At 36.5% G+C, this 72,089-nt stretch overlaps 3 protein-coding genes and 1 pseudogene across 3 annotated transcripts; 2 read left to right on the forward strand and 2 right to left on the reverse strand.

Moving 5' to 3' along the window:
• Positions 1-32,852: 32,852 nt before the first annotated feature.
• On the reverse strand, positions 32,853-33,410 carry LOC132639133 (uncharacterized). The gene has a single exon (XM_060355620.1). The coding sequence runs from the start codon at positions 33,408-33,410 to the stop codon at positions 32,853-32,855; it is 558 nt and encodes a 185-aa protein (XP_060211603.1).
• A 5,668-nt stretch (positions 33,411-39,078) lies between these two features.
• On the forward strand, positions 39,079-41,357 carry LOC132639135 (putative late blight resistance protein homolog R1B-14). Its single transcript, XM_060355621.1, has 2 exons — positions 39,079-39,529; positions 39,616-41,357. Exons 1-2 carry the CDS (start codon positions 39,079-39,081, stop codon positions 41,355-41,357), a joined length of 2,193 nt encoding a protein of 730 aa, XP_060211604.1.
• LOC132642238 (putative late blight resistance protein homolog R1A-3) lies at positions 41,258-44,338 on the forward strand. The gene is made up of 2 exons (XM_060359493.1): positions 41,258-42,241; positions 43,874-44,338. Exon 1 carries the CDS (start codon positions 41,480-41,482, stop codon positions 42,188-42,190), a length of 711 nt encoding a protein of 236 aa, XP_060215476.1. The 5' UTR covers positions 41,258-41,479; the 3' UTR covers positions 42,191-42,241; positions 43,874-44,338.
• Positions 44,339-47,795: 3,457 nt separating this feature from the next.
• Positions 47,796-48,419, reverse strand: LOC132639136 (F-box protein PP2-B11-like; annotated as a pseudogene).
• Positions 48,420-72,089: the final 23,670 nt, after the last annotated feature.

Genomic DNA, 72,089 nt, shown 5'->3' on the forward strand with positions numbered 1-72,089 from the left:
TTATCATCTCCACCTGTAGTCTTTAATGCACCAAGAGGAGCTGATCTGATTAGTCCATCAAGCACTACATTTGATCGTGATGTTCTTGTTGTGGAACCACATCAAGCAGATCATCCTGCAGCCCAAGATGAACAACAGGCTGATGTGGATGAACAACAGGCTAATATGGATCCTGCAACTCAAGATAGACAATAAGATGCTGCACAGGTGCATGCAGATACTGATGATGATGAGGGTGCAACTGATGTTCATGGTCTATCAACTGAGAATGCAGAAGTGGTGGCACCAAATGCAAGCCAACCTATCTTACATGCCCATGAAGAAGTAGATATGCAGATGCCAATTGGGGCAGAATAGACACATCTCAGACCAAGCAGAAGCATCAAACCACCCATCTGGCACAAGGACTATGTTATGACATATAATCCTGCTGGTCATTGTACTTATCCCATATCAGATCACATATCATACTCTCATTTGCCATTAAGCTATCAGGCATACCTAGGGTGTTTTTCAGCTGTAGTGGAACCTAAGAGTTTCAAAGAAGCCTCTACTAACAGGTTGTGGATAGAAGCCATGAGCAAGGAGATTGATGCACTAGAAGAGAACAAGACATGGAAGCTTGTTAAACTGCCTCCAGGAAAGCAGACCATTGGATCTAAATGGGTCTACAAGGTAAATCTAAAGGCAAATGGTGAAGTAGACAAATACAAGGCAAGGTTGGTTGCTAAAGGATACAGACAAAGGGAAGGTTTAGATTATCATGAGACTTTTTCACCAGTAGCAAAGATGGTGACAGTTAGGACTGTAATCAGTATTGCAGCATCTTTTGATTGGGAGTTGTTTCAAATGGATGTTAATAATGCATTTCTTCAAGGAGACTTGGATGAGGAGGTATACATGTCACTCCCTCAGGGATTTCATAAGCAAGGGGAGACAAGAGTATGCAAGTTATTGAAGTCCTTGTATGGTTTGAAACAAGCATCTAGACAATGGAATATCAAGTTGACTAATGCCTTGGTAAATGCAGGCTACTCACAGAGCTCATATGGTCATTCCTTATTCACAAAGAGACTTGGAACAGACTTGGTAATAGTATTGATCTATGTGGATGATTTGCTGATAACAGGAAGTAGCACAAACCTCATAGCTGAGACAAAGGAATATTTGCACAGCCAATTCAAAGTAAAGGATTTAGGAGTCCTGAAGTATTTCCTAGGGATAGAAGTGTTGAGATCTCAACATGGGATACTATTGAACCAGAGAAAGTACACTTTGGAGTTGATTTCTGATGTGGGACTGAGTGGTGCAAAGCCTGCATCAACTCCACTTGAACCAAATGTCAAACTGACATCAGCAGAGTATGATGCCACAGTTGGTGATGCAGACAAAGGAGTGAATGATCCAATACTAGAAGATGTGGGATCCTATCAAAGATTGGTTGGGAAGTTGATATATCTGACCATCACAAGGCCAGACATTTGCTTTGCAGTGCAAGTGTTGAGCCAATTCATGCAGCAACCTAAAGAGTCACATTGGAATGCAGCTCTGAGGGTGGTAAGGTATGTAAAAGGGGCACCAGGATTGGGGATTTTGCTGAGGAGGAGTGCCATCACAGAACTGCAAGTATATTGTGATTCAGACTGGGCTTCTTGTCCAAATACAAGAAGATCAGTAACTGGTTTTGTTGTTCAACTTGGAGGATCCCTCATTTCATGGAAATCAAAGAAACAACACACAGTCAGTCGCAGTTCAGCAGAGGCAGAATACAGGAGTATGGCAGCATCAGTCTCAGAGACAGTTTGGTTGCTGGGGTTGCTCAAACAGCTTCATGTGAAGATTACACTGCCAGTTAAAGTGTTCTGTGACAGTAAACCAGCAATTCAAATAGCAGGAAACCCCATATTTCATGAACGAACCAAACATATAGAGATAGATTGTCATTTTGTGAGGGAAAAGTTCAAGCTGGGACTGATTCAACCTACTCACCTCAGCACTAAGCTACAACTTGCAGATTTACTTACAAAGGGCCTTGGTGTGGCACAACATCATTTCATTTTATCCAAACTGGGAGTGATTGATGTGTTTCAACCCCAGTCTGAGGAGGAGTGTTGAAACTTGAAGCATGTTCAAGACTGCACATGTATATTTGAAGTATATCGTGTATATCACAGTGCTGTGGGTGTTAGCTGTTGAGTTGGTTAGAGTTAGTTAGAGTTAGTTAATTAGTTAGTGGATCAAATGATTGGTGGGGCCAGTTGTATACAGCTGGCACTGGTTGTTATAACTATATCTCTCATACATGTAATTGATACATGAGAATATATTGAAAATACAACACACGGCTGAGACTAAGAGCTCAAGCCTTCATTTCTAATTGATTCCGCAATCACCATGGATGTACTCAAAGCTTCATCCATGGTTAATCTTCAATAATTTCACATCTTGAACAATGCATGTCCTATGTGTTTTGTACCCAATTCTGAATCCGAAATAAGAGATTTCATGGTTTCTACTAGCTAAAATATAATGGTGTTCTGTATTTGCTGAGGTTATGCATCATTGACGTTGACGCAAGTTGGGATTAGACATATTAAATGAGTAAGTGGCACAGGGGAAAATATATTGAATCCGTCCAAAAATTATATGAGGTGAGATAAACTGGATCACGAAAGTTAAACAACAGATCACGAGCCAATCTGTCCAACTCTTACCAATTTGTCCAACTATACACTTCGGCTGTATATATTTTGTATAAATATGTATAGTGTATGTCTATTTAGTATATCGTATATATTACCTATAAATCATGTACATATTTTGTAAATTAGATGGCCGAACAATTTTTGGCTTCAATATTCCCGATTTTAATTTGATTGTTTGTTCTCTTATAATTTATTTAATTAGCAACCCATGGTTGGGATAGTTTCTTGCCATTGGTCAAGTACCGATAACTAGGCATGTACAAAGCAAACCGACAAGCCGCACCAAACCGATAAACCGAGTCAAACCGAGAAAAACCTGACTAGTGGTTTGGTGTTGAAAAAAAAAACCCGACCATAATTGGTTTGGTTTGGTTTAGTTTTAGCTAAAAAAAATCAAACCGAAGAAAACCGACCCGACATTACATGTATTCGATTTTGAAATATTTTATACATAAAACTATTTATTTGTAATATAATTTGTAAATATTTCCTAAATTTTTTCATAGTTTTTTATCTTTTATCATATTATTTTAAGTTTGAACTTAGAATTTTGAATGTCAATAAGTTTTATATCCCATGAATGTTAGTAACTCAAATAAAGTCCAAATCAAAATCAACTCACAACTAATGCTAATGAATGAAATTCAATTCTAACACTAGGAATGACAGTAATGTTGGATATCTATTCTTCAGTTTTGCATAATTAGTTTAGAGCGTAAAAATACGTAGCATAATTTTTTTCTTTGTCATGTAATTAATACTTATTAGCCGTACTTATTTTAGCATAACTTTTGATTAAAGTCATTTTCTTTATGGCTTATTAATTAGCAATACTTATTTTAACCGATTTTATTATCTTTTTTGTAGAATATATTAATACGATGTCATCACCCATCTCACATTTTGTGTTATTTTCTTAAGAAACACCTTAGTTATATAGTTGTATCTTACTTGGACTAAAGAAATATTTGAAGTAAAAGTCATATGTTTTGTATGAAGACTTTTTCGGAAAAAAACCCAAAAAACCCGAAAAAACCTAATAACCCGAGAAAACCCGAATTTTATTGGTTTGGTTTATAAATTTAAAAACCCGACGCAGTTGGTTTGGTTTAGTATTTGAAAAATCTGAACCAATCCGGTCCATGTACACCCCTACCGATAACAATAGTTATTGAATTGGTAATTTAGATGGCGGAATTTAAAACATTAAGGCAGTGAAGATTGCCGATTGAGTGGTTCAAAATTTTCATTTAATCGTTATTAAAGTATATTTTCCTTAGATTATGTCCAATTTTGGAATCATCGACATCTAAATCGACTAAAAGAAAGTGGAAAAAATTCTTGAATCTGCTCGAATCAAGAAACTGCTTTTAGAAGCTTTTGAGGGAGAACAGTGGAATGTACCGTCAAACCTCTCAATAATGGCAGCGTTTGTCCGAAAATTTCATGGGTGTATAGTGAGGTGCTGTTATGTATGTATACTGACATTTGATGTTTGGATCTCACTTCGCTGTTATAAACAAAAGTACGCAAAAATTTATTTTTTTGTACTTTTTATGTTATAAACGAAAATAAAATACTTGTTAATTTTTAAAAACTCAATTGATTTTCATATTTCATTAATTAAAAATTAAAGTGACTGATATATCCATAACTAGTTGTACCGTACCGATAAAGAATTAAAATCTAAGGAACATATGCATTTAAAATTAATTGAAAATTTAAATATTTCAAGTTTGACGTAAGAATTCTACAACGATAGGTTGTTTCATATACTTCAGACTCTTAGTGATAATATAACGCTTGAGTTGACAAAGAGTTTTGTCCAAACTTTCAGCAGAAAGGAACTCAATAGCTTTCCCTTGATGAGTACCATAAATATTTTAATATTTATTTTTGTACTCCCTCCATTTCAACTTATGTGAACCTATTTCCTTATTAGTCCATGCCAAAAAGAATGACATCTTTCTATATTTGGAAATAATTTACCTTTATGCAATGATTTATAGCCACACAAAATTTATGTGACTCATTTAGCACCACAAGTTTAAAAGTCTTCTCTTTTTTCTTAAACTCCGTGCCCAGTCAAATGGGTTCACATAAATTGAAACGGAGAGAGTACATGATAAATTTCTTACAAAATATTATTACACAACATTTGAATATGACTGTTATAGAGAGGTAATTTTACAAAGAGTGTACCGTTATAATGAATGACACTAATGTTATAGATAGAATGTTGTTATAGAGAAGTAAAATATAACATAAAAATCAGTTCCGGAGAAAATCATGCCATTATAGTGAAATGTTGTTATAATGAATGACAATTATAGAGAGATTTGACTGTAAATGATGATCATTTGAAAGGATATGGTCAACCCCAGCAACCTACAAGCTTGTTTGTAGCCCAATTGTTGCCGCACCGGTGTCGGATCCTAAAAAAATACACTGATTTTGGAATTCTGACACGCACCCTCGATAATTTTAAAGAGTCTGAGCAACATAGCCGATTGTATAACTTGGTAACTATCTTCATTCTATCTATCATGTTAAATTGTTCACAAGTCATGCCACATTTTATTTCATTCTACCTATCTTATTAAATTGTTCACAAATTATGTCGGATTACTATCTTCTTTTTTTGGTCAAATATGGAAAATTTTATTCAACGAAGTGTGCCTGTACATATTTCCGGCAGTTCCTTTTGGACTATAGGACCTGGACCTCAAGTAAATACCTCTACTATTCTAAGAATACGACTGTATCCTATACAGAGTAAACTAATTTCTAGACAGGAAATCTGTTAAGTTTTCGTAACATAAGTTGCCACTTCCTCTGGTAGTTGCCCTTGATGTGCAATTGCAGGGCAATCTCCTTTGCCCGTTGTGAGCTTTCTTGTGATACCCCTTGGAACCTTCTGCAATTTCTCTCGATCCAGACATTGTATATAGCTGCAGCAAATAAAAACTTCAATATCTCTGCTCTAGCTCGGTTGTGTTTCATCTGTTGTGCCAGCCAGTTGACTTCATCTTCCCATTTTGTAAGCTGTCTGTTAATACCCATCCACCTCAATAAGGAGTTCCAAATATGGCATGAATACGCACAGTCAAATAGCAGATGATCAAGAGTCTCATCTCTGCCTGAGGTACACAGTACACATTTTTTATCCACTTTAATTTCCCATTTCTCCAGCCTGTCGACAGTGGCCAGTCGTCGTTGAATAGCAAGCCAAGTGATAAATTTGTGTCTTGGCACAATGCTTGCTCCCATTGTGATTCCTTTCCAGGTCACCTTCGGCCATTGAGGTAGGAACGATTGATATGCTTTTTTGATACTAAATTTACCTTTGTGGCAGTGGCTGTGTAGAGTAGCGAAGGTGTTAGTCGTATTCAACCATTCCCTTGTATCAAATATTTTCCTCACAAGCCAACTAGCTTGTGGTGGGGTTAGCATCTCATCCAGGTTTCTCTTCTTGATGTAAAAACTATGGATCCACTGGATCCACAGCGTGTCTTTTTTAGCAGCCAAAGCCCAGAGTAATTTGCAGATAGCAGCTCTATTCCATTGATACATATCTATGATATTGAGACCCCCAGCTGACTCTGGTAAACATAACCTCTCCCATGCTACCAGAGCTCTCCTAGATGTATCAGTAGTCCCAGTCCATAAAAAATTCCTACACACACTAGTAATCAGCTTAGTGATTTTCTTTGGTAACAAGAATGCATGTGCCCAGTATGTTTGCATCTCGAAGAGGACACTCATTATGAGTTGTAGTCGACCACTATAAGAGAGAAATTTTGTGGTCCAACATTTAATTCTTGCCACCATCTTCTCAACTAAAGGCATACATTGTTGGATATTTAACTTCTTTGATGAGAGTGACACTCCGAGATATTTGAATGGAAGCTCACCCACAGTGAAGTGCATCTCGTCCACAATTTGATCCTTCACTTCCTGAGTTACCCCTGACAGATAGATAGAACTCTTCTCCATGTTGGCCTGAAGGCCTGAGACCTCAGAGAAGTGACTAAAAGCTTCTATCATCAGTCTGATAGACCATTGATCAGCTCTGCAACACATCAATAAATCGTCAGCAAAGCAAATATGAGTCAGTTGCATTTTCTCACACCTGGGGTGATAATTGAAGTCAGGTATACGTCTGAGCTGCTTAAGTGATCTATTGAGATACTCCATAGCCAGTACAAATAAATAAGGTGACATCGGGTCACCTTGCCGAAGCCCCTTCTTGGCTTGAAACTGTGGAGTTAAGCCGCCATTTATGATCAGAGAGTATCTTACTGTTGTAACACATACCATGATGATCTGTACAAACTTCATAGGAAAGCGAAACTCAACCAACAACATCTGTAGGAAACACCACTCTACTGAGTCGTAGGCTTTTCTAATATCTATTTTCACCATACACCTAGGAGAAACACCTTTATGAGAATAACCTTTGATCAGTTCATGAGCTACAATCACGTTGTCAAGAATACTCCTTCCTTCAATAAAGGCTGACTGTGAGGGTCCCACTAAGTAATCCACCACCTTTTTTAATCTGGTAGTGATAACTTTTGAGATCAATTTATACAGTGTCGTGCAGCAGGCTATTGGTCGAAATTCTTTGACATATGTGGGGTTTGGGACTTTTGGAACTAGTGTGATAGTGGTACAATTTATCTCTTGCAGCATCTCCCCATTACAAAAGAAATCTAGGAAGCCTCTATTACATCCTTTCCTACTAAGCTCCATTGGTCTTTAAAAAATTCAGCAGGGAACCCATCCTCTCCTGGAGCTTTGTCTAGGGGCAGGTCCTTGAGAGCCACTAGAATTTCCTCTCTTGTAACCTCCTGAACAAGCTCCCTTCTGTGCTCATGTGTGAGGCAAGGGCCATCCCTTGCTATGTCCATATTGATACTAGGAAGTTCTGCTTGTCTTGTTCCCAGAAGGTTAGTGAAAAAACTCAGAAATTCACTCTGTATTTGTGCTGCGGCAGTAAATGTTTCCCCTTGATCATTGCTGATTGCTGCAACTTTATTTCTAGCTTGTTTGGCTTTGAGGGATGCATGGAAAAACTTTGTATTGGAGTCCCCATATGCTATCCATGTTGCCCTCGATTTTTGTCTGACTACCCTTTCATGGATATTAGACCATTTTTCTAGCTGTACTATGGCCTCTTTTTCTTCATTTATGAGTTGAGTGTTGTAAAGGTCTGTGCTGAGCTGGTTCTGTATATGCTCTACCTGGCGTCGGAACTCCTCTAGTCTTGTATCCAACCCATTCATTTCTCTATTCATTTGCCTTGCCCTCTGTGCTATTAGTTTAAGCTTTTGCCATACTCTATACATTGCATACCCCGGTATATGTTGTTACCATCTGGTTTCTACAAGCTGCTTGAACTGCTGATTTTGCAACAGCACATTGTACAGCCTGAAGGGCCTCTTTAAGTTCCGCCTACTAACCTCAGTGTTTACCAAAATTGGGGAATGGTCCGAACACTCTGGTGTATGATATAATGCCGTGAGATCACTATATTGCATGAACCAGTGGGGATTGACAAATATCCAGTCAATTAAGCTATAAATCCTACACCCGGCATCCCTCTTGTTACACCATGAGTAGTGACAACCCCTTCTAGTTAGTTGTCCCACTCCAATATCTTCCACACAGTCTTGAAAATTAATTAATTCAGCCGGATGCACTGGTGCTCCATTTATTCTATCCCCCACAGATAGCATTGTGTTGAAGTCTCTAAGGATCACCCAAGGGTCATTTATACTAGCATGTAGACTCCTTAGCTGGTGCCATAGTGCCTTCCTCTCGACCTCAGTGTTAATCCCATAAACAAATGTCATGGTGCATTTGAAGTAGGAGTCTCTGTCCTCTACAGTACAATGTACTAGCTGGGAATCAGAGTATAGAACTCTAACTCTAATTTTTTGGTGCCTCCAACAAACCCATATTCTGCCATTTGGGACTGCTGGATAGTCTGTGAATATCTCCCATTCCATACCCATTTGCTTCTTAATCTTAGTTGCATTTCTCTCCTGAACCTTTGTTTCCAAACACCCTATTAAATCTACTTTGTTTTTAAGCAGGAAGGTTTTCAATTCCTTCTGCTTGAAGGGCTTGTTCATCCCTCGGATATTCCATGAGCAAAAAATCATGGGGGGTTGTGTGTGACCACCCTTCCCTGCCCCCTATCACCCTCTCTTCCTTCAGCGATTTTTAGGTCCGCATTCTTATTTTGGTGACAGAATTGCTCTAATTCCGCAGCATCCGTATTATTTGCCTTGGATGGAGAAGTATGGACCTCTTTTTCTTTCCCTTTAAGTTGAGTTCTTTGGATATTTCCTTCAGCCTTATCAGCGTGTGAATTATTGGCATCAGGAGCACCACTAGCCTGAGGAGCTACTGCTACTCCATTTTGCGGAGGGACATTGTCATCATGTCTTGATCTCCATTCTTGCCTGAATCTCTGTCGCTTCTTCTTCCTTTGCTCCACTGCTGATTTTTCTAGATTCACAGGATTTTCCTTACATGTAGTCGTATGATGATCTATTTGCAAACATTCTTGATAATATTTTGGCAACCAATCATAGTCAAATTTCTGGTCTCGAACTTTCCCTGTTGGAGTTTCAATTAGGATAGAGTCAGGGAAAGGTTGGGATGTGTCCATTTCGATAAGCATTCTAGCATATGACACTCTCTCCCCTCGAGCTGTTAGTTTATCAATGCACAAAGGTTTCCCCAAACAATTAGCAATTCTTCCAAGGTTTTCTATATCCCTATATTGTATGGGTAGACTAGGGAAAGTTACCCAAATAGGGAGCAGCTTAGATGACTCTTCTGTAATTTCGAAGTCCTCCTCCCACTGCTTAACTATCAGGGGTCGACTATTGAACGTATACGGTCCTGCTTCCGACACAGCTTCTTTGTCCTCTTCACTTTCGAATCGATAGATAAAATAACCATCTGTATGTAGGAAAACCTGCGGTGTAGCAACAAAATTCCAGACTCCATACACAAACCTCAGCATCTCCTTGAACGTAGGGTTCCCCCTCACTACAAATCCCACCAGTGCATTTTGCCATTTTTCCTTTTGTTCCTCAATTCCAGTTGGATTAAGCTTCACTACTTTAATTCCATCCTTAATAGTAGGCGGAAAATAGGCAAGCTTCTTACCTTGGTGCAATGAGCGGTTCCCTTTCACAATCTCAGCCAGAGATGGGGGTTTTATCCTCTCCCGTTCTTCATCTACATTCTTAATCGCACTTGAACCTGCTGAAAATGTCAATTTTCGCACCGTCTCAGTCCCTTCTTTTTGCTGTGGGGCTTGAGTCACCTGTGGGTGGGTCATCACTTTTGGATCTGGTTGAGTTTCCACTCTGACAGGACTGCTCAGCGGGGTACCTTGTGGCTGTCCTATCATCGGTGATTTTGGTCTTTGTAGCACAGTAGGGGCACTGCCTCTGCCCACCATCCATTGCCCGAAGTGAATGGGGGCTACCTATTTTGTTAATTAAATTGTTCACACGTCATGATGAATTGGTGCGACTTTGTGCTTGTTCACAAAGAAAAAGCTTGATGAAAAAAATTATGACTATCACATAACTTTGTGATAATAATAAAAACCATAGGCTGAAAACCCTTTTGAATAAGCAAAGCAATCCACTACTGTGAAAAAAATTACACTAAATTAGTCCGTACTAAATAATTGAAGAAAAGATTACAGATATCGAAAAAAAAACTTTTTTCGATGTTTTCGCGTCACGTAGACATCATGATGTTTGACCTAAAGTGCATATATTTATTCATTATTTGCCTCACATTTTAATACTTTTAATCCTCTTTTAAGTGTTATTGTATTAATTTGTGCTTAATGTTATATTTTATTGTGTAGGAATAAAGTGGTACAAAATTGAAGAGATTCGGAAAAAAAAAATTGAATAAAAAATGGAAGAAAAAAAAACAAAAGAAAGTAGGAAAGAGAGGAGACAAGAGACGTGATGTAGTGGCCTCATGATTGGAATGATTATGGTACAATAATTGGGCATACAAACGTTTGTAAAGGAAGAAACACTACGTGCTGGCAGCAAACTTTCTAAGGAAAAGAAATAGAAGGCACATGGAAACTTATCAGCGTGGCGGCGTGAATTGTGAGAATTAAACCAGTTGTCAACCACGCTGCCGCGAAGAAAATATCTTGCAGAATATATTTTGGCTGTGTGCGCCATCCTTGCGACGCTAGGCTGGCGCAAGCCAGCTATTGTTTTTTCGGTCCGAGTTGAATTTGGTTTTTAGAAGCCCAAGTCTTTTGGTACCCTATAAATATATATTCTATACGATTTTTACATAACTTTGGACCTAGAGAGAGCTTGGAGCTGCCGTGGAGGCCGTCGTCGTTACAATCTTTTATCTTCTCTTTTCTGTAATACTTATTTTTACGTTTTTATTCGGATGATTTGTTGTTTTTCCTCCATGTCTATGTGGAGCTAAACTCTTTAGTTCTAGGGCTTTGACACAAACATGAAAGTTGACGTTTGATTTTCGTTTTTATCTATTAAATTTTCATGTTGCTTACTTATTCTTGTGCTTAATTGTTTGATTACTTGATCACTAATTGAACACTATCTGTGGTACGTGAATTAGACTTGAGAAAGGGAATTCACGTACGTAATAAGAATAAATAGACTTTGTTCGATATTATCGTTTCGCTACTGAGGATAAAGATATACCCTTTAGCCCTACTTAGTTGAATACAGAGAAATAAATGCGTTCTTGTTACCTCTAATGACCATAGAGATATAGGCGTTATAGTAGCATCTACAGGCTTGTGAGTAGTTCGAGAGATTATCATAAAATTATAATTAACCCGTTAACTAGAAACCCATAGGTAGAACGATTTGAAGACAACTGGATTGTTAGTGGTAATAGCTCTAGATCTATCTCTTCTCCGATAAAAATCCGTTTTTTCTTGGTTGGAGTTCATTATTTATTTTCTTTTATTTTTATTTAGTTCATAAATATAAATTTGGATTTTACTTCTTGTTTAGATAATTACTATCGTTTAATTTAATAAATAGTTAATCATAAGTCCCTGTGGGTACGATATATGAACTTTGAAATCCTATATTACTTGTACGACCGCGTATACTTGCGTGTGCGTTTGAGAGCAACATGTTTTTGGCGCCGTTGTCGGGGACATAGAAATTAACTATTTATCTAGATTAGACTTTTCTTTTTGTCTATTCAAGTTCTATCTTTTTTATTTATTTTTTATTTAAAATTCTGGTATTTCTTGACATGGCATCTTTGAATGAAAATTTATCGAATGTTGGGCATTCATATGTTAATGATTTTTGTGCACTTCGTGGAGGACTCCACTTATGGGAAAATTGTGTTAAAATTTGGATCATATGGGATGTGTTATGTGACCCTTCTAAATCCTATGATTAGAACTTTTGTAAATGGTATGGTGGTCAGTGGAAAGAGTGTCCTAAGTGTTGTTCTAGTCTCTCAAGTGATTTTCACAAAGTTGATATTGTAAGTGATACTTGGCTATTGGTTCGAGCTCAACGATTAGAGATGTGTGTGGTGGTGGTGGTGGGGGGGGGGTTATCTTGATGAATTTACAAGTGGCATGGCATACTTCATGGAAGAAAGAACAAAGCTCGGACAAGAGATAGACTAATTTGGCTCAGATATCTATGACCTGCAGCCTCAATTAAATAAAAAGGTTGAGACGTCTGATGCCCAACTACCAATTTTCATGGATAATAGTCAGCATGTGGAGCAGATAGAGGAATTCCAACCATTCGATCAGATCTCTGTTGATGATGCCAATGTTGAGGAAATGTACAAAAGTGATGATGTAAAAAATAATGTAGTTTTAGAGTTGGGGCGTGTTGGTCCTCATTCTAAACATTTTTCTACATTATGTTTGGTCAGCGACATGGAAATCGAGCCTTTCAAGCCTTTGGAGAAGTGTATAGATGAGGAACAAGACCCTTATATCCTAAAATTTGCCACACCGAAGAGGCAAAACGACATTCCTCACTTAAGGGCCAAGAAGTGCAAAATGCGACACCTATTGCTTGGTTCCTTTATTTTTACACTACCGCCCCCAGGAAGCGTGACAGAAAATTTGATGCAAAATTAGGAATACAATTCATAAGTTCGAGGTGGATAAAAAAGTTGATTCGTGATGTTAACTAAGGCGCTTGTTGGGAGGCAACCCATCTTGTATTTTATTTTTTATTTTTATAGTGTTACGTTTTAGTTTGTTTGTGTTTTGCAGATTAGAGGAAGTCTGAGTACCCGAAATTGACGCTGAGGATCATGTTTGGGCTTAAGTGTGGGGTAGTCTCAACTCTTAATGTTGAGGATTATGCTGCTAGCTAGGCCCTAGAGGGTCTCAGGGAGGTTTTCTCACTCTTGTTTTAATTTTTCTCTACTATACATGTATCGAGGACAATGCATATTTTTAAGTGTGGGGTGGGTACTTCCGATTTTTGAGGTCAACGATGATTATGCCATAGGATTATTTTTTATTTCTTAGCCTTATATTTATAAAAAAAAAAGATAGAAAACCAGGAAAAATTCAAATTATTTTGGTCTTTTATTTTTCTTTTATAGTTTTTTTCCCCACATTAGTAGCATAGGTCATCCACTCCTTGGGTTTTCTTTTGACCTCACTTCTTCCCTGAGGGGGGGGGGGGGGGGGCTTTGAACTGGGTATTTTTTATTTTTTTAGGATTAGTTTTTTTTAGTAGTAGTAAAGGAGAGAGAAGAAAGACCCTTTTTGACTTGTTTGATACTAGCATATTTGGGCCTGAGCTTGAGTAGTACTTTTCTGTGAGTGCTTGAGTAATGAAAAGATAGTAGACTTTCTGTCACCTAGCTCAACGTTGTGATTTTGTATATAGCTTACTCTTATTTTGTAGTTCGTCATGATCCTATCTGTCCTAGAGTAGAATTGATCCATCTTGATTGATACTTGTGCCATGTGTGGTGAGGATTTCTTGCTTATATTCCATGTTTTGCATCTTAGTCTAGAACTTGCCCTGGATGTTATTGAAGAGAAATAAAAAGCGTTGCTCTATTTAGAAGATGATAATAGGCTTTCTTTGATATGTCTTGTGAATTTTAGCCTTTTCAGAAATTGTACCACTAGTTAGCCCTTTGAGCGTGTAGCTTTTCTTTTGTTAACCGTAATTTGCCTTGATCCTTTTGTTTAAATCCCTAATGTTTGCACCTTGCTTCCTTATGCACTGCAGCTTAGACTGTGATATAATTGTTAAATCTAAAGAAAGGGATAGTCGAGTGTAAAAAGTGACCAATGATAGCTGCAAAGTGTTAAAAAAAGGCCCTCTTAGAAAGAATGTGAAAAAAAAGGAGAAAAATTGCTTGAAAGAAAAAAATATATATATTGAATCGTTCTTGATATGATAGAATTACTAGTGAAACAATTGATGAAGAGAGGGCTGAAAAAATAAAGTGAAGATTTGAAAATAATGTGTGATGAAGTCTAATATTGTAAAGTGCTTAGGGAAGTGTAAGTCACTATTATATAGTTCTCCTACCCGTCTCCCAGCCAACATTAGAATCCGTTAAAGTCCTATTTGATTCTATGCGAGCACGCTTGATTAGTGAAGATGTACATAATGGGCAAGCCTATGGTTCTTTGTGCATACATGTGAATTTTTTTTTTTTTTGAGTGCGAGAGTTGTGCTTTGAGGCTAAGTCCCTAAATTATATTCATTCTTTGACTTGAGTGTGTGGACTATTTATTCTTGTGAGGGCAGTTGTTTCATGATAGATAGGTGATGTTATTAGCTTCTTTGACAGCATAGGTGAGCGAGCTTAAATTTGATGAGTTAGAGTTTGTCTTTGAGGTTAGGAGGTTAGAAGTTTGTTGTTTGTATGTATATCTTGCATGATGATCAGGAAATGTATATTTGATGGTTTGAGTTGCTATAGGGCCTAATTGTTGGTATCAATCAAAGTGGTGGTGTTCCTAGGCTTAATTTACTGGGAGTGGTTTATTGCTTACTCGAGGACGAGCAATAGTTCAAGTGTGGGGTGATGATGTTCGGCTTAAAATGCATATATTTATTTATTATTTGCCTCACATTTTAATACTTTTAATCCTCTTTTGAGTGCTATTATATTAATTTGTGGTTAATGTTATATTTTAATGTGTAGGAATAAAGTGGTACAAAATTGAAGAGATTCAGAGAAAAAATATTGAATAAAAAATGGAATAAAAAAAACAAAAGAAAGTAGGAAAGCGAGGAGACAAACAAGAGACATGATGTAGTGGCCTCATGATTGGAACGATTATGGTATAATAATTGGGCATACAAATGTTTGTAAAGGAAGAAACACTACATGCTGGCAGCAAACTTTCTAAGGAAAACAATAGAAGGCACACGGAAACTTATCAACGTGGCGGCGTGAATTGTGAGAATTAAACCAGTTGTCAACTACGCGTCGCGGCAGTGCCGCGAAGAAAATATCCTGCAGAACATATTTTGGCTGTGTGCGCCATCCTTGCAATGCTAGGGTGGCGCAAGCCAGCAATTTTTTTCGGTTCGAGTTGGATTTGATTTTTAGAAGCTCAAGTATTTTAGTATCCTATAAATATATTTTGTACATGATTTTTACATAATTTTGGACCTAGAGAGAGCTTGGAGCCGCCGTGGAGGCTGTAGTTACATGATTTTATTTTCTCTTCTCCGTCGTGGAGTTAAATTCTTTAGTTCTAGGGCTTTGACACAAATATAAAAGTTGATGTTTGATTATCGTTTCTATCTATTAAATTTTCATATTTTTGGGTTTCTTATTTATTCTTGTGCTTAATTATTTGATTACTTGATCACTAATTGAACACTATCTGTGGTGCGTGAATTGGACTTGAGAAAGGGAATTCACGTATGTAATAAGAATAAATAGAGTTTGTTCGATGTTATCGTTTCGCTACTGTGGATAGAGATATACCATTTAGCCTTACTTAATTGAATACGGAGAAATAAATGCGTTCTTGTTACCTTTGACGATCATAGAGATATTGGCGTTATAATAGCATCTACAGGCTTGTGAATAGTTCGAGAGAATATCACAAAGTTATAATTAACCAGTCAACTAGTAACCCATAGGTAGAACGATTTGAAGATTCAACTGGATTGTTAGTGGTCATAGCCATAGATCTATCTCTTCTCCGATAAAAATCCGCTCTTTCTTAGTTGGAGTTCATTATTTATTTTCTTTTATTTTTATCTAGTTCATAAATATAAATTTGAATTTTACTTCTTGTTTAGATAATTAGTATCGTTTAGTTTAATAAATAGTTAATCATAAGTCCATGTGGGTACGATATCTGGACTTTGAAATCCTATATTACTTGTACGATCACGTATACTTGCGTGTGCGTTTGGGAGCAACACACGTTCTCACTCTATTTCAGTAGATACTGTTTTCACATTATTACCGCATGTGATGCTCACTCTATTTCTAAGGCACTACTCCCTCCGTTCACTTTTACTTGTCACAATGGCCTTTTTACACCCTTAAGAAACAGTAAATCAAGTGCATATTTGACCACAATACCCATATTAATGATGTATAGATTCAATGAACTTGATAAATGATTTGAGGAATGAGTAATTAATGTTAAGAATAAAGTAGAAAAAATAAAATTATTTTTCTCTTAATATGCTAAAGTGAATAAGTAAAAATGATTATTTTTAATATAGTGGACAAATAAAAATGAACTACGAAATAGAAGTTAAGAACTGATCACTATTTGAAATGACTAGAGATTAAAGTTCAAATATAGAAAGTTCCTTTTTTTTTTTTCCAGTTTCTCCTCCACACAAATTCTTGACTTTCAAGAGTATCTTCCGCCAAGCTTTCTCTGCCAAAGTTAATTTTATAGGCGTATAGATTCCGATTGCCAACTAGTGGGATGGACCCCACTAGGCCTGTGCACAAATCGGTTCAATTCGAATTTTCGAACCGATTCGAAACAATTCGGATAATTTAATTTGGATTATACAATTCGATTTTGATTTACAAATGCAATTGTAAAATATTACGATTTAAAGGTTCGGATACGATTTGCTTCAATTATCAACCGAACCGATCCGAACAAATCGAATTTATATGCCACTAGTGACTAATATGACTAATTTGGTATATGTAATGTGGTGTTGGCGGATTTGTATGCTTGCACAAGTTGTCAAGCTCTTGTTTTGCTATTTATATGCTATTATGCTTGCAAGTTTATGATTTTTTCTCGGTTAACGTCTTGATTATAAGGTTGTAAGTTTAGGATCTCATTATTTTTTGTTATGTTTACTCTAAAACTGAAATGAAATAATTGCTTGTTTAAATTTCGAATAAACCGAACAAATCGATTTGTGTAACCGAACCGAAATAATAAAAAACGAATCAAATTGAACCTAGAATGGATCGAGTTTGATTGAAAATTTTAGAAAGTCGAAATTCGAAATTTCAACTCGATGATGGCCAAAACCGAATCGAACAGATTCGTGCACAGGCCTAGACCCCACAACATTATTTTTCTGCAATAACAATCCAAATAATGGACTTATTTTCTTTAATAACTTCACAATTATGCACAATTTCATGTTCACCTAACCTAATACTCTCTCATCTCAAAATATTTATCGCATTGTTTCTTTATACGCTCCTGAAGAAAATATTTATAAGGGTATCATTTTAACTATTTTACCCTCTTAACGTATTTCACGTAGTCTCTCCTCAATAAATATCTATTCCATCAATTGTGAAAACCTCTTAAATGTTGCTAATTAATACAAGGGTAAAATGAAAAAAAGTTACTTAATTTTGTCTTGATTAAATAAAACGATAAATATTTTGAGACAAATATATTTAGTAAGGACGACAAATATGAGTACTATTGAAGATGATGAAAAACTGATATAACAAAATGACAAAATTAAGCCTGTTTTCGATAAACAAGAGCATTTATACATGATGTGCTTGATGAAACGAGACTAACACAAAAAAGCCAGTTACCAGACAATTTGCAAAATGCTATGCTTACGCCAATCTGAGAAAAATAATTACCTTCTGTTTACCCCTTAAAAAAGGTAACAATTGAATTTGTACGCGGTTAAAGGATACGTGGTGCAATCTGTTGATAAAGTAATGAAATAAGCAATAACAAGAAAAGATTCGTAAAGAGAAAGAAAACAGATAGTCTTGATTGATATAGCCTTGATTGATAATTGAGAAACACAACTAATTAGTCTGGTTTGGAGCCTTTTAGTCTCGAACCCGAGCCAATCTTAAGAGAATTTGAATAACTTTAGTGATTTCAGATCTAAAAGTATGAAATATGTGTGTAAAACGAGAATCTGATGCCCTAATGAGAGGATCCACCTCTGTATTTATAGTACAAGAGTTAGAGTTATACATGGTAACTAAACCTGTTAAGGAGATAATGATCCCGACGATCTCGAGCACCTCAACGGTTGATAGCGTGACGGCCAGCGCATCGAGCAGCGAGAAATCCGTTATAGGTCAGATTTCTCGCGTTCGTGACAACTAGCGTCCCTTCAGTTTATGATTCCTCAGGTTTTATTCTATCCAATTGGTTGAACCTGAACCGACGTTACATCTCAAAGCCAACTCTCATGTCTTGCTCCGACCTTCCATTGACGGAACAAAAGATTTTACCCTAATTTATATCGTATACAGATAGTCCCTACATTTCTCGGTGGAAAGCATTGACTCCGGGGAATGGATTTGAACCGAAAACGAAACCGAACCATGGTAGCAACACCGAAGGTCCAGCTCTGACGCCTGAAAAGACATTCTTCAGTTCTGCACTCTGCACGATGTTGATCGCTCATTATTACACCCCTGAAGCGAACTGTGTGACATCAGGACTTCCAACCTTTTGTGTATATAAGGTAAACGCTGCATTCCCATTAGCCATGCATTTATTTTCCTTACACAGCAAAAACCCTAAAGAGAAACCCTACATCAGAGCTTTTGAAACCCCTTTCAATAATGTCTTCTATTCCTCTGCTAACTCAATCTCCTGCTAATCCCACGTCGCCATCTTCTCCTTTACCAAGAACTTAGTTTCTTGCCACTGACATTCTCTCCACTGGCTTCAAGTACCAAAACGATTGTAAGGCTTCAAACCATCTTGAATCCGTAGAGAGCTTCAAATCGTTTTTTGATGCTTCCACTATCCTTAAGGTTCAGGATGATTGTAACTTAGGCGGCGACATCGACGTTGTCCAAGTTAGCCATGGGACAAGGATCAACCATCATGTCGCAGGTTACTCTCTGGTTTACACATACCCTTTTGCAATTAGTTATTTTTCCCCCGTTCCTCAGGTAATAGAGGATTTATGTCACCGTCATAGAATTTGTGTCGGGCAAGTTGCTCCGCAAGTTTGGAGATTGGTGTATTGCATCAATCTTTTGGCCAACACAGCCGGAATCTCTTTCACCCTCGATCATCTGATCCACATCTACATTCCATGAGTTATCCGAGGTGGCTTAGTGCATCTGTATCCTCATGGGGCACGAGGTCTTATCGACCCAGAGGATGACTATGACAGAGGCTGGCTACACCGATTTTTTATGATTCGGACGAACCAACTGCATCATTCTCTATCTGAGCCTTTTCCTGAAGCATGGAATCCCACTCTGATTCCAGTCAAATCGGAGCTTATAATCAGAATTTTTGATTGGACCGTCGTGTTGCTAGGCGGTTCTCGTGATCTAACCTGCTCTTAGAGAAGCATTTCCTCCGAACGGTGGAGAGGGAAGTGTTGACACCCAATTTTATCCCGCCTTTCTTCTCAAAATATTTGTTTACGCTTCTAATATTTTGGCAACTTAAGAAATAGTTATTTATATTTTACTACAATTATTAGATTTTATTAATATCAGCGTTTCATTATCCTATTGTGGTCACTAGTTATTATTATTTTTATTTTTATTTTTTACTGCTACCACTATTATCATTATTGTCAGTACTATTATTATTATTATTATTATTATTATTATTATTATTATTATTATTATTATTATTATTTTTATTTTTTGTTATTATTATTATTACCAGTATTATTATAATTTACATTATAATCATTTCAGCATTTTTTTACCGTCTTATGCACAGGCATCACATTTATTTTCGCGCAGTTAAATAATAGTGTTTATTCACTGATTGAACTTTAAAAATATTATCGCACGGCTATAATGACGTCATATAATTTTATTTTTATCTAAACACATGCTTTTATATTAAATAATATTTTGGCACACGTTAATATATAATTAATTGAAGGAGGTCTTTTATGCAAATTTAGAAGCCCAAAATAGCACAAGAAGAAAATATATTTTAGTCCATCCGTCCTAATCAATTTACAAGTGTTTCGGACCAGTCCATTAATGATCAGCCCATATTTTAAAATCAGCAACCCGACCAGCCCACATTTTAATTCATCAGCCCACTAACCCTTAAGCCAACCCGACCAGCCCACATTTTAATTCATCAGCCCACTAACCCGTTAACCTACTCGACTCGGCCCACGAAAATATTACAATTTCAATCCCTTACCCTAAAACCTAATCAGCGCCGCTCCCTCTTCTCCCTCCCTCTTCATCCCTTTATCTCTCCTCGACGCAATCGGAAAATCACAGAGCCCCTTTCGATCATACAGGCCATGCACGGCCATTTTGGGGAAAGGAATTAATGACTCGTCCTTTCCCCGTCAGGTTTCAGCCAGGGTAAGTCGTCGTCTTCTTCCGTTGTCTGTTTTGATCTGAAACGTTTTAATGGGTTTTGGCCATTTGTGAATTCAAAATCCATCTCCTTTTTATCCGTTCCTTTGATCTTCGAGTACAAAATTTTAATGGATCTTGTCTCCTTCTCCTTTTTCGGATCGATGACAGAAAAAGCATTCTAACGTTGTATTTGAACGGAATTTGACCTAGAAATCCCGCCTAATTTTCTTTTTAGAACCCCAGCGAACCCTAGAAAACCCTAGATGCTTCCTATAAATGGTCGCTTAGGAATTCATTTGAAAGGGAGGGAAAAAAAAGAGTTCTTTTTAGCCACCCAAAAATCCCCCTACAAAATATTAGTTTTCAGCAGTCACAATATTGCTGGATATCGATTAAAAAATACTAGATTGTTTTTCTGTTTTCTTTCGCCCCTGGTGTTGCTTCGAATCCGAGCGCATGCGAGCTCAGGTTTGGTAGTGTTCGAGCGTATATCGAAGATTCGAAGCCTCACTTCGCTGCACCCGAAGAAGGTAATTTTCCTTTCCCTTTTGTTTCTTCTTTTGCATTTTTAGGTTTATTGTTCTGTGTTAGTTTATTTTACTGCTCCTATGTGATTTGTGTGTGTAGTTTAATATCTACATATGTGTTAGAATAGGTCTGTTCTGAATAAGAATTACCCATGGAATCTGTAGTATTAAATTAAGTTTAAGTCACCTGCTTTACATAAAATAATATGAATAACCTGTTAAGTATCCCAGTTTGTGGATTTGTTACCTGGGAATGTTTTGAAGGGTTGGATCTTAGTCACGTGATGTTTGAACAGAAATGAAGGTTATTGTTTAACTCAGTAATAGGAAGAAGTCATGAGTAGGTTTGGCATCGAATAGATCTAAAGTTATTTGGGTATAACATGTTTGCAAAGCTCATTATCCTCACCTGGTTTCTAATAAGTTTAGTTAATGTTCTGGAATTCCCTTGTCACGTTTTAAAAAAAAAGGGGGTTCTATTTGATGTTTCACTTAGCTTGGTTCATGGACAACCACTGATTCCTATGGTCCAATAGTATTTGATCTACGTGTGAGTCTGGCTAAACTGAGTGAAGTTTCCCAATCCCCATTCTTCCATGCTCTTATTCAGATATTAAGTTCTAAAGCAAAAAATATGCTATGTCACCATAGATAGGGTACTATTAAATAATTTTCTTAAGCCCAAGTATATGTTTGGTTGAGATTCTAACCTGTCCAAGGTTTAAAGAGTTTGCCTTATCTCCAAACTGAAATTGTGTGTTTGAAGACTCTGTTGGTTATCCTCACCCCTTTTAAAAAGAAATTATGATGTTTCCAAAGATATGTTTTGGCTAAGCTTTGTGAGTATTGGAACAGTAGCATGTATTAACTTTGTTTGACATATATGACTCAACTTGCATCCATTTTGTTCTTAAGTAGTAAACAAATCTTATCCTGAATTTTACTCTAGTTGTAGGATAAAAATAGTTACCAGATCTATTGAAATGGGGCTGAATACCGGATGGTGTCCAAGTCTAGTTTTTTTATTGTTTTCTTCCCCAAATGATAAGTTTCCAGTAACTCAAACATGAAACAGTTCAGTTTCTTTCTAAGTTGTAATTTGATAAGTTGGTTTCTCAAATTCTCTTAAGACATTTCTAATTGAAATATAAGTTCTGAAATAGTCGATCTCTATTCTTAAAAAATAGCATGACCAAATGTGTATATTTGTTTCATTCCCCTTTCTTTAAGTTAATCCCAATGTTCCCTTTTAAGTTGTGGATAATGTCCTTGAGATTTAAACTTTGTTTCGTTAGAGTCCTTAAAAGCTATTTTTACTGCCTTAACTTGGACATACCAGTATTCCAAATAGATCACTTCCGTATCCTAGTGGTACTTAAATCCAAATATGTCAGCTCAATTACACAAATTTTCTAAAGAAGGTTGCTACTTTTAGCCTTATATTAGAAGTTTGTTTAAACTTAATTTCTGCCTAAAACAATTGAGCTCTTCCATGTTTGAGTCACTATCCTTCAGGTGGTTTGAAGGATTCATTTTTTTTTTATATATTATTTTGTTAAATTCATGTCTGTGCTTTCTGTTTAGTATTTAGCCACGAGTAACTGGTTAGTTTGATAAAGATCAAAGGATTCTCTCTGTTTAGTAGTTAACTATGAGTAACTGGTTAATTTGAAGAGGGTCAAGTAATGTTAATGCAAGATTGAAAGACCTCCTTTTTAACTAACTAACTATGTCATTTTGATGAATTATTGATGTTTGATTAGCTGCTAATTAAGGCATAATCTGTTTTGGTTAATACTCCTTAGCATTATCTCGAATTTTGAAGACTAAGTATGTTTATTTTTGAACCGGCAAGTGCATATTCTTTTTTCGTTTCGGAAAACTTTTCCTTTAGGCATGTCGTTGCGTTTTTGTTTAAAGAAGAGATTTGTGGTGTTCTGCCTGTTCAATCTTGTTTTACTGTTTACATGATGTTTTTTTTTTAATTTTTTGTTTTGGCCATTGCCTTCATTTTATTTGAAGTATGGGTTTTGTAAATCTTCATCGTACTAATCCTTTTCTTTTCGTTTTTATGCATGACCCTCGCGTACGAGTCCAAGGGACTCGTCTTCTTCCGCATTCGGTGTTGGGCTAAGGCCCAACATGATTTCTCTCATGAGTCAGCCCCTGTCCGCAACATAGAAAAGCAAAAAACGATTCTGGGCCGAAGCCCAATGGCAGAAACAGATTGCAGCAGTGGCCTAAATGGGCCAGATCCATTTGATTACATTGTTCCTTCTATTTTTATTTTCCGTTATACATTTGATTTGGTTGTGCATGACTAATACTTTATGTTTTTTTAGTTTAGATGAATCCTAATGAATTTAGTGGGGATAGCTTTAGAAATAATGGGTAGTTAATTTAAGGAAAAATCAACAGTTAATTCCATAAGGTTTCATTTTTTTTTTTTTATGTTAAAATTATTTATAGTATCTATAATATTTATTTTACTAGAACAATTGATTTTCAGTAGTGGAATACATATTTTGAGTTAAGGGAATCATGTTTTATTCTTACTATCTTAAAATTTTAAAACGTCACTAATACACAAATATGAACTCAAGTATATTTTATAAACAACTTTTTAAGATTTATCCAATTATGCATATTTTTAGTCGAATATAGTTATAGTTAATAAAAAATAATAAAAAGGAAAAAAAAAACTCACGTCCTTTTGCATCATATTTATAAAATAAAATCTAGATTTTTGTTGCATCACCATATTCACATAACATAATTTTATCTAAGGCTCAGACTTGCTAAATCTTCTCTTAAAAGCTATTATTTACATGCAATTCCCTATTTAAAATTCATGCAAATTGTGGTGGAAATATTTTCTTTAAAAAATGATATTAAGATGTATGATTTATAAAAAATGATTTTTGGCCTTTTGAAGATAATTATTTCTTTATGTAAGTTTAGAAACGCATTATATTGTTGATTTGCAAGGTTTCTCTATTTTAATTACGTATATGCATTTTATGAGACATCTTTCTTAAAATTACTTATAAAATATTATTTATTATATTTTCCGATATTAACCTAAGTTTGGTCGGTAACCATAATTAGTGGATTCTAAAGGATGTCTAATCCCTTCCCTTTACGATAATCAAGAACCCTTACCTAGAATCATATTAGTTTAAGCGGACCATTAACGGAGGTTTAGTTTACCTTTACCTTAGTTAATAATTAGGTGTCCTAATTCACCTTTAAAATTAATTAGGTGGCGACTCCTTAAAATAAACAGAATAGGAATCATCAATGTTGTACTCCGATTTGACCAGTTTAAAATGGGGTATAACTGGAAGAACTATGGTAAGGTTTTGACCTCCTTTCACGTTTACTCGCAGTTTTCATCTATTATGTGCCTTATGCTCGGACCCTTATTTTTAGGACTTCCGATGAAGAAGCTTTCCTTGAACAAAAAGAGTAAGGATGATGCTACCGGAGATGCCATTCCTCTGAGCAAGATACTGATGCAAATAAATATTTCGACCATCTCGGTTGCCTCTATAGGAATTAGTTCTCAGATCAGATCTCGTTGCCTGCTTTTGGAGGCTAGGAAGGGAGCTTCTTGCAGGAACCCAACTCTCATTATTATCCTAGATGACGATGAGTTGCCAGTCAAAGTGAACATTGCCGTGCAAAATAGTCCGAGTGGTAATTCGTCCATGTCACCTGCTACATCCTCTCTGAAGCATATATTGCATGAAGGATCTCCTATGGGGCTTTCGCCTCGTTTTGGTTCTCAACAAGATGAAAACCTTCATGAAGAGATCGAATTCCTTCGAGAGGAGAACCACAACTTAAGTCTACTCTTTGGGATTCCAATTTCGACAAAACCGAAGCTGCTGAGTCGAAGTATGAATCTGCAAAAGCGCCAGAGTGATTCCCGCCCCCCCCCCCCCCCCCCCCCCCCTTTTTGTTTAAGACCATATGTCTGGACATGTTTTGTATGGTTACTATAACCGAGATAGTTGCGTATCTTCCAATATATAGAAGTTTTATTTGAATCTAATTGGATCTTTTTAGATTATGAATGCTTTTATCTGCTTTCAATTTCATTGGAACCAAATTAGATCTTTTTGTGCACCAATTTTTCCTTTTGTTTGAGAAGTGGAATGTCGGTCTCGGTAGAACCTTCTTTTATAAGTTTTGAAATAGGCGGGAAAACAAAACGTCTTTTCACTTCACATCCGTCTAACTTCGGACATGTGTAGCTTTTCAATTGGAAGTCTCTTCGGTTCTCTGATCGGTGCTTTTTGCCATAATTACCCCTCGCCTATAAATAGTCCCATTCCCTTCGCATTTTACCATTTACCATATTTTATTACTCCCAGTTCTTCACTCTTTCCTCCTTTCTACCCTTCATCTGAAACGTTCAACCCTCATCGGAATCTTCAAATATTCATCGGAAGCCTTCAAATAGTCATAAACTTCTCCAAATCTTCATGAGGAGCCTTATCTTTAAATCTTTAATAATGACAACGAACTCTCGATCTTCTTCTAGAAATGCATCACCGACTACTTCTCCCTTTCCGGCGGCCGACGTTGGCACTAGCCTTGGGGTTAGTGCTCGAACTGAACCTTTCGAACCTTAACCACAAGATATTCTACCCGTACATTTCTATTTCAACACCGAGTTCACCGTCGAGGCGGCCGTGAAAAAGTTAACAAGGGTTCGATGTCCAAAGATACCCCTCTTCGATCAAGGTGATGGACCTACCACGAGTCTGAACCGAATGCGTTTGGTCAGATCATATTTCAAAGATCGTCATTTCGAGTCCAGACGATGATATCACTACCTTCGTAGAGGGATACTCGAGTGTTTACACTTACCCTTTCAGGTTCAAACTTAACCCCTCAGTCGATCAGATCATTCTCGATATGTGCCGAACATATAATTTTTGCCTTGCACAAATTGGCCTGAATGTTTGAAGGATTGTACCTTGCCTTCACTTTTTGGTGAACAATGTCGATGCGGAATTCACTCTACATCATTTGATCCGGCTATATTGCCCGCGTGTCTTCTGTGGCGAGGTTGTAAGGCTTTCCAAAACAGGAAAGCACCCTATCCTCTCCAGCGTTGATGAGAATAAAGACCGAGGCTGGGTGGATCGTTTTGTCAGGGTCAAGACTACGGAGATTATCCCAGAGGGATCCATGCCATTTCTCGAGCGGTGGAACGATACTCGTAAGCATCATAGAATTTTAATCTCTCCGCATGCTTTTAACTGTTCATCTAATTCTCTTTTATTTCAGCCGTTACATAGATCCCGGATTAAATAGACAACTTCCACGGTTGGGTGGAGGGCATTATATGCCAGTACCCGCATCAATTGTGCATGTGGAAGGAACTATCTGACAAAAAGTGGATAACAAAAAACCATGGTCAGTGGATTTATTTTGCCCTGTGTTTCTCCCTTCATTTATTCCCTTCTCTAATATTGACATTTTTCTGAGGTTTGGGGAAAGGTTCTGTAACCCTGAGGCTCGAATCGACCGATGCCCCTACCGCGGCAGGCTTGAAGTTTAACCCGTCGAGCTCAGCGTGGCTCATTTCTGAGGAAGAGGACAAGAAAAAGAGAGCTAAGTCATCCAAGCCCCCGAATTCGTCTTCGGTGAGCTGAAAAAGAAAGAAAAGCTCTCTCTCCAAAGGTGATGGCGATGCTTCAGGAGTGCGGGGTCTCTCGAACAAAGATATTATAATAGCAAGAGTCAGCCTCGGCTCTACTACAACTGCTGCTGCCCGGACGGAACCCACTCAGGTAGATGTTCCAGAGGAAAATATTACCTCCGGTTCGACCAATCTTGCCAAGGGCATGACCAAAAATCGTCAGTCCCCACAGTTGATGTCGGTCACTCATCGGCCCCATTAAAGGTCATCCTGTCCGAGATGGATATTGTCGTGATCGAGGATGACACGTCCTCGGATATAGAACCTGCGGCTAAGAGGGCCAGGCAAGTCGAGTCAACTTTCTCTCCACCTTCTGCTCATTCCTTTGGGCAAGAAAGTTTTGATCACATGTTTCTCGAGGCAGGTGTTGCTACCACGTCTGCTGTGATGACGGATGCTTGCGGGTTTGGCCACATCGTCATTCTGCAAATATCAAAGGAGTCTTCCCGGTCCCCCAGTAGCTTGCGGTAGAAGCTCATGGACACTTTCTCAGCCCCGAGTGTTGACCCAAAAATAACTAGGTCGGTCACCATTACTGTTCTCGAGGACCCCAGTTTTTTGTCCCAGCCTGTCGAGGTAGCCAGCTATCTCTGCCCCCTTGTGTCGGAATCTGACAAACAGAAGCTGGGGCGAGTCTCCTGGAAGTATCTCTTCAACGAGAGCATGCATACTGCGAACTGGGTAAACATCTCAGCCTTTGAGAAAAGTTTCATTCATTTCGAGTAACTCTTACTGTATGCTAATTTTTCACTCTTTTGTAGTTTACCATGCTCGAGAAGAAGGGTTTTTTAAGCCATGCAGGAGATGGATAATCTGCGGGGCTAGTTGGATGCCCAGGGCTGTGAAACCGAGAAGTTCAAGCTTCTCCTACAGCAAAAAAAAGACCAACTGCGCTAGGTCGGTAACCCTTTGGCCCTCAAAGCCAAGCTTTTCGAAGCTAAAGAGGGAAACCTTTGAGCAAAGAACAACCTTGCGGACATGGTCGCAAAAAATAAGCTCCTAGAAGCGGACATAAACAAGCTTGTTGAGGACGCCTCCGCCTCCGCCAAGCAGTTCGAGAAATGCGGGGCAACTATTGCTCAACTGAGGCAAGAGGTAGACTCCCTTAAGGTCGAGGCCGTAAACCTCGGGGATCGGTTTTCCCGGATTGAGGCGGAGAAGGCCTCAGATAAAGAGGTCTTGAGGGTTGCCCAATACAAGACAGACAATCGGGCCAAAGCCATCGAAGATCTAAGGAGTGAGCTCGAAACTTCTCCCCAAGCCTGTGAAACCCTGAGCCAAAGAAATGTTGAGCTATCGGCCCTACTAGAGCTAGCCCTATCCGAAAGGAACCGTGCCCATGATGATGTTAACGCGGCCAAGGCTCGATCCGTGTTAAAAGTTGAGCACGAGAAATAGAAATCTCAGAGGGCTACCTTAGAAGCGGCTCGGGGTCTGATTGAGGATATTGCTGCCAAAATCAAGGAGACGAGGGTCATAGAGAGTACCGCTCTGAGAGTACTCCTCGAGGATAGCTCGAAGGATGACCTTGAAGGATCCAGCTCTGATGGCTTGGATTCCTCTTCGGAGGATTAAATAGGCTTAGGCTTGTATTTTCTTTTACCTTTTGTAAATTTATCAAGATCGGTTTTTGGCCTTCTGTTTATATAAAATTAAAACTTTGATTTGACTTTACTTTGTTGGTATTTACTTTTTCAGCATTCTCCTGCTTTCAATACTTAATCGACATTTGATTATCAATATTTGACCGAAGGGAGGTGAATCAACTTGGACTGATGTTTTGTCCGAATATAAACTAGGCTCAACCTTGAATAAAATTTTAATAAGCTTTTACTTTAATGGAAGGCTTTTGCTTTAATGGAACCAACTTTAAATTAAAATAAGTTCACTGTGCACCGAGCCTTTTTCCTGCCGATGATTATATATAAGGGCCTCATTTTTATGCTTGTGAATTCAGACGTCTCTGAATCACTTCGGGCATATGGATTGAAGTTTTCAACCTTTTTAGACTTGAAGTTTCTAGACTTAAGTCTTTAGGCTTAGTTCACTTGAAACTTTAACGCCATTGTTTTGTTCGTCTGTTTCGTGACGGTAATCCCTAATCGAGGGTAGCTCGTGAGCCTCCAAGATCAAATAACTCATACATGTAAAGTAAATATTCACGCAATGTTATAATTTACGCAGGTTTAAACCTAAATGTTGTTCTCATCATATATACTTGTATCGTACAAACGATTAAGGGGTAATCAATTTGTTTTTCTATTTTTGTCGTAGCAAATAAACTAACCGGGCACGATTTATTTGATCGTTTGGCCCTTACAATAGATCCTAGTGTAGAAATTTCAAATACAAACGGTTAATCTATCTCGAATATCTCGAGGGTATGATAGTCCCCTAGTGTTTGTGTTCGAAGTATGAGAAGAGAAACACTATTAGTTGATGCTGGGTAGTCCCCAGTCCCCCGCGCTTGACTGTTCTTTGATATGAAAGTAACAAGCTGTACATTGTTGCCTCGTTAAAAACCTTTCCGGAAAACCCACTTGGGGAAAAATCTAGCTAAGGGAAAAAGAGTGTAACACATATTATCAGACCTTATTCTAGCCTTTTTAACTTTGCTCCGGTTTGTTCCTGCAAGGGTTAAGTGAGTAATTTTAAAGAATTCACGGAGGGTGAGCGATTCATACCTTAGCAATGCTATCTTTTTAAGTGCGCCATGTTCCAATTATTTTGTAGTTGTTGGCCATCTTCTGATTCCAATTGGTAAGAGCCTTTACCGGTTATCCCGGTTACTTTATACGGTCCCTCCCAATTCGGACCCAGCTTTCCCTCATAGAGATTCTTGGTGTGTAAGGTGACCTTCAGTAGGACCAAGTCTTCGACTTGGAAGTGTCGAAGAGTTGCTCTTTGGTTATAATATCTTTCCATTTGGTATTTCTGTATTGCTAAACGGGCCAATGCAGTCTCACGAAGTTCATCTATTAAGTCGAGCCTCACGGCCATGGCCTCGTTGTTTGATTCTTCCGTTACATATTGAAATATTAAACTCGGCTCCCCAACTTCGACAGAAATTAAAGCCTCTGCACCACAGACCAATAAAAATGGTATTTTACCGGCGCTTGACCTCGAGGTCATTTTGTAAGCCCAAAGTAATTCCGACAAAATGTCTTTCCACCTGCCCTTGGACTCATCCAACCGTATCCTTAGGTTCTGAATGATTGTTTTGTTTGTTGACTCTTCTTGCCCGTTCGCACTTGGATGATACGGAGTTGACATTATCTTTTTGATTTTAAAACCTTCCGGGGAAATCATTGACTTTATTGCCTATGAACTGCCGGCCATTATCGCATGTGATTTCGGTTGGAATACCGAACCGACAGATGATATGGTCCCAGATAAAGTTAGCGACCTCCTTTTCTCTGACTTTTTGGAAAGCTTGTTCTTCAACCACTTAGAAAAATAGTCAGTCATAAATAATATGAAACGAGTCTTACCTGGTGCCCAAGGTAAAGGGTCGACAATGTCTATCCCTCATTTCATAAACGATCATAGAGATAATATCGGATATAACAATTTTCCCGATTGATGGATCATCAGAGCGTGCGTTTGGCATTGATCGCACTTCCAAACCAATCTCTTTGCATCCTCTTCCATATGCTCCCAATAATAACCACCCCGAATAACTTTTTTTACCAACTGTTTTGCTCCGGAGTGGTTACCACAAGTCCCTTCATGGACTTCACGCATGACGTAATCGATTTCTCCGGGCCCCAAATATCTTGCTGAAGGGTCGTAAAATGATAGTCGATACAATTTTCCTTTAACCAAGCAATACCTTGACACTTGGGTCTGAAAAGCCCTAGATTCCTTAGGATTCGTGGGCAGTTTCCCATCTTCGAGATAGTCAATGTATTTGTTGCGCCAGTCCCAAGTTAAGCTAGTTGTCTTTACCTCGTCCTGGCTGCTTTCCACTGCTGAATTCATTAGTTGAACAACCGTTACTGAATTAAATTCCTCCGCTCCTACTAATGAACCCAAGTTGGCCAATGCATCAGCTTCGTTGTTCTGCTCCCTCGGGACATGCTGCATCATCCATTCTTTGAACCGATGTAATATTAATTGGATTTTCTCCAAGTACTTCTGCATTATTTCGTCTTTTACTTCGAAGACCCTATTTACTTGATTGACGGCCAAAAATGAGTCGCATTTTGCTTCGATGATTTCAGCTCCCAAACTTTTAGCCGGCTCTAAACCAGCAATCATAGGCTCATCATTGTTAGTCAATTTTAAAGTTCTTTTGGACTGTCGAATAATATCGCCCGTAGGGGCTTTAAGTACTATTCCAAGTCCGGATCCTTTCACATTTAATGCTCCGTCCGTGTGTAGGGTCTAGATCCCCAAGGTTTTTTCCCAGGTAAACAAAAGTTTTTTTCTACCTCGGGAACCATTGCGGGTGTAAAATTTGCTACGAAGTTCGCTAAGATTTGAGATTTTATAGCCGTTCTAGGCTTGTAATCGATGTCATAACCACTGATCTCAACTGCCCATTTTGCTAACCTACCAAAAAGCTCCGTCTATGCATGATATTTTTTAATGGATATGTGGTCACTACGCATATATGGTGACATTGAAAATAAGGCTTTAGTTTCCTAGATGCACTTAACAAAGATAAAGCCAATTTTCTAGGTGAGGATAACGTTTCTTCGCATCTCCCAAAGTTCTACTCACATAATAAATTGAAAATTGCGTACCTTCCTCTTCTCGAACCAAAATGCTACTTATCGCGACCTCGAAACTGCCAGGTACAAATACAGCTGTTCATCTGCCATCGGTGTGTGTAGCAAGGACGAGCTTGACAAGTATTACTTCAACTCTTCCAAGGATCGTTGACACTCCAGTGTCCAAACGAAATTGTTCTTCTTCTTTAACAAAGAAAAGAACCGGTGGCCTTTATCCAAAGATCGAGAGATGAACCTGCTCAGGGCTGCAATCCTGCTTGTTAACCTTTGTACTCCTTTCACGTTGTTGACTACTTTCATGCCTTCGATGGCCTTGATTTTGTCCGAGTTAATTTCGATTCCCTGATTGGACACCAATGCCCAGGAATTCACCCGAACCTACTCTGAAGGCGCACTTCTCAGGGTTCAGCTTCGTGTTGCATTTGCGCAGTATATTGAAAGTTTTCTGCAAATGCTTTAATTGGTCCACTATTTCCAGGGACATAACTCGCAATCGTCAATATAAACTTCCATCGTTTTCCCTACCTATTCTTCGAATATTCGATTAACTAGGCGTTGGTAAGTTGCTCCAGTATTTTTTAATTCGAATGGCATACGTTATAGCTGTAAGTTACATATTTAGTTATGAAAGAATTTTTTTCTTGATCCTCCGGGTTCATCCGAATTTGGTTGTACCCGGAGTAAGCGTCGAGAAAACGTAGCACTTCATGCCCTACCGTTGTATCGATCATTCGATCGATGTTGGGTAAAGGAAAGGAATCCTTCGGGTATGCTTTGTTCAAATCTTTATAATCTACGCACATTCCAAATTTATTAGATTTTTTAGGCACAACTACTACGTTAGCTAGCCAGTCCGGGTATTTAACTTCCCGGATGGAACCTATTTTTAAAAGCTTTGTTGCCTTCTCCTTGACGAATTTATGTTTGACTTCGGCATTTGGTCTTCGTTTCTGCTTCACCGAGGTGAAATTCTGATCAAGACTTAGTTTGTGCGTTGTCACCTCCGGTGGGATACCAGTCATCTCTAAATGGGACCATGCAAAACAATTGGTGTTAGCTTGAAAAAAATCAATTTATATATGCCCGAGCTTCGGGATCAACCCCATGCCTAGGTGTACCTTTCTATTGGGCAGGTGAACAAACAAGATAACTTGTTCCAATTCTTCCATGGTTGACATGGTTACGTCCGATTCATCTGGTAACACGAATGATCTCGGAACTCCGAAGTCATCTTTCTCGAAGTCCATCTTCTCCTCGTCTTCAGATCTAGCTGGTCCCGAGTCCTATGCTTGCTATTTGATATTTTTTCCTCTATTCAAATCTTCAGTGTCCTTGGGTGCCGGTTGGTGCTCTATTCAAATCTTCAGCGTCCATAGGTGCGGGTTGGTGCTGGAGTTGCTTCTTCGACCGCAAATATTTCTTTTGCTATCGGTTGTTCTCCATGGATTATTTTTATTCCCTCCGATGTCAGAAATTTTAGTATCTGATGTAAAGTTGAGGGCACTTCCCTCATGTTGTGTACCCACGGTCTGCCGAATAAAGCGTTGTACCTCATTTCACCATTCATGACGTAGAATTTTGTATGTTGAACAATCCCTGCTGTGTTCACCGGTAGAGTAATATCCCCCTTGGTAGTTTCACATGCCATTTTGAACCCGTTGAGAACCCAAGCTGCCGGCACAATTTGATCCAACAGGCCCAGCTGCTCTACCACCTTCCAACAAATAATGTTGGCCGAGCTACCTGGATCAATCAAAATGCGCTTAACCTGAGATTTATTTATAAGGATAGAATTTACCAAAGCATCATTGTGAAGTTGAATGATGCCCTCCATGTCTTCGTCACTGAAGGAAATGAATCCCTCCGGTACATAATCTCTGGTTCTCTTTTCCCGAGTGATCGAGACCTTTGTTTTCTTCATCGTTGGACCTCGGAGAATATCTACTCCTCTGATAATTATGTTGACCGGGTGCAGAGGTTCCGCCGGTTCAACTTTCTTGATTGCTTCCCTGTTTTGTAATGACCTTTCGCTCGGTCACTTAAGAATTCACGTAATTGATCGTTCTTCAGTAACCGGGCAACTTCATCCTTCAGTTGTTGGCAATCCTCCGTTCGGTGAGCATGAGTACCATGATAGTTACATGCCACATTTGGATCCGTTGGGAAGGGTCGGTCCGAAGCGGCCTCGGCCACCTTGCATCCTTAATGTGGCCAATAGCAGAAACAATACCAGTAGTGTCGATACTGAAGTTGTATTCGGATAACCTCGGGATTTCGCCATGTCAGATGTCCTAATGGGGTTGTTCTTGAATTGGAAATCTCTACTCCCCGAACCGCGATTATTTCGTCTGTCATTTCTTACCAAATTATGGTTGTGACCAATTCTTCCTCTATCCGACCTAAAGTTGGACCTATCAGGCTGGCCGTATGGCTAATATTGGTCCTTCGATGGTTTCAACTCTGTTTCCATCACCCTTTTTGGCCTCTCCGCATTTTTGTTTCAGCTTGCCGAACTTGGGGGAAGCTCTAGTTGATTATCTTCCACTTGAATTTTGGACTCGTACCTGTTATGGACATCGGCCCATGTTATTGCTTCATATTCCAACAAATTTTCCTTTAGTTTGAACGAGGAGGCAGAGCTACAAGGATTGAGTCCCTTAGTGAAAGCTTGAGCTGCCCACTCGTCAGGAACCGGGGGCAACAACATCTTTTCCTTCTGAAACCTTGTTACAAATTCTCGGAGTAACTTGTTGTCCTTTTGGGCTATTCTGAATATTTTAGCCTTCGTCGCTTGGTGATAAGTTGATATTTTACCAACTTATCTCTTCTTTAATCTTATATTTTTGCTATGTTTGATTGATAAAGTAGTGCATTTAATGTCGTTTAGTTCTATTTTACAGGTTTATGTGATTTGGAAGTGATCGGGAGAGAAAACAAGTGAAAACAAGTCAAAAGAGGTCAAGTTGAAGAAAATGAAAAAAGTGGTTAAAAATGCAAAAACGGGTCAGATTTGCAAAACCGAAAGTTAGGGGCTTATTTTGTCATATTTTGACTTTGCAAAATTGGGGAATTATAAGAGGAATACTTGGGGGAAATTTCTCACATCTTTGGCCATTCAACACAAGTTTTGGAAGCTAGGGTTCCAACACCCACGCTTGGGAATTGAAGATTTGAAGTTTTGATGAGAAATTTCTTAATCCTTTACTCATTTCTTCAATTCCTTGCTATGTATTGAATATCTAAATGTGTAGTATTTCATTTCTATACTTGAACCTTGTTTATGGAAGTATACAGTGTTAAAGTTTGGATTGAAACTCTTGTTTTGCTTATGTATTGAATGATTTTTATTCCTAATGAAGTGAGTTAATGTTGTTTTAATTATTCTTGTTCTTTAATGTTTCTTAAGGGAATTGCTAACCCTAGGACTCGCCCATTTATTTCGGTTTAAACTTGGAAGAGGCAAACTTGGGGATGGGAAAGAATAATTAACAAGAATTTGAGGCCTTAACCCTCATCTAATGGAAATCGACCTAAGGATAGGCGACACCACTTGCAGCCATATTCGGGTGTTTTTAATCCTCCTAATTTATTTAGGGATATTCAATTAGGTAGTCTAGTTAGTCTTCGGAAGAAGCTAATTTAGAGTCATTATCCGAGGCTAAGTAATATAAACTCACCATTATTTGTAAATCATGAAATACATTGGATCGTTCCTTGAGCATAGTTTCCTTTATATCCATTCTTGTGGCCATTGATCGTTTTACTTGCTTTAGTTTATGTTTTCACAATTAGTTATAATTTTCTCTCTAAATAACCTTTAAGTGTTTGGTATAGCTATTGTTGGTGATAATTCCTACTTTTCTTAATCGCCTATATATTGTTCTCTGTGGGATCGACCCCGACTCATAGTTGGATAAATTATATTTGCATACGACCGTGCTCATTCTAATTAATAGAGTGGATTTGGACGTTATCACTTGGCCCATTCAAGCCCCAGCATGGGCTTTCACAAAAGCATTTGCAAGAATCTCAAAAGAGTTAATAGAGTGTTCGGGAAGCATACAATACCATGTCATTGCCCCTTTAGATAGCGTCTCACCGAACTTTTTCAACAACACCGACTCAACTTTGTCTTCTTCGAGATTATTGTATTTTATGGCGTAGGTATAAGAAGTCACATATTTTTGCGAATCCGTTGTTCCATCATACTTAGGGATATCCGACATCTTAAACCTCTTCGGGATTAACTTTGGGGCTGCACTCGGCGGGAAAGGTCTCTTGATATAACATTTGGATTCTGGCCCAGATAAAATTGGTGGGGCTCCGAGGATCTGGTCCACTCGAGAGTTGTAGTTCTCTACCTTCTTCTCATTGGTGTCGATCAGTTTGGTCAGTGCCTCGAGCATTTTCAAAACCTTAGATGACCCATTAGAACCTGGCCCATTACAAGTATTAGTTACTCTATCTTCCCCACAGACCGGCTCATTGATTTGGTTGGGCTCTGCTGTTCCTGTGCTGTTGTTCTTCTTTTGGAGTTGGGCTATAGCCGCCTGTTGTTCCTGCAACATATTAAAAATCAAACGCAAGTTAATTTCTTCCTCCGCATCTTCGGGTGTCTTTCGCACAGACGCCCTATCAACGGGCTGGGTGCCATTATCGATAGCGTCATTAGAATTGACGACATTTGGATCGATAGGAAGGCCGCCGTTTGGATCAACATGGGGTAGGTCATTTGTTGGCACCCCGTTGTTGAGGTTCTCGTCGTGGTGACTTGAATAATCTTTGTTCAAGTAGATTGATTGGCTAAGGTTTGACATGTTGAAGTAAACCTAAAATCACAAAGATCAATAGAACAAGTGAAAGTAAGGTTGTAAACAAATCACCACGATTATCCTTAGCCCCACGGTGGGCGCCAAACTATTTACCCTTTAAAAAAAGGTAACAATTGAATTTATACGCGGTTAAAGGATACATGGTGCAATCTGTTGATAAATTAATGAAATAAGCAATAACAAGCAAAGATTCGTAAAGAGCAAGAAAAGAGATAGCCTTGATTGATAATTGAGAAACACAGCTAATTGGTCCAGTTTGGAGCCTTTTAGTCTCGAATCCGAGCCAATCTTAAGAGAATTTGAATAGCTTTAGTGATTTCAGATCTAAGAGTATGGAATATGTGTGTAAAACGAGAATTTGAAGCCCTAGTGAGAGGATCCACCTCTGTATTTATAGTACAGGAGTTAGAGTTATACATGGTAACCAAATCTGTTAAGGATATAATGATCCTGACGATCTCGGGCACCTCAACGGTTGATAGTGTGACGGACAGTGCAACGGGCGGCGAGAAATCCATTACAGGTCGGATTTCTCGCATTTGTGTCAACTAGCGTCCCTCCGATTTATGATCCCTCAGGTTTTATTCTATCGGACTGGTTGAATTCGAACCGACGTTACATTTCAACGCCCTCCGACCTTCCGTTGACGGACCAAAATATTTTACACCGATTTATACAGTATACACCTTCATTAAGTTCCCAAGAAAGTAAATACAAGTGCATTACTGCGAGAATTATGTTCTCTCTGTAGATCCATAAGAAAAAATTAACAGTGTTAGTATGATGTGTCCGGAGAAATCTTTGAAGCGATTACACTCTAGTGTCAAAATTTCAACTTTATTGGTTCTAAATTTTAGAATGACCAAAAATTTAATACGTGTACATATTTAATAATTTTTTTTACATGAAATACATTGTTTGATTTCATTGTCTCTCTTTCTGCTCTTTCTTAGTGATTCTGTTAATTTCCATTTACATTAATTGATGATAGTTTACATATGCTTAGATGAATAATGAGGATCGAAATTGAAATATTTCCTTAATTTAGGGATTAAAATTGCAAAAAAAAAAAAAAAAAGAGCAATGATTTTTCTGTCGGCTTTTGGGGCACTCGCGCTTCAGTTTTTTTTTTTTTTTTTTTTTCAGTTTCACACTCGGTGTCCGGTATCTATATTGGAGTCCGACTATATCCGAATTTGCACCGCACAGGCATCATTCGGGAGACGCGCTCCCAACCAAAAAAAATTTCATACCCAGTACTCAAATCCGAAACATGATTAAGAGAGGAGCCCATCCGCTGCGCCATTTGGTGCTTCACTCCTTCAGTCCTCTGCATTCGTCAATTTGCTTACTACACTCCTTCAGACCATCTCCAACCCAACACCATTTCTTACACCAAATGTTATTTTGGTGTAATATTTGGTGTTTTGGTGCTCCAACTCAACACCATTTCTTACACCATTTTGATGTGTGAATAGTGTTACACCAATTTGGTGCAACACTATTCATCAACACCATTACTATTCATCAATATTTTATTATTATTTTTTATTATATAAAACTTTTAGTTTAACATATTATAAATTTTAATTTTTTCATTTAGGTCCCTAATATACCTAATTATTTTTTATGTAATATCTTTATAATATTAATTTTACATCTTAATTTTGGAGTATAATTTTTATAAATTAATTTTCGTATATATTATTTTTATATAAAATTATAAGTTAATTTTATTATAAGTTATAATTTTATAAAAAAATATAACCATCACAAAAATGAAAAGTGCAAATATAAAATATAATATGTTGTTAATAAATAACACAATGTTCAATAACATAATAACTTAGATTTGAAAATACATTAAAATTATAACACAATGTTCAATAACATAATACATTAAAATTATAACACAAAATTATTGTGCAAACTATTCGTGAGCCACGTTCTCAAAAGAAGAAATATTTTGCGATGAAACAAGAATCGTGTCGAAAAGATGTTGAACGTGCATTCGGAGTTTTGCAATTATTGCAGAGCCGTCACGTTTTTGGAGAAAAGAAGTGCTGCATGATATATTAACTACACGTATTATACTACACAACATGATAATCGAGGATGAGCGTGATCTTAATGCACCAATTCAAGATGCTTGGGAAGGTACAACTCTAACAGTAGAAATGGTAGTAGATGAATACTGATTTGAACAATTTTTAGCTCGACACAAAAAAATTAACGACAAAGATGCTCATTTTGCATTTCGTAATCCTGGAAGTTGAATATTTATGTACAAATTAAAATAATTTTTTTACCACAATGTAATCTTTATTTAATTATATTTTATCAATGATTTCACTTTTATTTGAATTATCTGTTAATATGTATAATGTATAATATTTGCTTACAATTTATATTATTTAAAAATTTATGGTATAAAATAATTTTATATTAAATGGTTATATAAGAAAGGAATATAAATTATATGGGATGAATATGTAAAAAAAAAAAAAGGGATTTGTTTTATGAAACAAAAATAAAATTTAAATAAAACAAAATAATATAATATAGAAGAGAGAAGAATATAAAAGGGATATTCTTTTTTGGTGTAAAAAATAGTGTAATGGGTTGGAATTAATTTCCATAATTTTGGTGTAAAAACTAGTGATTTTGGTGTAAAAAATAGTGCTTACTTAGGGTTGGAGATGCCCTCAGTCTTCTACTTTCATCAATTTGCTTACTGCATTTCTACTCTGCAAAGCCATGGAGTTGAATATTAATTCTTGTCTTTGCGATCTTATCAATTTTATTGATGGGAAATGCGGGGCGGGGACTGTTCATACAGGGAAGCTCAAGAAGGAACTAACATATTTATTACTACTTGTTGACCGTTCCCTTTCATGGTTCCGCGTGGATGAGGACAGTGATCTGCATGCACTTTTGATTCGTATCAAGATTTTGATCACAAAGGCAAGACAGGACCTTGAAAAGGCAAGACAGGACCTTGACTTGCCTTGTGATATTGGAAGTTCTAAACTGGATGATGCTATTTGTGACATACTTGAAGAGATTTGGCTTCTCAAGCCAGAAATGGTTTTATTTCTACGACTATTTGCGAATCATCCCTCGTTGGTTAAATTGCTTGATAAAGTCCTGGATGGATACATCAAAACCCTCGTTGACAATCTTGACCTTTTGCTAAACTACAAAGCAGGTCTTATTGCTCCTTTCAGGGAAGAATTTCAAGTTTTTAAAGGAAATCTAAATTTTCTGAAAGGTTTTGTTTCGTTCATACTAAAGCGTACAATTATAATAAGGAGTCCAACGACTTCAACAATTTCTGGAATCATGTCACAGCTGTGGCAAAAAAAGCAGCAGATTGTACGTCTTCTTTACTTTGTTGGGCATACAAATCGGATGAGGATAAGGCTGATTACATTGGTTTCATGCCTGTAGATCTATTACAATCCACTAAACGTGCTAAATCGGATATCACTTGTTTTTATGTTGGAGGCCTGAAGCTTTTAGACGTATATATACATTTCAGTTGCCAAGTGGATGTCTTCGCAGCAGATTTTGTTAATTTCATCCTAGAAGCACCGATGACTAAGCTCAATTCCGGTTTCTATCTACTGTTCTACAAAGATCGTGTTCAAAATCTCCAAATTTTGCTCAGGTCACTGCTGCTATATATCCTAGTCCACAATAACCATATCTCAGTTCGTGCATTCTTGGTATTCTTTGATCGTGTAGTCAATGAGTTTTGGTTGTTCGTTGACTCATTAGACAACCCAGAAATGAATGAAGATTTGGGCAAAGAATTTGATCTTGCTATATCTCAGTTGGTGCAAAAGATGAAGCCTCTGGCATCAAAGATCTTTGTGACTGCTATCAAGATACAGAAGGCAACACCATTGCTCCTTTCCCAGATTGATAGTATTGGATATATAGATTTGGTGTCACGGAATTTGCAGAGATTGTTGGATCATAGGATTGATTTAATTTCTCCGGTAACACATCAGATTGAAGTTGTACTGGCTGAGATTAAAATTTACAAACCTTTTCTCGAAGGTAGTGTTGACCAACAAGGCGAGTTATGTAAGGAAATGCTAGAGGTTTGCACACATATGAGTGGTTTATTTGTCAAATTTGAGTATCTTGTTGACAAGTTCCTGGTTGATCCTTCTCCCACATGGGAGGATCAGTTAGGCTATGTCGTTCAAAATATCAAGTTCTTCAAGGAAATTGTTGAATTTATGTACATCTGCAAAGAAAAGAAGGATGTCAGAAGTGATTGTCAAACATCAAAACCTAGCACGCCAATCATTGATGAAGCAGTTGTGGGCTTAGCGGATCAGATAGATATATTAATAGAACGGCTATTTGATGACGAGAGCAGTCTTAAAATCATTCCTATCATTGGTATGCCGGGGATTGGTAAGACAACACTCGCCAAAAGAATTTACTATGACAGAAGAATTTCATATGGCTTTGATATTCAGGCATGGTGTTCTGTTTCTCCTAGACATACGGCAAGGGAGTTGTTGCAAGATATTTTAACATCTATCGTTGATCTGAATGATGACGTTTACAAGTCAAAGGATCTAGAGAAAGATTCTCCTGACCTTGTACGCCAACGGTTATTTGGGAGTAGATACCTTATTGTTTTGGATGAAATGTGGAACTCTCAAATACTTGAGGAGTTGCAGCTGTGTTTTCCAGATAATCAAAATGGAAGCAGAATTCTAGTTACCAGTGGCCAAAAGAGTCCAGATTTTGATGAACCTCTTTCGGTTCGCTTTTTGACTCTGGAAGAAAGTTGGGAGCTCTTACAAGTGAAGTATAATCACCTTCGCTTATGTAATCAAGGAGGATGTCACAAACCCCCAATTCCTAATGAGAAATTTTCTGCTGAAGATGGGATAAAAATTGTTGTAAAATGTGGAGGGCTACCTCTGGCAATTGTTCTGGTAGCTGGGTTTCTTCTCAATACAGAGGATGACAAAGATTGGCTAACCATTACTACACAGGCGTTCACTTAAAAAAAAAACTTATAGTTGGAGTGACTGTCATTCCCTCTTCGATTGCCAAGCTCTGGAACTTAGAAACTTTCCTAGTGAAAGGAACAGAAGGTGAGATAGCTTTACCAGATACATTCTTCAGTATGACGAGGCTGAGGCATGTACATGTAGATAATTGTACCTTCTCAGATTCTGACTTGCCCCAATTGGAATGTTTGCAGACCTTATCCACCCTATCTCTTTCTTATGAGACGGAGAACAAAATGAGAAGTTTCCTTTCCCTTCAAAAACTAAGATGCACATTCTTGGAATTTTGGGGTCATTCTGAGAAATCGGGAGGCTCTTGCAATCGATTTCCAGTTTTGGATTTCTTGAATCAGCTTGAATCACTCAATGTGATTTACCAAGGCAGGGTGCTTCAGCCTTGTGAGTTTAACTTCCCCTCAAACCTTAAGAAATTGACCTTATCAAAGTTTCGGCTTCCATGGGTTGAAATTTCAGCGATTGCAGCATTACAAAACCTTGAGGTTTTGAAACTGCTTTTGGAAGCTTTTGAAGGAGAAGAGTGGAATGTCAGTGATGAGGAGTTTCCAAAACTCAAGTTCTTGAAATTGGGAAATCTGAACATTACGCGTTGGAATATATCAGAGGATGCTTTTCCATGCCTAGAGCAAGTAGTGTTGCAAAAATGCAAGCAGCTCATTAAACTTCCTTCTAGCTTTGGTGACGGATGTTATTCCCTGCAAAAGATTGAGGTGTTTATATGTGGGGCCGCTGTTTCTCAATCAGCAAGAGAAATTGAGGAAATTCGACATGAAGATTACGGAGACGCAAATTTCAAGGTCACCATTTAGAACCCAAACATGGACTAACAAACTGTCATCTTTAATCGCCATTACTCACCTGTAAGTAGATTTGAGTTACTTTTTAAGCCTTTTGCATTTTTATTCTAGGCTAGTTTAAATGTTCTATGTTCAAGAATTCATGAGCTTTTAGTACTCTTAAGTCTTGTACAGGCATTAAAACCTGAACGTTTAGTACTCAGGGTATTTACTAAAGGAATCTTCTATTCTAAGATATACAAATCGAAGCGAAACTTCATAAAGGAGAAGGAATTTGAAAATTTAAAGCTATTTTAAAAGAAGATTAAGTGTGGGTATGAGCTATCTGGTGCCAATTTCTTAAACTTAAGTTATTTTATGCTATTGATTTTCCAACTTGTCATACAGTACCAAATTCTCATGTTTCAGCCTATTTACAAACAGTTTTGGGGTTTTATCCTACTTCGTATATTTCTTTTTCGGGTAATATACTTCAAAATGTTTAGGAGTTCCCTCCTATGTGGCATGCCAACTAGGATTTAAATATAGGGAAAAGGGTCAAATATACCCCTCTATTTTAGTTTATTGGCTAATTTTGTCCTCCGTTAGCCAAAGTAGTCAAATATATTCCTTCCGTTACAAGTTAGGGCCAAATATACCCCTACCGTTAGCAAAGTTTAAAAAATACCCCTCATTTCTAACATATTCCCACATAAGCAAGTCTAGTTATTGGAATTGGGTGACATGAATGCCACATGGCATTTAATTTATTCTATGTGGTGCCTACGTGGTAATTTTTTAAACAACAATCTAGAAAATTGATTTTTTTAAAACAATCTGAAAAAAATAATGGCTTTTATTAAAAATCTGAAACGTTTTTGTTTTAATAAAATCCATTTCTTTAAAATAATTCTCGAAAATTGGATATTTTAGTTAAAAAATCTGGAAAATAATTTTTTTTAAATCTAGAAGACTGTAAAGTATTTTTTTTAAAAAGTGTCCTAATTTTTTTAAATCTGGATTAATTTTAAAAAAATCTGAAATACTGATTTTTAAAAAAAATATCCAATTTTCGAGAATATGTTTAAAAAGAAAACGGGTTTTATTAAAACAAAAAAGTTTCAGATTTTTAATAAAAGGCATTTTTTTCAGATTCGTTTTTAAAAAAATTAATTTTCTAGATTTTTTTTTAAATTGCCACGTAGGCGTTGTTTTTTTAACAATTGTCATGTAAGCACCACATAGAATAAGTTAAATGTCAAGTGACGTCCATGTCACCCAATTTCAATGACTAGACTTGCTTATGTGGGAATATCTTAGAAATGAGGGGTATTTTTGAAACTTTGCTAACGATAGGGGTATATTTGGCCCCAACTTGTAACGGGAGGAGTATATTTGACTACTTTGGCTAACTGAGGGCAAAGTTAGCCAATAAACTAAAGTAGAAGGGTATATGACCCTTCTCCCTTAAATATAAGTTTGGCACCAGAAAAGATTTTTGGTTTACTCCTCTTTTGTTAGATGATTTTGTTGTCACCTCTCTAGCTTGTTCTACACCTTTAGAAGCAGAACTTCTTGTAAATTACATGGATTTCAAATGACTAAAGACTGTGACCTATATTCCCATTTCCCTCCAATTTGAGACAGATTCTCAGGTACTCTGTACAATGTTACAAAAGGAACACTTCTTTACTCACATTTTATTTTTGACTGCAGGCACTTGATGCGGAGCTGAAGCTTCAGCTGCCACACCGTGTTTACCGTGAGGCCAATATGGTTGCAGATTCCTTGGCGAAGCATGGACTCTGCCTAGCTCCTACTGATGACCAGCTTCCAAGGACTTTTACTTTTTAATGTTTCCCCTTGTTTAGTTTACCTGCTTTCAATAAGGATTGCTCAACTGGACTGTGCCTGGCTCCTACTGATGACCAGCTTCCAAGGACTTTTACCTTTAATGTTCCCCCTTGTTTAGTTTACTTGCTTTCAATAAGGATTGCTCAACTGGAATGTGCCTAGCTCCTACTGATGACCAGCTTCCAAGGACTATTACTTTTAATGTTCCCCTTGTTTAGTTTACCTGCTTTCAATAAGGATTGCTCAACTGCTGTGATAGCTCGAGCAACCCCTCCTTGTAATGACTCTGTAAACTTGTTTTAATCTATATATTGCATGTTTGAAGCCCGTAAAAAAAGGACTTTTTGCTTAGGTACTTAACCAACAAACTTTTTGGGCAATGAGCGTGCCTGTAGGTAGCCAGGGTCGACCATATCCTTTCTAACTTAACCAATTCAAGTCTCAGTAAAATAACATTATCTTTTTCTAATTTTCCACTATATAGTATTCTATTCCAGAAAGCATATATTCATGCCTTTATTGCACACCAAAAAATGGATTCCGCAAAAAAGGAAGCAGAACCTTGATAGTACCAATTCACATCACAGTAAAATCTCAATACCTGTATGTCACGCGATGCAGCTATGCGCAGTAAAATGTGCCATTCAAAAGATCAATATCTTGAGTGAATAGTATATTATGCTGCAGCCAATTTCAAAATGATAAGCATAGCATCCAGCTCGCAAGCATATAAAAAAGAAGAAATTCGAAAATCTCCCAACAGCAAGGCTAAATAAAATTGGTCGACTTGCTTATTCCAAACAAAATGAGCCAGAATTATTATCGAACACCTTTGCTACCCAAGGTTCAGGTGGTATTTGCATTTTGTTATGTCTTCAGTTTTCCATGTAGAAAAACTAATTTTTCTCTTTTTCTGCTGAGGAAATAAATATTGATTGTTTTAATGTTATTCTTCTTCTTTTTTGTTGGAGGAAGCACTGGGAGAAACAGAAGCCAAAAAGAATTTTTAGAAGTCTGCACTGCTAAGAATTCTAACAGCGATGGCTTCTTTCATTCTCTCTTTCTCTCTCTCTCTCTCTCTGTGTCATTCTGTCGAAGCAAATAAGCTCTCTCACAATAAGATTTATAGCGAATTAGGGTTGGGAATTAAATTTGATTCCTGCGCTATACATCAACCTCTAGTTCATGTTTCAGTCGACTTGGAAGATGCAAAGGGGTGCAAAATTTTATTCAACCAACTTCAGAAATCCCAAAGAAGCCCAAAATAGACTGAAGCAAACAGCAGCAGCCAAACAAAATGAAGCAGAATAACAGGAAAACAACAGTGAATACAATGGGGAGCTTAACCAATTCGGTGTAACACTCGCTCCTTGTCGGTAGTAACATCGATTCACAACAGGGAAAAAACAAAAAGATGATCCAGGAAGGGAAGTGTAGTGCAAATTACAGTATTTCCAAGTAGTTTCTTCCATCCCTATGTTGATTAAGCAATTTCATAGCGACTCGACAGAACAGAAACAGAAATTAAAAATCAGTCTATTAATATAGCCGTAGCGACATAAAGCTCAAGCCTAGTAAAAGCAAGAGAGAACGCTGAAGAATGTAACCACGAATTCCTATAAAACAATAAGAAGGTCAACCCGAAAGCAACAATCGAATGACCGAACTACTATGTCTAGTTTGGGTTCAAGTAATCCAAAACTCACGTGGCCTCTTAGGTCTCAACCTGAACCATTCCAATAAGTCTCAAATGATAAAACAACTTGTACAAAGTCTCAAAACATAAATTGAGACACAAATACTCAAAACACAAAGCTATTTTTGGTCGGACAATCTGGATTTAAGAGCTTTGTAATAGAGCCCAAAAAGATTAGTAGTTTGTTCTTTCGGGCAATACCTCTAACGCAAGTTCGGATGCAGTTAACGAACACAAATCCATTCTTAATGCACTTTGGAAGACTTATAACACTTTTAAGTCAAGGATAAACCATGAAAACAGCGCAGTTGAACACGAAGAACAGAGGTGTAACAATTAATCACAAATTAGCTTAAAATTTTAGGCGAAAGTAAGCTAAATCTTCCATGCAAGATTCAAAACACAGAAGAAAACATTCTTCAAATTAAAACTCAACACAATCTTAAATCTAAATAGCATTGATAATCAGAAAAGATGGAAGAAGAAAGGGGAAACAGAGAAAAAACCTTACCTAATTAGGTGTTTTGGTCTCCTTTACTAAACGTGATCACTTTTAGTTTTCATCAAATATTTAATCTCTTGTTGTTAGAATTAACATGAATTATGAACAAAAAAAAGAATTCAACATGAACTCACATTTGGAAGTGCAATGTTTACATTTTCTGTTATTTTGGTCTATTTTTGGAGTTTGGTGTAATTTTTGAGACACAATTTCTACTCTCTTTTTTTATGTATATCTGGTGCGGTTTAATTGTGTTGCTGTTTTCAAAGATTTAACGAGAAATTTCCTAGTGATATGTTTAGATATATTTTTCACCGTTCTCATAAAATATAGCAGCCCGAATTTGTTAATTTTAACTAAGACAAAGTGAGCAAATTTAGAGGACTAGCTAGGACTACTCGGGAGTATATTTGAGGAACCGTTTTGAACCTATCTCTAACATAAGAATTATTTTTTGTCATTTTCTCCCCACAGGAGGTAAATTTCATCGGCTTTACTTGACTCAAGGATCTATAGAAAATAACCTCTAAGGTCTGCGTACATTCTACTCTCCCGCAACTCACTTCGTGAGGTTACACTGGGTGTGTTGTTGTTGTAGGCGGTAAATTTCATATGTCATACCGAACTAATAGTTTTTGGCGTCGCTTGTCTGGATATATATATTTTATGCCTACTATAGTGAAATACTGTTTTAGAGAAAATATAATAAATGAAAAATCAGATTCGAAAAGCTTGCCGATATTATAAAATGTAATTATAGAAGATGGTTATTATAGAGAGGTTAACTGTAGCACAAAAGTGTTTAAACTGAATTTTGCAACTAAAATGTATTTAAACTATACAAATATATAACGAAAAATGCAACTCACTGGAAATATGAATATTGACTATTGAATTTAAATTCCCAATAAACAATATATATACAAATTATTTACAAACTCAGTTCACACAAAATATATAAACCCTTTTTTATTACTACATAATTTTCAAAGAATAAGCCAGTTTGAGGGAAGTAAAAACATGTGGTATATGATGGAAAAGTTCCATGAAAAGTTACTATGAGAAAAACACTTTGTTAAAAGTGGGTGAGTGCTACACCAAAGCCAAGAGAAAGTATTATTGACAAGAATATTATTTTCTTGTTCCGTTACTTTGATTTTAGCACAATATTCTTAATTCAATTTGTTTGCGAGTTTCGTTGATCAAGGAGTTGATAACAACGATTGACCTCGATATGGATAGGCATCCATAGAGTCTTTACACTATTAAAGAAATTTTGAATCACGACTCTTTTTACCTGGTTTATCTTGAAACCCATCTTTGAGATGTAAATAAATTTAAAACACAAATTAATTAGTTCAGAATTTTATATTCTTATCTTCCGATATGTGTTGTAAACACTGTACAAATCTTACATATATAGTAATATGTGTGGTTGCCAAAAAGAATACTTTGTAGGAGAAAATCGCTTACATAGATAATATTCTCATATGATGTATTTTAGAACTAATAGAAATCTGAACTAATAGAAATCTTTCACCAAAAATAAAAAGAACTAATAGAAATCATAGAATTAAGCTCTCATTTTGCCTTCGATTAACGTACAAAAGATCAACCATAAGACGTGCAATAATTACAAGCTGCTCAAACTCTTAGCGAGCATAGAGCACTTGATAAAACATGAAATCAATAGAAAAAACAAACACAAGAAACATGTGGAATAGAAATAAAGGCCCCACTGGCCATAGATATGCATCCATAGGCTCAATTATATCAGATTGAGCACCACTTATATCAATTTGGACGAATATCAATGCCCTTAACAATAAGGTCAGATTTCCATTTATTGTCGTCGGTTTCCCACAACCTCATTTCCACTTTACCATCTTCACCTAGTTGTTGGAAAACTCACCAAGTTTTATTTCCATCCAATCATCACTTCGAAGATGTGGGAATATCCCACGTTCACCTTCTTCCTTTTCCTTTGAGATGAAAACAGTATAACCCTCACTACCAGTTCCCTCTGCTTTTTCCTTCACAAATCTAACTGATGCAATTGCTCTTTCAAGTTCTTGTAGTTCATCTGTTAACTTGAACACTAGGTATGCCGCAAAACTAGTCTTTGGAGTAAGTCGTTTCACGTTTATCTTTCCACATATGTCAAGCCAACAAACGCTACAAAGCTCAGCAACTTCCACACTGCAGCACAACACAATATATATTTAAGTGAATCAAGAGTCAGCTTGAGTGGAAACACCACCAAAGGACGTGGTGCAGCGGATGAGGTTGCTACTCTCTTAGCCATAGGTTTCGGATTCGAGCCCTGGGTATCGAAAAATCCTTGATAGGGAGCGCTTCTCCCCGAATGGGGCCTTACGCTGCGCGAATTTGGGCTCCAATGCGGATACTCGACGTCATTTGGTGCCTTGCTGCATGTGACCGAACAAACCACAAGGCTTGCTGAATTAACATGGGGCATGAGCTGATGCGGAATATAATGTAAGATATAAATATTCTGGATAAAACATGTGACCTTATAATAATACTGAAAATACTGTTTGAACATGATGCAGAAGAAGTCTGAAAATATAATAATAAATACTGAGCAAATGCTGGGTATAGGACTCTGAACATTTGACATAAACATAAATGACTAGTCTATGAAACCTCTGACTGCTAAATTGTTTACCGGGACAAGGCCCCCGGCATACCTTACTGGAAAACAAACATGAAATAATAATGACTAAATCCCGAATGAGATGGGGCTCACCAAAAGCTGATACGAGCGATGTCCTAATAAGCATATCCGTCGTCCTGTAAATCAATACCTGCATCGTGAAATACAGGCCCCCAGGCAATAAAAGGGGACAACAGTATATTCGAATTGTACTGGTTTGTAAAGCAACCGAATGAAATAAGCATGACACATGAAATAGTAGAACTGAAATTGAAATTGAATCTGTAAGCTAAACATATCTGACATATATATATATATATATATATGTATGTATATATGTATGTACACATACATGTATATATGATAACGTCCAAATCCACTCCTCAAAGAGAAAGTGTACACAGTTGTATGCAATATAATTTACCCAACTATGAGTTGGGGTCGATCTCACAGGGAACAATATACTAGGCGATTTAAACAAGTAAGGAATTATCACCAACAACGCTAAGCCAAACACCTTTTTTTATATGTATATATTTGATTTTTTGTTTACAACTAACAAAGATAAAACTAACTAGAATGCGGGTAAAATGATCAATGGCCACAAGTATGGATACAAAGAAAATTACGCTCAAGTAATGATCCAAATGTATTTCACGATTTTATAACTATGAGTGAGTTTATGCTAATTAGATAATGATCTCTAAAATCTCATCAAAAGTCTCTCGACCAAATCAATGAATTTCACTCTAAGCTTTCTCAATCCTTAGAGTGTGATATTAAGCACAATCAATATAATCTTAAGTAACTTTCCTATCTCTAGATCAAGTTATTAGATAGGTTTTAAAGCCCCAAATTCTTGTTAATTAATCTTTCTCAACTTCAATCTTCCTCTCTCGAGCTCAAATCGAAGTAAATGGGCGGTTCTTAGGGTTAACTAATCCCTTAATTAGAAACATTAAAGAGCAAGATTAATTAAAACAACAATGACTTACTTCAATAGAAATAAAAATCATTCAATACATAAGCAAAACAAGAGTTTCAATCCAAACTTTAACAATGTATACTTCCATAAACAAGATTCAAGTATAGAAATGAAATACTACGTACTTAGATATTCAATACATAGCAAGGAATTGAAGAAATGAGTAAAGGGTTAAGAAATTTCTTATCAAAACTTCAAATCTTCAATCCCCAAGTGTGGTGTAGGAACTCTAGTCTCCAAAACTTGTGTTGAATGGCCAAAGATAATGATATTGTCTTCTAAGTGTTCCTTTTATAGTTGCAAAATTTTGAAACCCAAAATATGTCCAAAACAGGGACTGATTTTCGAAATTTGCAAAACTGGCCCCTTTTTGCAAAACTGTCTAACTTTTGTCATTTCTCCAATTTGGCCTCTTTTTGACTTGTTTTTCACTTGGTTTCTTCCAAATCTCTTCTCAATCATATGAACCAACTTATCACAAAACTCTAGGAGAGTATTTATAGGAGGGAGACAAAAAGTGCAAAAGTAGCTTTTAATGACGCTATGCGGACCATGTATGCGGTCGCAAAATGAGTTTGTGGATCCGCATAGTTTTCGCATCCTTGCGCATTTAGCTCCACTCACTGGTCATTCTGAGACTAAGTATGCGACCGCATATCAGAGTTTGCGGTGCCGCATACTGAACGCATATTCAGCTCTTTTTCGTCTTTTTACGTTATTTTGTCCTTTTCGTGCCCATACAAACCAAGAATAGCCTCATATTATAGATTAAGAACACAAAAACCAAAGCAAAGAGACTAAAATAAGTGGTAAAGTCACCACTTATCAACACCCCCAAATTAAAGTCTTTGCTTGTGCTCAAGCAAATCAAAACCAAAAACACAATAAGGACCTATCAATTTAAGCTCAAGTAGTATCACTATCATTTCAAATCACATTCATCAATTAAGCACAAAACTCATGACTTTGGTTGGTACAAATAATTAGGCTACAAACATGTGAATCTTTAACCAAATAACTCCCTCATTTTCAAATACAAATTCAAGAATGCAATGGAGTTTCAAAACAATCAAGTAACAACAACCAAGCCTCAAGAAGTGACTCAAAACCACTAGATTACTAGATATGCTCATTTGACTCAACTTGAAATTTTTCAACATCATCAATCTATCGTAATCCATATGCCCTCACAAGAAAGAAAGTCCCAAAATCATGATATTCACAACAACAGCAACACAAGGGACATATACACAACGTCACTCACACTCAACAAAGAAAATCTAGTGCTAACACATATCACACCATAAGCTTGCCCTTATTTTCAATCATCACTAACTCAAGAACATTCGGTTGGAGATCACATAGGACTTTTTAAGCTTGTAATGTAGGCTTGGGGAAGGGTAGGATAAGTATTGGAGATACAAGTGATTACGCCCTCCTTGAACACTACACAATACTTTTTGTCCACTTTCCTCTTCATTTCAAAACATCACTCCTTCCTTTGTATACTAATTTCCCCAATTATTCCAACTTCTTTTTGTGCAACCATTTTCTTGATTTCTAATGTTTTTGTTCTTTTCCAATTCTCTCTCTCTCTCTCTCTCTCTCTCTCTCTCTCTCTCTCTCTCTCTCTCTCTCTCTCTCTCTCTCTCTCTCTCTCTCTCTCTCTCTCTTTTTTGCACAAAAAGTTTGCAACCTTTTTGTATTTTGTTTCAAATTTTCTTCATTTCTTTGATTTTTCCACAACACCAATCTTCACCACTTTTCAAGCAACACTAACACTCCCAACTTAGGCTTTTGGCCTCAAATTCACAATTTAATGTTCAAGGAGGGAAAGGTTCAAAAGAGAGAATTTCATCAAGAAAGGTAAAGGCTTGTAATGTGGCAATCAAAGAAAAGGTCATAGGCTCAAATGGGGTTACTAGTGATATTATTTATGCAATGGTAGGCTAGAAAGGCTAAAGAGGCTTTTTCAAAAATCACAAAGATAGCCCAAGGTCATCTCTCCAACCAACATAATCAAAATTAGCATTGAAAGACTAACCGGGCAAATTCTAGATGATAAAAGTAAACACAAGAATTATTCAACAAACACTCACCACACATGGCATATGAACTAGTCAAGATGGATCAATTTCACTTCCTAAGCAAGAACAATTAGAGCAATATCTCATAATCCAAAGTAAACCAATCTAGTAGGTAAAGATTCACAAAATGAGCCAAAAAGTTGTCACAAAGATCATTCTTTCTATGCATCTTGCTTTTCTTTTCACTTAAATTTCACTTGGAGGGGTATGCTCAATTAAATGCTTCACATGCAAGAGACTAACTCTATTGGTACCAAACAAGTCAAGAGTTTCCATAATTTTTCCTTAAAGGATCACCTACACCTAAACTACATGACTAATTAAAGAAGCTAAGAAAGAAAATAAAATAATAAAAGTGACTAATCCGCAACATGCCAAGAGAACGAAATTTTGAAAAATTTGGCCATGTGTCATTTGCAACAACAGTCATAAAGCAAGACTGACAAGGACACATGATCATCATAGATGGTAAAACAAGTCCAACAAGGGCACGCAATATTCATACATAACATAGAAGCCCGGCAAGGACATATGTCCAGTATAAACAAACTATAATGAGCCACTACATGTCACCCCCAACTAAAAACATTGCAGTGTCCCTGCACAATAGCAAAATGAAATATAAAATAGTTTGAGGGACTCCCTGAAGTCTGCTGATGTTGTGATGGGCTGTCCGAGAATCTCATCCTGCTCAAAACAACTCCAAAAATTCTGAAATTTTACAGATTAGTCAAAAACCATAAACTAAACTATTCTAAAAAAATAAAATTGTTACACCTCGGAAAAATCTTCCGTTGGTACGCAAGTGAATGAACTAGCGAAATACGAGTATCGGGTTAATGATGACTTAAGGGCATTTTGGGAAAGAGTTATAACATCCCTTAGATTAGTATTGAAGTGTTAAACAAGTGTTAAAAAGGTTCCATGAGGATCGGAGATCAAACGAAGTGGCGAAACTAAGTTCAGTGACTGATGAGTTCTACGGCTCATTATACGGACCGTATAATGTTATACGGACCGTATAGTGGACCGTAAAACCATCACAGTGAAGGTTGGTTGCTGGTGGAATTTTACGGTCAGTTATACGGACCGTATAAAATTTATACGGACCGTATAACGAACCGTCGAATGGTCACAGTGAAAGGTTGCTCACTGGTAACGTTTTACGGTCAGTTATACGGACCGTAAAACTGTTTTACGGACCGTATAACGGACCGTCAAGTAGTCACAGTGAAGGGGTGCTGGGCAGACCCATTTCACGGTCTATTATACGGACCGTATAATGGACCGTATAATGGAACCCGACAGTTCAGTGATGATTTAATAAATAAAGACCAAGTTCATGAAAATCATTTCCACATTTCCTCTCTCTCTCTAAAACATCTCTCTACAACTTTTGTACAAGTTTTCAAGGGTATTAATCCATCAACCACATTAAACAAGTAAATCCAAGGTAGAAACCCATCAAGGATCATCTAAAGTCAAGAAACCCAAATGGAGAAAAACTAGGGTTTTACTCAAAGTGGAGTATTATCAACAAAAGCTTGTCCCTACAACTTCTAAGGTAAGATTCATGATTTTTTTTATATGATGTTTACGGTATTGGAGAATTAAAATGCATGGATTGTAGAAAACATGGTCCACTAGGACATGAATGATGAATAGTGACGTTTTTGAGACATAGCTTGAATTGAATCATGATTGTTGTTGTATTGTGATATGAGTGTGTTATAAATGACGTTAAGATCATGAAATAAACATTGTATATGGATGAACGAAGTTGGGTGTTGTGACCCTAAATAGGGACAAATGGAAGTGAATTGAGAATGTGGATAATGTAGATGATTAATGGCCATGGAAATGATATTATAAACGTGTTGTTGACGTTTGGGGTTGAATTATGATATGGACAAATGTTGTATAGATAAAGGAGATGCTGTCCAATTTTCTCTAGTTCTAGCCATGTGCACTAGTTATCGATACTAATGATAGTATGGCCTTAATGAAGGTAGAAACGTGAGCATCGAAGGAGTACGTGCAAGTGTAGAATAATTCGACAAAGAGGTATGTAAGGCTAACCCTTCTTTCATAAGGCATGATTCTTTGGCCAAACTCCTAATCCCTCTATATGAGCATGTTGACTACAAATGTTTCACATTCCGAGCTCATAAGCTCACTATCCTTGATTGGTACTACGAATGCGCTACGCACCTCAGGTGACGAGTAGGACTACGATATAGAAGTAACAATAACGATAATGATAGTAATGATGATGGTGATAATAATGATGCTAAAAGTGCCTACGGGCTGTTATGCTCATACGTGCCCATGAAGGGCTATAATGAAACCCCGAGCTTATAACGCCGGGTAGAATATATGTGTATGAATATGTATAGGATATGTATACGATTTCGAAACGCGCGCACACATCTGCAGATGGTACGGATAACCCTGAAGCCTTGGTAGGGCCAGGTATGAGTAACATTGAGCCTTGGTTGGCCAAGTATGTATATGAAATACTGATCCAATGAGGTCGGGTACGCTATGTAAATGCCATGTATACGAAATGATTATGTATGTATATATATATTATGTAAAAGAATGTGATGAGACTATGTATAAGAATACGAATGAGGATATGTACACTAATACGAGCACAAGCATGGTACGAGTTTTATTATGGGGCACGAATGACGATGTGAGTAAGTAAGCGACATGATGATGATGATATTATTGTCTCCCCTCCTATGCTATTCCATATATTGTTCATTATGTTGTATATCAATGTTAATCATGCTTTACATACTCAGTACATTCTTCGTACTGACGTCCTTTTGTTTGTGGACGCTGCGTCATGCCCGCAGGTGCACAGGGAGACAGACTTGACCCATAGCTGCCTATTTGAAGATTTCATAGAGAGCTCCATTTCCTTCGGAGCCATATCTTTTGGGTACTCATTCTTTTGTGTATATAACTATGGGCATAGCGGGGTCCTGTCCCGCTCATGATATGTCATACTCTTAGAGGCTCGTAGTCATGTGTATGTGGGTAGAGATGTTTGGCCATGTCGGCCTATGTTTTGTATATCTTTTGTTGGCCTCGTCGGCCTTGTATATTTGACATGGCATAGATGCCCATGATATGTTAATTGATGATGGTCGTCCAATGGGACTAGCTTGATTAATGATTTAAAATGCATGAAATGAATTATGGTTCACCTAGATGTTATGATATGCATGATAAGGGGGTGCCCGGGTGGGGTAGCACCGGGTGCTCGTCGTGGCCCCCTAGTCGGGTCGTGACAAAAATTTTGAAAATAACTTAAAATTTTGAAAACGATGGGTTGCCTTTCACCAAGCGCTTAAGTTAATGTCGCGACACGACGGTTGTCAACTTTACCACTTTTCCTTCCATTTGGAAGATATGAATTGGGCACCCAACTTGGACTCAAGTTTGTGACCACGAGCGGCGGGGAGTGGTAAGTAGATGAACAAGCCAAACATCAATTTCCTTATTTTACACTTCTTGGCTTTCAAATGAGGAATGTCATTTTGCATTCTTGATCTTTCAAATTGCAAGATGTAAGGCAATTGTCTTTCTTCTTCACCATCCAACAAGGATGTATGTGGCTCAATTCCTATATCACCAGACAAATCCAATGTTGAAAAATGCTTGGAGTGAGACTTCAACCTCCCAATTAGCAAATTTTTCCGGATTTTGACATTTTCATTTTCCCCCAAACTAGAGTCAATTTCAACCATATTTCCCATGACAATGGTTGACTCTAATTCCTTTTCTTTTTATTTGGCATCTCCAATTAGCATAAAGTCGGTTAGAGGACGTTCAATTCTTGATTCCTTCCTTTCAAATTTGGCTTCCAACATAGGCATTATCCTCTCATAGTGAGCATTTGAGAATTTTTCTTGATTTTATTCAAATGCCCATGGATGATTTTTGTCTTCAATCATCAAGCCATTTTGGATACTAGTTTCCAAGTACTCCTCCAAGGCTTTTTTATTTTCATTTCCTTCATCAAGTAGGCACTCCATCATGAGCTTGAACTCTCCATTTTGATCATTCTCAACTTCTTCCACTTCCATTCCTCTATCATTGTCACAACAAAAAGTAGAATGGTCATAGTGGGGGTTCGGGTAAAGGACGGACAAATAATCACAATTAGTCCAATGGCCATTTTTGACCACTACATCTATCACATATGCTTCACTCATGGGTTCGAGATTGTGCGTACAATCCTTCCCCGGGAGACTTTAAACAAGTTTGCCAAGAGTGGGGTCCTCCACAATAAGGACAAGGGTCATCAAAGTATACACAACTACCATCTGACCCATTTTCATGGAATGATAGTTTTTTTTTTTATATAATAATAAAATAAAGCAACGAAACAACAACACAAATATTCATAAGCTTGGACCAAAGCAGCAAGCTTAAATCCCAAACTAACCTAAATACGCCAATTGTTCCCCGGCAACGATGCCAAAATTGATAATGTCCAAATCCATTTCTCAAAGAGAAAGTGTACACGGTCATATGCAATATAATTTACCCAACTATGAGTTGGGTCGATCCCACAGGGAACAATATACTAGGCGATTTAGACAAGTAAGGAATTATCACCAACTACGCTAAGCCACACACTTTTTTTTTTATATTTGATTTTTTGTTTACAACTAACAAAGATAAAACTAACTAGAAAGCGGATAAAATGATCAATGGCCACAAGTATGGATACAAAGGAAATTACGCTCAAGTAACGATCCAATGTATTTCACGATTTTACAACTATGAGTGAGTTTATGCTAATTAGATAATAATCTCTAAAATCTCATCAAAAGTCTTTCGACCAAATCAATGAATTTCACTCTAAGCTTTCTCAAGCCTTAGAGTGTGATATTAAGTACAATCAATATAGTCTCAAGTAACTTTCCTATCTCTAGATCAAGTTATTTGATGGGTTTTAAAGCCCCAAATTCTTGTTAATTAATCTTTCTCAACTTCAATCTTCCTCTCTCGAGCTCAAATCGAAGTAAATGGGCGGGTCATAGGGTTAGCTAATCCCTTAAGAAACATTAAAGAGCAAGATTAATTAAAACAACAAAGACCCACTTCAATAGAAATAAAAATCATTCAATACATAAGTAAAACAAGAGTTTCAACCCAAACTTTAACAATGTATACTTCCATAAACAAGATTCAAGTATAGAAATGAAATACTACACACTTAGATATTCAATACATAGCAAGGAATTGAAGAAATGAGTAAAGGATTAAGAAATTTCTTATCAAAACTTCAAATCTTCAATCCCCAAGTGTGGTGTAGTAACCCTAGTCTCCAAAACTTGTGTTGAATGGCCAAAGATAATGATATTGTCTTCTAAGTGTTCCTTTCATAGTTGCAAAATTTTGAAACCCAAAATATGTCCAAAACAAGTACTGATTTTCGGAATTTGCAAAACTGGCCCATTTTTGCAAAAACTAGACAGTTTTGCAAAACTGACCCGTTTTTGCCATTTCTTCAATTTGGCCTCTTTTTGACTTGTTTTTCACTTGGTTTCTTCCAAAGCTCTTCTCAATCATATGAACCAACTTATCACAAAACTCTAGGAGAGTATTTATAGGAGGGAAACAAAAAGTGCAAAAGTGGTTTTTAATGACGCTATGCAGACCAAGTATGCGGTCGCAAAATGAGTTTGCGGAGCCACATAGTCTTCGCATCCTTGCGCATTTAGCGCCACTCACTGGTTATTCTGAGACTGAGTATGCAACCGCATACCAGAGTTTGCGGTGCCGCATACTGAACGCATATTCAGCTCTTTTCCGTCTTTTTACGCCACTTTGTCCTTTTTGTGCCCTGGACTCAATGCACCTGAAATAATAGCAATACACACCAAGAATAGCCTCATATTATAGATTAAGAACACAAAAACCAAAGCAAAGAGACTAAAATAAGTGGTAAAATCACCACTTGGCAGGGAGCGCTTCTCCCCGAATGGGGCCTTACGCGGCGTGAATCCGAATATAATCGGGCTCCAATGCGGATACCAGACATTGGGTGGGAAATAAAAAAAAAAAAAAAAAAAAAAACTTGACCGGAAACAATCTTGCGATCTACCCCACAAAGGTAGGAGTATGACCTGCTTACATTTTACCTTTTTCAAACCCCATTTGTGGGATTATACTGAGTAAATTGTTGTTGTTTTAGTCAAGAGTCATATATATAGAAGCATTTGCCATAGAAAAAAAAAATTGAAAGGCCAAAAATACTCTTATAGACTACTTCTACCCTCCGGTAAATTTTAGTAGCCTTTATACCCAATCGTTTAATTTTGAGACCACATCTATCTTTACTACTAACAGCCTCCACACAAGTTGTCACACCTATTTTAATATAATAATAACTGATGACGTGGCTGTCCAACATAAAAAAATAGTCTTAACTTCCTTAATTTTCTCCTCTAAATTACTAACTAGAAATATATTCATTTCTACCCTTACTACTAAACAACCCTCCACACAAGTTGTCACATCTATTGTTTATATATATATATATATATATATATATATATATATATATAATTGATGATGTGGCTAGCTGTCCAACATGAAAAAAATGATACTCTCAACTTCGTACTTTTCTCCTCTAAATTATTACTAACTAAAAATCAATTATGTTGATCTGGTTTTGTTTTAATAATTAAAAAATTAAATATTTTGGTTTGATTTTGATTTTAATCAAAAATCGACATAAACTGAACAATGAATACCCCTATTTTTAAGCAGACCAAATACCTTTTAAGGAGTATAAAAAGAGAGATATACCCAGATTCATGAAGATAATTCCATGTCCAATACGCAGGATTGGCCACCCATGTAATTGAAAGCTCTGTTACGCTGATCCACACACTCTGATCAATTAAGAAGCATATATTAGGGTGTTTAATTTAATATACTCAATGAAGCTGTAATGAAAGAAATCTTCACTGACAAAATTGGCAAATCACTAGGTCACCTTTTAGGGTAAAACGTTAAGGAATTTATTCATGTTCCTTAATTAACACTTTAGTTGTTAGAGACCATTTTCAAAACTCAAAAATAAGACAGAAAATGAAAGTTTTAGTCACAAGATAGTTGGAAGAATGACTATTTATTAATGAGAAGGATAACTTACCATTTGTTTTTAATTGTTTCAAGGTTCAATAAAGAGAAATCGTTGGCTGCAACCGCATTTCCAGAATATATGAGTAATAAATTACACGAGGGTGGGTTCAATTGGGTAGTAAATGATATATGTATCCACACCACTCATGCATGCATATATTGCTAGTTGCTAGCAGAGGCAGACCCATGATTTTAAGACGGAGGCATTATTATCTTAACATAAATACCAACAAATTTTTTAATAACGACTGAGGGTTAATACCGTGTTGGACAGGTCACTAATAGCATAGCAGTGACGAAAATACAAATATATAAGTCAAAAATATTTTTTAGTAATAAATAAAATTTAACATAGTGAAGCAAATGAAAGAGATAACTCAGTGGTTAAGGCTATGCACTATGTTTTAACGATGTGGGTTCGAATTCTGGGTGAGCTCATTTAACGCTTATTGTTTTTCAAAAAATAGGCTAAAAAACATATATAATTAAAAGAGAGCTTCGGTCCATAAAATGAGCTTACATGAACACCAAGGTAAGATCACTTATCCTTATACTCCTACATCTTTGTGTGATTTTAATGTCAAGCCGAGTATGAAAGTTAGTTTACCTTGCGTTAAGCCTAATGCTTCTTTGCCGTGTATTGGTAATGTCATTGTTGAAAGTGTCCCCACACTAGTTGATCCTATTGATGACCGAATTGATCCTTCTTGTAAGGTCGATTTGTGTCCACCTAGTGTTGTCACTTGTGCTTTGAATGACAGTGCATTATCGAATGAAGGTGCTCAATCACTAGTTGATCCTTTAGATGACCAAATTGATTCTTCTTGCAAGATCGATTTGTGTCCACCTAGTAATATTGACACTTGTGAATTGAATGGTAGTACAATGTCATGTGGTCATCATGTTAGTAATTCTTGCGAGTTTGACATACTACCAACTAGTGTTGAAACTTGTGTTGATCAACTTTCTTGTAATGATAATTCACTACTTGAGGATCCTTGTGATGTGTTTAATGTACCTCCAGTTAGTGCTGATGTTGATATAGTTGGTCAATTGAAAGAATGTGACATCTCACCCTTGTTTGTTTCATGTCAAAATGAGTCTCTTGATCGTACTTTAGTGTCATGTGATAAGACTCCAATTTGTGGTAGTGATTTGTGTCATGTAGATAGTCATGTGAGCAAAAATGCATTGAAAGATAACATTGGTTCTTTTGAGAGTGAAATGACATGCTTTGACTCCTCATTGTTCATGCATTACTCTCTTGTAAAGGATAATGTTTTATTTGAGGATGACATGACTATTGAGAGTGAAGTACCTAGTGGGATGTTTTGTAATGTTGAAAGTATGGACACTTTTGGTGACGACATGATATTTGAAAATCCACGATGGGATGATAACACTTTTCCCTATGATGGAGATCCTCCCTTAAGGAATTGTGATCCACTTATGGGGAGGGGAAGTGGTCTAAAGGAAGGTGAAACTTGTCTGCAAATTGCTAATTCTTCCTTGGGTGTTCCGAATAGTAGTAGTATGATTGACCATGCTCTTAATTTTAATAGTGAAACTACATTTGACGACACCCTAGATGAAGTTGTTTTGCGTGACACCTTTCTTTACTATCTTTTTGCATATGATGACATTCATGTAATTGTTGGGAGTTTATTTGATGTTGGGCGGGGTACTTAGTTGTTCCCTTGAGCATAATATGTGGGTATTTTTCCCTTTTGACCCCGGGGAAACCTTGACTTTGTGTGAATGGTATCATGTTGCCGTTGAGGATCGTTAGTGTGTTGTGCCAACTTGGTTTCTTGAAACCATTGGTCCCTTTAGCATATCCTCATTTCTTGATCTTTGGGATAGACTAGCCCATAGTGCTCCACTTGAAAGCTTATTTTGCTTGAAATGGTTGATACCTGGCTATATCACAAATTTGTGCTTACTTGGCATAGTGGTAGGTTGGTCCACCCTAACACTAACCCTCATCTTTTGAGGGCTTGATTTTTGTTTGTCTCCTTTATGGTTTTGCAAGGTATAGATTCGAGGACGAATCATTTTCAAGAAGGAGAGAATGATGCAAGCTGAGTTGCCTCAAGGACACTTCAAGGACCGTCCCATGGAGCCAAAGTTTAGATGATAGCATTGAGAGGACGGATGGGAGATGGAAGAGCATTAAAGTGGTTAAACGAGCAAGGAAGGCTATGTTTCCAAGAGGCCACATTTGCAAATTCAAGATTTCTATCTCCACAAGACTAGCCAAACAAGGCCCTTGCCTCATTAATGGCAGTTATGTAATAATAGGGTCTTCTATTATTTAGTTAGTATAAATAGCTAATCTTTTATTTCATTAAGGAGGCTTTTTTGATGAATTGATGTATATTTTGAGTGTTTTAGGGTTATCTCTAGAGAGAGAAACTTGTGAGAGGCCTTTGGTAGGCTCTTGTTGAATGTTGTGTTGTTGAGAGGTTGGTTGCTTGGAAATTTAATTCTCTTGAGGTCAACTTAAGAATTTGGTGTTTCTTTTGATGATAATTGAGAGGTCTTAGTTTTATATAACTTTGGTTGCTAAATTGAATCTTAAGTTGTGTCAAATTATCTATATTTTCTTTTCCTTTTGTTTGTCTTCTTAATTTCTCGTTTCTACGTATCCGTTCTTGTATCAACTACTATACTATTTACAATTTTCAAGAATTTCAATTTAATAATTTATATTTATCATCACACGACATTTCAAGTTCCTAATTCCTGAAAGCAGAGATAGAATCACACATGAAAATTAACCACTCTTCTCGATTTTGTTCGTTATGATGAATGAACTTGATCATCTTAAGGAGATTCGTTGTTATATATATATATAACATCAAGGAGCCCAAGACTTCAGGTATTTTGCTTAAAATTAAAATTTAATGTGATTTTTCTGAATAAACTAAACTTTTCAATTATATTACTTTATTTTCTTTTATTCTCAACACCTTAAACATCATGTCCAGTAAAATACCTTCATATAATATGGAGCAAAGGAAACAATATCAGGCTAGCTAGCCATTATTAAGGCAACAATTTTAGTCAACAATTTTATCTGTTTAAGAAAACTTGGCTTTTATAATGGAAGTTAGTTACACAGATTTTTTTTTTTTTTAAAACGGAAGTAGCATCAGTTCTATGTTTATTAAGTAAAAAGAGTCGCACAAATTACATTTCTATTATATGTAAGTGCCAAAGGAGGATTAACACAACTTCACCAACTTGTACCAAAAGCTTTACAACTTGTACACACAATGAATGCTTGTACGATAAGCTATATAACTTGTTCACTTTACCCAACTATTTTTTTATCCCACGTAAACATATGTCATAGTACTTAATATTTATTCCCTTATTATGTATAGACGTATGCATTTCAATTTTAATTCTCCAGCACATTTATTTCCTCCATGCACTTTTACTTGTTCACTTTTGACTTTTCACGTTCTTACTGAATATTTATTCTCTTCTCACTTATTTATATATAAACGCCCAAAGAGGACGAACACAACAACAATAAGTTGTACAAAAAGCAATTGAAATTGTACTATAAGTGGGGACTAACATGTGTATATTTCAAAAGTTGAACATTAATTCTACCTCTCGTGTGTTTACTTTTTAAGTCCTCACAAGTCCGCAGTATTTTAATTGTCGTTTTATTTCCTTCATTTGGCATGTACTCCCTCTATCTCAATTTAAGTGTCTACGTTTGACTAGACATAGAGTTTAAGAAATAAAGATAGACTTTCAAATTTTGTGGTTCTAAATTAAAAATATATATAATATAATAAAATATTTTTTGAATCTTGTGATTACAAACTTGACATGTAGGACATTTGAATTGTCAACTTACTAAATATGAAAGAGGCGGACATAACCAAAATAAGACAATTTTTTTTTTTAACAACAAACGCCCAAGTGGACGAACACAACAACAATAAGTGTACAAAAAGCAATTGAAATTGTACTCTAAGCCAGGACTAACATGTGTACATTTCAGAAGTTTAACATTAATACTCTCTATTGTGTGTTTACTTTTTATGTCCCCACGTGTCTTAATTGTCTTTTCATTTCCTTCATTTGGCATATACTTCCTCTGTCTCAATTTAAGTGACTACATTTGACTATACACAGAGTTTAAGAAATAAAGATAGACTATCTTGTGGTTCTAAATTAAAAATCTGTATAATATAATAAAATATCCTTTAAATCTTGTGATTATAAACTTGACATGTAGGATATTTGAATTGTCAACTTACTAAATATAAAAGAGGCAGACATAACCAAAATAAGACAAATTTTAACAAAAATTGAGAAATTATGGGGAAAAATAAGACAAAGAAAAAAATACGGAGACTCACTAAGAAGAATCGCGGTATCCTTTATAAATTATACAAACCATAAAGACTAACTAAATTGAGTAACCAAATTAATTATGTTGGGCCCCGTGCATCGCTCGGGCATAGTTTGCTAGTAATCCAAGAGAGAAGAAGAGTATTTTGTAACTTTTTGAACATAGTTAGTAATATCTTGTGTTGTTGCACCATTTCAGTTAATAAGAAGCCACTATATCACAAAAATTAACAAAGTAGTAATAATCTCAAAGTAATACACGCTTAGTAAACACATGAAGTTAAAAGTCTCGATTGAAACAACCCATGATTCGAGTATCTAAATACAATTTATTGGCAAGTTTAAGATGCATTAAGCCAAAAAAAAACTTTCTACAAGCGACATGAGGTTAAAATAATTCAATTTTTCAGCTATATAGTAGTCAGATAATTCCTCAAATACAATAAAAGAAATTTAGTATTTACCTTTGATTTTCAAGTTGAAACAGAAAAGCAGAATATCTAGACATATTTCTATCGTGTTTTTAGCTTTCAAAATTATGAACTAATACGTAAGAAACAAAAAGCAGGAGAGAATAAGTGCACTTAATCAAAAGCAAGAGAGAAATCAATGGTCTCTTTTTGAAAGTGAAAAAGGAAACAAAGATGTAAAGTAAAACCTCTTTTAACATCTGAAAAAAATTTCTAACTGATATAGAGAATGATTGTTATACACCTATAACAACATTGACATTTAAATAATACTTCGCTGTTATAGGCAAAAAAGATACATAAAATCCAATTTTCATTTTTAATTATCAAATTCTAAGTTTAATCACACTTTGTATAACGAATGAAAGTTGTTTAATAATATATATATATATATATATTCATATGATATTTTTTGTCATAAATAGTGTATTAAATGATTAAATATTTGGTCAAAATCTATACACTTATTAATGATAATCATAGATATTCTATTTTTATAAAGATGGTTAATTATTATATTATCAAAAAAAGAAAATGGGGGTAATTTTATAAAGAGCGTACTGTTATAAAGTTAGTTGTTGCTGTTATAGGTAAGATGTTGTTATAGAGAGGTAAAGTATAACATAAAAAATCGGTTCCGAAAAAACTTGGCTGTTATAGAGAGATAGTGTTATATGCGGATGCCGTTATAGAGAGGTCTGACTGTATAATGTATTGAATTTGATTAAGAAAATGAGAAAAATGGTCTTTTATCTTTGTTGGTTGATTCAAAGTAATCCCTTAAGTATTATTTGAAGATTTTTTAATCCTTTAAGTTTGTCAAAAGTGAGCACTTTTCATTTCCAATAAATATTTATCAAACTTTGATTGTTAAAATTTAACTTAAATTATGAAAATAAAAAGTATTTAATGGAAATTCACATTTAAAAGTATAGTAGTTTTTGTTATTTTTAATTTACTTCAAGAATTTAGTGTAATTTTTTGAGGTGCAATTTCTGTTATTTTTTGTCTTTTTTCTTTTTAGTGCTTGGTGTAATTTTTATGTTGCGAATTCTAGGATTTTGATGAATATTTTTGGTTAAATCTTGCTTCATAGTTTTGGTTAGTTGTAAGAAGCAGGGCTTGGTAGATATTCTATGGAGATAAAAATACTCGCCTTTGACAAATTTAATATATCAAAATTGCTCAAGCAATACTTAAGAAAAGTGGGTATCTTATTAGCTTAATTGGTTGGCTACTAATTTTTACTTTGTTAGTGAGGGTTCGAATTTCCACGTTGTAATCCCCTTACCCTACCCCCTATGTAATAATATTTTCTTCTAAAAAAAAAATACTTAAGAAAACTACAATAAAAAATAAAGGACTATTTTAGTCATTTTCTTGAACTAAATTACTGATGGTTTTGGTCAAGGTCTTTTTTTAAAGGAAAAAAGAGACAAAGATATGGTCAAGGATTTGCTTGGATATAAAGGTAGCACTTTTAACAATTCTTTTGAAAAGACTTCTAGGTGGAATTTGAAAAACGAAAAAGGGAGAGAAAAAGATTCTGTTCTTTATTATTTTTTCTTTTTTCCCATGAAGTGTTCCGTATCTACTTTGGGTTTAATTAATTCGAATTCGCATTAATGTTTTTTTATTTTGAGGATAAAGTGATCTCTACCCAGATGCAGATGTAGGTTGCAGTACGAGAATTCATCTCAACCCTATTCTTCTTGGTGCATAAATTTAGATGTAAAAATTTCATTGAAATTACAATAAATAGTAAATCTGAATCCATTATTTAAAAAATACAATTGATTTAACGCTAAGATTTAGTTGAACCCATAAAATGTAAATTCAAGATATGTTCCTTGATCCGCCTCTATTTCTACCAAAAGGTGACTCAACTCATAGAGTTCGAACCCGGGATCTTCAGTTGAGATTGGTGTTCGAATAACTATTTTGTGAGAAAATGTTTGGAATAATGTTGTAAAATATTTTTTAAGAAGAAGTATTTTATTTGTTTTGCCATTCACCAAACCAATTGAAATGCCTTTTTTCATTGGCCTACACGAGCGTCACCTTTTCTTTTCCTTTTTCTTCTCAGCAATTTCTTCCCAAGATTCCTTTCTTTTTCTTTTCTTTCTTTTCCCTTTGTGCCTCCTGCCCTCTTTTCCATGAAATGACGAAGAGACCAAAAGTAATATGCATGAAACTTCTCTACACTTTCTACAAAAATTTACCAAGAAAAGTAAGGGTGGCAGGGGGTCGGGACGAGTACGGTAGGGGACATTTTGGAGGGACGGGACGGGAACTTCTTAAAGGGGGGACTTTGGGGGAACGGGCTTTTGGGGGACTTTTTGGGGGCTCGTCCCTTTCCTCCTCAAGGGGGACGGGACGGGCCTGGGGACCGGGGGGCTGGGGGCTTTTTTTTTATAAAACTTCAAGCTTAAAGACTTATTAGCTAATATTAAATTTTCAAGTCTTTATAAAATTTAAAGACTTGGATTTATTTTTAGGTATTTATATTTTATAATAGGAGAAAATAATTCGAAGTAATAACTATTTATTTTTTATAACTTATAACTTTAAAGTCTCTGTAATCTTTATATAGAATTGCATTCTTTTTTGTAGTTATGTAAAGAAAAATAATTTCAAGTAAGAACTTTATGTTTATTTATTCAAAAATCAAAATAGATCTTTTAAATTTCATAAAACTTGACTCAAAGTCTCAAATACAAGAAGAGCACATAATCTACACAGCCACCTTCTAGGAAGTGTTCTGTTTCAATTAGGCCTCTAAGTTACAATAAGATCACCTAATCTACACAGCTACCTTCTAGGAAGGGTTCTGTTTTAACTAGGCATCTAAGTAGTTAATTATAAATTATCACACTAAAACTTGTACGGATCTATGTACATTTTTTCTAATTGTCGTATCGCTTCCGTTGCATTCAATTCTGGAATTGGCATATCTCCTTGACGGTCCATAAGTTCCATGCGGGGCGTTTTACGTCTGCCTCAGTGAAGCGTAAGCCCCATGGGGTTTTAATTTTTAGTATTTTATAAAATGATATAATTATAATAAATACTTTTAAATAGGTGAAATAGCGTAAAAATTGAAGAAAACTATATATATATATATATATATATATATATATATATATATATATGTTCCACCCCTACAAAAAAAATAATTAGAACAATCTACTATATGTTACTTACAAGTACAAGTGACAACTCGTTACTTTTTTGAGATAGTAGAAGACAAGATAAATAATTGGAAAAGAATATATATTAGACATTCTAGCAATAAAAAAAGGTCTTGACTTTTAAATTTAATGTTCCAGTTCCTTTTTAAAACATTTGAGTAATTACATGTTGACTTTTGAGAATTTGGGCATTATATTAAGGACTTATTTAACAAATTTCGTTTTAGTTTGAAGAAGTTTTCTGGGCATACGCCCCAACAAAAAACACTCGCCCCAAACACCCGGGCGTATGTCCCGAATTACTGGGCGTACGCCTTTGCAGACTTTCGCCCCGACCCATCGCCCCAGGGCATTTTTGGTACGCCCCACCCCAGGGCTCGCCCCGAAAACGCCTTTTAAAACACTGGTGAATAAGTAAAAAAAATTATTTTACTATAATGGACACATAAAAATAAACGGAGGAAATAGAAGTTAAGAAAGGATCACTATTTGAAATGACAAGAGATCAAAGTGCAAATATAGAAAGTTTCTCCTCGACACAAATTCTCGACTCTCAAGAATATCTTCCGCCAAGCTTTCTCTGCCATAAGTAATTTTAAGGCGTACCGATTCAAGCCTATCGCCAACTAATGGGATGGACACCACAACATTATTTTTCTCCAATAACAAACCAAATCACAGTGACTTTTCCAGCCAAAAGATAATGGACTTATTATGAAACGAGACTAACACAAAAAAGCCAGTTACTAGACAATTTGCAAAATGCTATCTATGCATACGCCAATCTGAGAAAAATAATTACCTTCATTAAGTTCCAAAGAAAGTAAATACAAGTGCTTACTGCGAGAATTATGTTCTTTCTGTAGATCCATAAGAAAATGTTAACAGTGTTAGAGCCTATTTGGATGAGCTTAAAAAAAGCAGCTTATAAGCTGCTTTAGATAAGCAAAGCCAAAGTGTCACGATCCAGCTAGGGGCCGTGACGGGTACCCGGGGCTAGCCACCGAGCACCACTCGTTCTAATACTCATCTTACTCATTTAATGCCCTTTTATCAATTTTATACATGAATTGTAGGAAAATCATACTTTATATAGAAACTTAAATACTTATATACATTTGTCTCTCGGCCATCAAAATAATATATACATAATAATAACATCTTCTGAGACCATCTGACCCACACTGCGTATCTACGAGCCTCTACTGACATACTAAACATATAGACGGAACAAGACTCCGTCGTGCCCAAAATATGCATGTATACCAAAAGAAGAATCATAAGCACCTCCGGACAATGGAGTGCTCTCAATCAGCTGACAGCTACTAAGGGTCTGGACCAAGCTCACCTCTCTGTCTACCTGTGGGCATGAACAGAGCGTCCAAAGAAAACGGACGTCAGTACGAACATTGTACTGAGTATGAGAGGCATAAATAATAAATAAAGACAGTGTTAATATAATGTGAACATCAATATGAAACATCTGAATCTGAATGACAATCATAAAAGAAATAATGCATTATGTCTTACTCATACTCATCATAATTTCATATATGCATAATATGCAAACTGCCCGTCCATATCGGAACGGTGTGATAATCAATAACATTAGCCCGCGTCCGGGGTACCATCTCATGCCGCCCACTAGTGGTGTCTGCCCATGCCAAAAGGTCATGGTGTATCCGTATAGCTGCCCGCCTTAGCGGTGACTGCCCGGCCAACTAGGCACGGTGTAATATGCTCATGACATGCTCATCATACAATACTTGTAATAATATGCTTATCATAATATACTTATCTTATCATAGTATATGCATAAGGCTCTAGATCAACTATACTCTATCGGGGTGACGTAAGGTCGTGATCTCCCGATTTCATTATGGAGAAATTATTGACATTCTGCCTCACCTTGAAGGAATTTGTACATAAGGTGAGTGTAGGCAATAAATAGCATCATTATCAATATGACATCATCATATCATATCTCTTATCTCTTATCTTATATAGACATTTATGGACTTAGGCTTTTAGCTTTCCGGAAAAAAAAATAGGAACTCATGAAGAGGAAAGAGATTTATGTTATAGGATTCATGCCATTAGAAAGAAAGAACTAGCCTCACATACCTTTGTCGTTTAGCTATGTTATCGTTCACTTGCTCTCCCCCAATGTCACGTCGTTACCTTCACGGGAGAATTCATATTAACATTAGTTAATAGATTATAAGGACGCGTCGTAAATTCTAGAGAAAATTGGGCAGCATTTCCCCTGTAAACTTAACAATCCTCGAAATTCCAACTTAGCCAAACATCAATCAAAATACCAACAACAACAATACCAACAATTTCATATCAAACTAGACTTAAATCCATTCTTAAATTACTCCCAAAACAGCCCAATATACATTCGGATGCCAATGCTTGTATACACTTCTTTATTTCCGTATATCCATAATATAACAACAACAACTACAACCAATCCTCCGATATTCCAGCCCACAAAACAGTCCATAACGACCATAAAACGGTCCCCAAAAGATCATCGCAAAACAGCCACAAATATTATACCAAACAGCTCCAAAATATTGTCACAAAACATCCACAAAAATTACATAAAACAGCCCCAAAATATTGTCATAAAACAGCCACGAAAATTACATAAAACAGCCCCAAAATATTGTCAATAAACAACCACGAAAATTACATAAAACAACCCCAAATATCGGCACAAAACAGCCTGGTATACGCTTTGTATACAATATCTTTGTACACTTTATTCTCCCAAATTCAAGAACAACAACTTATCAACAACATCAACAACAATGTCAACAATTATTATACATCATAACTCAGCTAATTCCATCCATTTAATCCACCTAAAACAGCCCCTTAATCCATAAATCCCAACAAAATAACAAACGAGTTTATAATGTTATTTTCTCCGTTTTAATCCGTTAAAACTCTAAATAAACTTGTTAACAATGAAAAATGGACCTTAATCTTACCTTAAATATGCAGCAACCACTTCCACCCTCTCTTTCTTGGCTGATTTTTAGCTCAAATTGAAGGCAACGCGACGTACAACACTTTTCTCTTCAGGAGCTTCGCGATTCGGGGCTTAGATTATGGTCAAAATTTGGTTTCTTTCTCTCTCTCTCCCCTCTCTCTCTACCTCTGAAATTTCTGGGTTTGTTGAGGTTTGAAAATGAAAGAGAAGGCCGAATTTTTTCATTAAGTGGTCGTTTGGTTTAAGGTATAACATGGGTTATGCCGGTATTAATTTTTATACCACGTTTGGTATAAGGTATAGATTTATCCCGGGATTATTTTATACCTTGTACCAAACGTGGTATAAAAATTAGTGCTGGAATAACTCAACTTATACCTTCTTAACCCACTTATACTGGTATTATTTTATACCATCTTTCAGATGGTATAAAATAATACCAACAGATGGTATAAATTAGTCCCGGGATTGTAATCCCGGGACTATTTTGACCTCAAACCAAACGACCACTAAATGACAAAGAAAATGGGCCTGACCCGACTTGGAATCGGGTTGGGCCGAATTCATTGCCCAGCTTGACCTTTCTGCCTTAAAATGTCCATATCTCCTTATCCCGATGTCACATGAAGACCTACGACCTATGGTTGGAAAGCTAATTCAATTATCTACAACTTCTATTTCTTGGAATTTTTCCAAATTCCCAAAGGACGATAGGGTTATGACCTCCCGAAATCAAATCACCCGAAAACGTATCTTAAAAATATTATTTTGGAGGGCTTTCACTTTGATTTGGCTCAAGGATCCTTCTTGGGTTGTGTTTAACTTCTCATATATTATTCATATAACTTGTCACATGTTCTAAAAAAAAAAATCTCGACATGTGGACCCCACCTCAGCTTATGAATAATTCATCGTACGAAAATACGGGATATAACACAAAGGGGCCCAATTAATTTTTAGGCTTATTTTAAGCACAAAATGACTTTAAGCTGGCCAGCCAAACACTCAAAAAAGCTGAAAACAACTTATAAGCCAATCCAAACGGGCTCTTAGTATGATGTGGCAGGGTAGAAATTGTCAAAGCGATTATACTGTAGAGTCAGAATTTTAACCTTATTGGTTCTAAGTTTTAGATGGACTAAATATTTAATACGTGTACATATTTAATGATTTTTTAAACATGAAATACATTGTTTGATTATCGCATGTGATGCTCACTCTATTTTTAATACACTATTCCCTCCGTTCAATTTTACTTATTCATAATGGGTTTTGCACGCCTTGAAAAACAATAAATAAAGTGCATATTTGATCATAATACCCATTAATGATGTATAGGTTCAATAAACTTGATAAATGATAAAAAAAAAAATCTTTCTTTTAATATGCTAAAGTGGATAAATAAAAATAATTATTTTTAATATAGTGAATAAATAAAAATGAGATCACTATTTAAAACGACCAAAGATCAACTATAGAAAGTTTCTCCTCCACGCAACTTCTTTACTTTCAAGAATATCTTCCGCCAAGCTTTCTCTGCCAAAAGTAAGTTTATAGGCGTGTAGATTCAAGCCTATTGCCAACTAATGGGACGGACCCCACAACATTGTTTTTCTCCAATACAATCCAAATCACAGTGACTTTTCCACCCAAAAGATAATGGACTTATGTTCTTCAATAACTTTCACAGTTACGCACAATTTCATATTCAACCTAAATATTTTTCGCATTTTTCCTTTAAACTCCCCTAAAAATGCATTTATTAGGGTATCATTTTAACTATCTTGCCCTTTTAACATATTTCACGTAATCTCTCTTCAATAAATATACATTACATTAATAGTAAAAATCTCTTAAATATTGCTAATTAATATAAGGGTAAAATAAGAAAAAATTACCTAATTTTGTCTTGA

This window comes from Lycium barbarum, chromosome 5 (genome assembly GCF_019175385.1).
Source record: "Lycium barbarum isolate Lr01 chromosome 5, ASM1917538v2, whole genome shotgun sequence".
NCBI classification, from domain to species: domain Eukaryota; kingdom Viridiplantae; phylum Streptophyta; class Magnoliopsida; order Solanales; family Solanaceae; genus Lycium; species Lycium barbarum.

Coding starts and splice junctions, on each gene's coding strand:
- LOC132639133 (XM_060355620.1), bottom strand. CDS start 33,410: ATGAAGAAAACAAAGGTCTCGATCACTCGGGAAAAGAGAACCAGAGAT.
- LOC132639135 (XM_060355621.1), top strand. CDS start 39,079: ATGGAGTTGAATATTAATTCTTGTCTTTGCGATCTTATCAATTTTATT. Junction 39,530..39,615: donor TTTGCTAAACTACAAAGCAG/GTCTTATTGCTC, acceptor TTCATACTAAAG/CGTACAATTATAATAAGGAG.
- LOC132642238 (XM_060359493.1), top strand. CDS start 41,480: ATGACGAGGCTGAGGCATGTACATGTAGATAATTGTACCTTCTCAGAT.